The 72,089-nt window shown below is 41.3% G+C and overlaps 3 protein-coding genes across 3 annotated transcripts in view; 1 reads left to right on the top strand and 2 right to left on the bottom strand.

Moving 5' to 3' along the window:
• Nucleotides 1-17,044: 17,044 nt before the first annotated feature.
• Nucleotides 17,045-40,759, top strand: LOC138945735 (beta-arrestin-2-like). The gene is made up of 10 exons (XM_070317227.1): nt 17,045-17,119; nt 17,723-17,782; nt 18,428-18,495; nt 18,779-18,914; nt 20,165-20,249; nt 25,234-25,306; nt 27,812-27,958; nt 28,774-28,860; nt 30,959-31,099; nt 31,688-40,759. Exons 3-10 carry the CDS (start codon nt 18,473-18,475, stop codon nt 31,785-31,787), a joined length of 792 nt encoding a protein of 263 aa, XP_070173328.1. The 5' UTR covers nt 17,045-17,119; nt 17,723-17,782; nt 18,428-18,472; the 3' UTR covers nt 31,788-40,759.
• Nucleotides 40,760-43,406: 2,647 nt separating this feature from the next.
• On the bottom strand, nt 43,407-49,459 carry LOC138945734 (transmembrane protein 254-like). Its single transcript, XM_070317226.1, has 4 exons — nt 49,303-49,459; nt 46,621-46,724; nt 46,025-46,084; nt 43,407-45,455 (listed from the first exon to the last, which is right to left on the bottom strand). Exons 1-4 carry the CDS (start codon nt 49,429-49,431, stop codon nt 45,332-45,334), a joined length of 417 nt encoding a protein of 138 aa, XP_070173327.1. The 5' UTR covers nt 49,432-49,459; the 3' UTR covers nt 43,407-45,331.
• An 18,227-nt stretch (nt 49,460-67,686) lies between these two features.
• Nucleotides 67,687-72,089, bottom strand: part of LOC138945732 (tyrosine-protein kinase Lyn-like) — a 27,088-nt gene continuing 22,685 nt past the window's right edge. The window contains exons 7-9 of the mRNA XM_070317225.1: nt 71,798-71,951; nt 70,437-70,568; nt 67,687-69,531 (exon numbers count right to left, since the gene is read on the bottom strand). Coding sequence (XP_070173326.1) covers nt 69,359-69,531; nt 70,437-70,568; nt 71,798-71,951 — 459 coding nt within the window. The 3' untranslated portion in view covers nt 67,687-69,358. The remainder of the gene's footprint in view (nt 69,532-70,436; nt 70,569-71,797; nt 71,952-72,089) is intronic.

Below are 72,089 nucleotides of genomic sequence, written 5' to 3'. Positions count from 1 at the left end.
GGTCATTAAAAATCTGAAAATTGTAATTAAATTTATTTTTATAATAAAACAATCTAAAATTACTTTTATTTTATTTTCCATCATGTTTTGATTCCAAAAACATATAAATATGTTATATTCGGATTAAAAACAAGCTCTGAAAATTAAAAATATAAAAATTATGATTAAAATTAAATTTCCGAAATCGTTTTAAAAACTATTTCATCTTATTTCTTGTCGGTTCCTGATTCCAAAAACATATAGATATGATATGTTTGGATTAAAAACACGCTCAGAAAGTTAAAACGAAGAGAGGTACAGTAAAGCGTGCTATGAAGCACAGCGCAACCGCTACCGCGCCAAACAGGCTCGTCACTTTCACTGCCTTTTGCACTAGCGGCGGACTACGTTCAGTTTCATTCTGTGAGTAGTAATTACGCCTTACGCGACTTGTTTACATTTAGTCAAGTTTTGACTAAATGTTTTAACATAGAGGGGGAATCGATACGAGGGTCGTGGTGTATGTGTATGTGTGTGTGTGTGTGTGTCTGTCTGTCTGTCTGTCTGTCTGTCTGTCTGTCTGTCTGTCTGTGCGTGTGTGTGCGATACTGGACCGATCTTTATGAAATTTAACATGAGAGTTTGAATTATATCCCCGGAAGTTTTTTTCTTTTTTTTCGATAAATGTCTTTCATGACGTCATATCCGGCTTTTTGTAAAAGTTGAGGCGGCACTGTCACACCCTCATTTTTCAATCAAATTGATTGAAATTTTCGCCAAGCAATCTTCGACGAAGGCCGGACTTCGGTATTGCATTTCAGCTTGGTGGCTTAAAAATTAATTAATGACTTTGGTCATTAAAAATCTGAAAATTGTAAAAACATAAATAAAATTTTAAAACGATCCAAATTTACGTTCATCTTATTCTTCATCATTTCCTGATTCCAAAAACATATAAATATGTTATATTTGGATTAAAAACAAGCTCTGAAAATTAAAAATATAAAAATTATTATCAAAATTAAATTTTCGAAATCAATTTAAAAACACTTTCATCTTATTCCTGATTCCATTAAAACGAAGAGAGGTACAGAAAAGCGTGCTATCCTTCTCAGCGCAACTACTACCCCGCTCTTCTTGTCAATTTCACTGCCTTTGCCACGCGCGGTGGACTGACGATGCTACGAGTATACGGTCTTGCTGAAAAATTGCAGTGCGTTCAGTTTCATTCTGTGAGTTCGACAGCTTGACTAAATGTTGTATTTTCACCTTACGCGACTTGTTTCAATAATCTTATGGTTAGATTTCGCTAAAAAGTTATGTCAGATGATGAATGAACCATGGGGAAAAAAATTATAGAAAAAAAATATATGTAAAAAAAGATGTTATTTTTGGGTAGCGCGACTCACGCTTCCAATATTTTGTTTTCTGTTTGCTGAGAACATGTGCTTTGCTTAAAAATACTGACCAATCAAATTCATGTCACTTTCCTTAGAGCCACGCCCAAACGGCAAGTGCAGCAACAGTTTGACACTGGAGCGCTGTCCACGCTTTTTTTTAAACGCACGAAATGCACGGGATTTTAGAGAAGTTTTACGCTTGGCATTTTCCAAATAAGGATATCCTACTATGAGTACTACGCTGGAATACTACAATGAATTTTCAAAAGGCTACACTGGCTTCGTCTTTCCTGATCGAAAGCGGGTGTATTGTTGATATTTGTAGATAATAGACTCTGCATTTTAATGGTCAAATGGCGATTTCGGTAGAAACATGTAGACAAGGACCTTTGAAGGCACACTCCTTCTCGTGAAAACAGTTCGGCTAATCCAATTTCATATCTGGACAGTCTTTTACATGGGGTGAAAACATCCCTCCACTTGGTCACATACAAAAAATTAAAAAAAGAACAATCTGGGTGCTCTCTGTTCTTAGCATATCATCACACACATGTCCCTAATAGGAAATCTTCCTGTGAGGCCGTCTTTCACGATGGCCATTCACGACAAAAAGATGAAAGCAAGCTGTAGGAAGATAGACTTCTGTGGCGGGGAATGCTTCTTTGAAGTACACGGCAGAAACGGGTGGGGTGGAAGGTGTGCGTGTGATTGTGTGTGTGTGTGTGTGTGTGTGCGTATGCGTGCGTGGGTGTGTGTGCGTCTGATTATAAGCGGTTCTGCGATGCTGACCGTGTTTTATTAATGGCCAAGAAATGTGGTGTTACGAATGTATGTTGTCAGAATAATACGGATCTTTGTATTTTCCGGCCCGCCGATCTAATTATTTTCGTATTTTTTAAAAATATATTTACTTTTTTTTAATGATCAAGGCTGGATGCACTTTGTTTTTTGCAGTCAGTCTCGGCAGTTATAATTACATCGGGTTCCGTTCTGAGTCTCTATCTCTCTTCTGACTCTGTTTCTATCTCTCTTCTGACTCTGTTTCTGTCTGTCTGTCTGTCTGTCTGTCTCTCTCTCTCTCTCTCTCTCTCTCTCTCTCTCTCTCTCTCTCTCTCTCTCTCTCTCTCTCTCTCTCTCTTTCCTGTTTGCACCCCCCATTGATTGTAACATGGAGAAGGAAGAAATGTGAAAGCGGCCACCAATTAGGCTCGCTGGCTTTGTGATGAGTAAAGGAGCTGAAGGTTATTTGTGCAGATGTGTGTGTGTGGGCGTGCGAGTACTGTGTCTGCAGGGTGTTTTGCTGGATTTGTCCATGTCTCTGGCTGTCTCCTAGCAAGAGGCAGCGTGTACCATCTCTGTGTTTTCTCTGTGTTTTCACCGCTACCTCTCTCTCTCTCTCTCTCTCTCTCTCTCTCTCTCTCTCTCTCTCTCTCTCTCTCTCTCTCTCTCTCTCTCCCTCTCCCCCCCCCTTACCTTACCTTACCTTACCTTAGTAACATGTCACGGTTTGTCTGTGTGTGCAGATCACAACATACCTGGGGAAGCGGGATTTCGTGGACCACCTGACACACATAGACCCTGTTGGTGAGTACCTCTTGTCTGTCCATAGCGGCATCGTAATCAAGCATTTTTAATCATCTTGATAGTCACCTGCATTGACCCCACAACATTTGAATTCCATCATCATCATCATCATCTTCTTTATCATCATGATCAGTCCCCTGACTGTGACAGTCGTCGGGGGGGGGGGGGGGGGGGGGGGGGGGGGGGGGTTGACCTGAGGGCTGAGGAGGCAGAGAAACTTCTCCAGGCTGTCCTGTTGGGTGCTGTCGACAGGAGGTCAAGGAAGCTCATCTTCGTCCATTCTTTCGCGTTGTCGGACCAGCTCTGCCGTTGAATTTCAACATCATTTAAATGTCTACATCATTTGCATTTCAACATAATTTGAATTTCATTGTTGCCTACAGGTGTTATTAAATGCACTCTCTTTCACGTCTAAACAGGTCGGCTAAGCTTCTCAGATATATCCAGGCTTTGCTATATGGGATAGGAACATCTCTCCACTTGGTCTCATACGAGAAATCAACACCATGGCTGCTTGCTGTGATGGGTAGTTTTCTTGTGATGAATTAATTTCCGTAAAGGCCACCATTGGCTTTTTAAGAAATGTATTCATTAAAAAAAAAACTGACTGTGCACAGAGAACATCCAGGCTGTCAGTTTGTGGCATGTGACCAAAGGGGAGGGGTGGTCTTATTCCATGTAAAAGCCTGGATAGATCAGAGATGTAAAGCCGAATTGTTTTCATGAGAAGGAGTGTGCCTGTAGGAACGCCTGTAGGAACGCCTGTAGGAACGCCTGTAGGCAAAACGGAAGCTCAAAATAATGTTAATGTCGCATATGAGTGGGTCGAACAGGCTTTCCAGTCGACCGCATGAATTGTGTGCTTTTAGCCATGACAATTTGATTATTCTGGCAGTTTTGAAGCCCAGAACTATTGTGCAATCGGAGAAACGTCATATTTGACAACGTGACATGCAAATCTGCTTACCGACGAGGGATGACGTCACAGCCTTTTTTTGGTCTGTTGAAAGGGTTGCGCAGACGTGACCTAGATGGGGGTAATTAAATGATAAAGACTTTTACATAAAATGATTTTTATTGACACGCGATCGAGTATTATTCCTGCTTGAATTAAAAGCAGTATTAGACTTGTTTCAATGGTCCACGCACAAAGTATTGACTTAGTAAAGACTGAGTTCAAACTGGAAGGGGGGGGGGGGGGGAGGGGGTACGGAAGTGTGTGTCTGGGGTTGGGGGAGGGGGAGGGGGTCCCATAGGCATTATCCGATCAATGTGCCCTTATGTAAACGAATTGAATGTTGTTGTCAGCATTATGATACGATACTCACGTATTCTGGTGAATACCCGAGCGAGAAACGCTAGCAGGAGAAAAGTATATTTGTCGAGCAATTTAGTGTCTGACGCTTCATTACCCGAGCCTGCAATTACAGATTTGCACTCGATACTGCGTCAGATATCGGGTGCATTTACAGGATGATGACGGCGGATGTGAATTGGCGCGAAAGTAAATGCCAAAGAGCCTTGGTACTGACTGCGCAAGAACTTACACACACGCGCGCGCATGCACTCACGCACGTAGGCACGCACTATGATGATGATAAATCATGCTCTCTGTCTCTGTCTGTCTGTCTGTCTCTCGCTCTCTCTCTCTCTGGTTTTTACATTTAATCAAGTTTTGACTAAATGTTTTAACATCTAGGGGGAATCGAGACGAGGGTCGTGGTGTATGTGCGTGTGTGTGTGTGTGTGTGTGTGTGTAGAGCGATTCAGACTAAACTACTGGGCCGATCTTTATGAAATTTGACATGAGAGTTCCTGGGTATGATATCCTCAGACGTTTTTTTCATTTTTTTGATAAATGTCTTTGATGACGTCATATCCGGCTTTTCGTGAAAGTTGAGGCGGCACTGTCACGCCCTCATTTTTCAACCAAATTGGTTGAAATTTTGGTCAAGTAATCTTCGACAAAGCCCGGACTTCGGTATTGCATTTCAGCTTGGTGGCTTAAAAATTAATTAATGACTTTGGTCATTAAAAATCTGAAAATTGTAAAAAAAATATTTTTTTTATAAAACGATCCAAATTTACGTTCATCTTATTCTCCATCATTTGCTGATTCCAAAAACATATAAATATGTTATATTTGGATTAACAACAAGCTCTGAAAATTAAATATATAAAAATTATTATCAAATTGTTTTTCGAAATCAATTTAAAAACACTTTCATCTTATTCCTTGTTGGTTCCTGATTCCAAAAACATATAGATATGATATGTTTGGATTAAAAACACGCTCAGAAAGTTAAAACGAAGAGAGCTACAGAAAAGCGTGCTATCCTTCTCAGCGCAACGAATACCCCGCTCTTCTTGTCAATTCCACTGGCACTGCCTTTGCCACGGGCGGTGGAGTGACGATGCTACGAGTATACGGTCTTGCTGCGTTGCGTTGCGTTCAGTTTCATTCTGTGAGTTCGACAGCTACTTGACTAAATGTTGTATTTTCGCCTTACGCGACTTGTTTTCTCTCTCTCACTCTCTCTCACTCTCTCTCTCACTCTCTCTCTCTCTCTCTCTCTCTCTCTCTCTCTCTCTCTCTCTCTCTCTCTCTCTCTCTCTCTCTTTCTAGTAGAGAAACTGGTATACTTTTGTACATAAGTGAATCAATTAGTTATACACGAATAATACACCTTGAGAACTTTGTGGAATCTGTGTGGATTGAAGTTAAGTTGAGAGGAGCACCTCCACTCCTCATAGGATTTTGTTATAGAAATCCCGCATAGCGAGCAAACTGGTCAGATAACTTTACACAGATGTTAGATGCAGTTCTGCTCGAGTCAAAGGAAACAATTCTGTTGGGAGACTTTAATGTTAATTTGCTTAAACAAAACAAGCAGTGGGTTGATATGATTAACCTCTATAATCTCAGTGAAACAAATAGTCAACACTCCCACTAGAGTCAGTACTCTGATAGATCATATCATAGGCTATGTTACTGATCACCATAATATTGTCGAATGTCGTGTTCCAGCCAATGGTTGCAGCGATCATTTTCCTATCTGTTTAACATGGTCAAGAAAGGGTGTCCAAATCCCTAAAGTTGGTCACAAGACAATAAAATACCGCTCTTTTTCTCAATTTAACGAAGACACCTTTCTACATATGAACTTTGGAATTCCCCACTATCTGATACTTACAATTTCACGGATCCGGACGAAGCCCCAACACATTGGCTTAGTGCCTTCAATGACATATATACGATAAACATGCTCCATGGAGAATAAAGAGAGTTAGGCACATTGTAAAACCTAAATGGTTTGATAATGATTTACAACATGCCATTGACCATCGCGATTTTTTAAAGTCGGTTGGCAAGGAAGAGGAATACAGAGAACAGAGAAATAAGGTAAATTCACTTAAACGAACAAAAAAGATAAAATATTTTCGTGACCTAGCATCAAGTTCAAAGCAAAACTCAAAGAATATATGGAAGGCAATAAATGAACTTACGAATAAAAAGGCTGCCAGTCATCCGAGTTGTATCAAGGACATATCTCCCGATGATTTAAACACACATTTTTCCAAAATAGCTGAAAATGTGATTAAAAATGATAAGTCCAAATTAAATGATTTGAAAGTTTTAGAAGAATTTTGCAAATCAAAACAAATTTCATGTCAAGCAAAAATTTCCCTTCTTACAGTACCTGAAGTTTTTCACGCACTTACACACCTCAAGCAAACAGGCACCCGGGGGCTCGATGGGCTTGATGGTAGGATTCTTAAATTGTCAGCCCCCGTAATTTCTGAAACACTTACCTACATTTACAATCTCTGTTTAGACAAAAAATATTTTCCAGTCGCCCTGAAACAGGCTAAAGTCATTCCTCTGTTTAAATCAGGTGACAAAAGAGACCCCTCAAATTATAGGCCAATTTCCATTTTGTCTGTGTTATCAAAACCACTGGAAAAGCATATCAACAAACACATCCTAACACATTTCAACCAAAACAACTTATTCCATCCTAAACAATCAGGATTTAGAGCTAAGCATTCCTGCCACACTGCCTTAATCTCTCTTGTTGATCAGTGGTTGGACAAAATAAACGATAATGAATTCTGTGGTGCCATTTTCGTAGACTTTGCAAAAGCCTTTGACGTAATTGATCACACATTATTGCTTAGAAAATTCGGTTTGTATGGCGTCGGATATGATACTATCAATCTTGTTAGTTCATTCCTCTCTGACAGACAACAGACAGTTCTTACAAACACTAGAGCATCGAGCATGCAAGCTGTAGATTACGGTGTACCACAAGGATCGGTATTAGGACCTCTGCTCTTCTCAATATATGTTAATGACCTCCCCCTTTATATTCAACATTTATGTGAACTTTTTGCAGATGATACCACAATTCACTCCAGTAACAAAAATTTAACTCGCTTATCAGAATCCCTCCAAGGAAGTCTAAACCAGCTGACAGAATGGACTGACCTAAATCACATGTCTCTTAACCCAAAGAAAACCAAATATATGATAATTACAACTAGACAAAAACGACAGAATTTTACCTCAACTGGTCCCGATTTAATGATTGACGGCAATATAGTGGAAAAAGTCGACCATCACAAAGTTCTAGGTGTCCACATCGATAACAACCTGTCTTGGTCAACTCACATTGAACAACTTAGTAAATTAGTGTCAAAGAAAGTGTACCTCTTATCTAGAATTAAACACTTCCTTAATTGTCAAGCCAGGAAGTTATTTTTCACTGCTCATATTCAGTCTCTTATTGATTACGCATCCACTCTATGGGACTCTGCAAGTGATAATTCCCTAAAGCTACTCAGCAGATTACACAAAAGAGCGCTAAAAGTAGTATTACTCAAACAGACTACTCTCACCGACTCAGACTACATCAACATAGGGGTCCTACCTCTAAAGTCAAGAATGAATTACAACAAAGGAATAATGATGCATAAAATTATGACAGAAAATGCACCCGAAACCATTTGTTCAAAGTTCTCTTTGAAGAATTCGCACCACTTTATAAAACTAAACACTCCTCTTCCTAGGATAGACCTATTTAAATCAAGTCTTGTTTATTCAGGAAGCAGCCTCTGGAACGCTCTTCCGGACGCCCTGCGGCAATCCACCAACACGGATTCTTTTAGAACCAAATATTCTTTCCATTTAATGAACTCTATGAACAAATAAACTTGATTGGTATGTTTTCTTTGTATACAGTTGTTCATTATTGGGAATTATGGTTTATTGTGACAAAATCACGAAGATTTGGCTCTGTAATACATTGTTTTGCTGAGCTAATGTATTGTTGGGTTACTTTCCGTTTATCTTCATTGCTTTACGCCCAATTTTGAACACAACCTTATGATCTACAATGCTTCTACATAATGCGCTTCATGTACATAAACTTATATGTTCTACCATTAATGTTTTTATGTAACTTTTTTTTTTTCTTTTTTCTCCCTAGTCATAGTTATAGTAAAATAGCTTAGTCCCTCTTTAGGGCGAGGGCCAGATGCAAAAAAGCATATCTATGCTTATTCTTGTCACCCTCGAAAAATAAAGATTTGTCATTGTCATTGTCATTGTCTCTCTCTCTCTCTCTCTCTCTCTCTCTCTCTCTCTCTCTCTCTCTCTCTCTCTCTCTCTCTCTCTCATGTTCTACTGCGCTCTCGCTTTTGACAGACACATGTCTGTCAGCCATAAATTCCTCCCAGCTCTCTGGGGTCGTATACTTAGATTTTTCTAAGGCCTTTGACCTCGTTGATCATAAAATTCTCCTCAACAAATTATCACTATATCTCAATGGATCTGACTCTCTGTCTTTCTTTCAGTCTTTCCTTGAAAACCGATCGCAACAAGTCTATGTACATGGTGCGTACTCAAGAGAGGAGTCCGTGTTATATGGAGTACCCCAGGGCTCTGTCTTAGGTCCTATTCTTTTCTGTATTTACGTTAATGACCTTCCACTTCACTTCTCTGACAACTCAGTAGAATGCCACATGCTCGCTGATGACACAACACTACGGACACAAAATAGACGTCTTGAAAATATTCAACAATCTCTTCAGCACACCCTTAGAGACATCTCACAATGGTGCTCTGAAAACAACATGGTCCTAAACCCTCTGAAATCTAAATCAATGGTAATTACAACGCGCCAGAAGCATCAGTTGTCCCCCCTCTCACTAGATCTCACCATCAACGGAAACTCAATAGAAAAGGTTAGCGAACACAAACTGCTAGGCGTGATTATCGATGATAAGCTTAGGTGGCATTCCCACATTGAACATCTGTGTAAACGCGTTTCAAGAAATTTATTCCTACTTTCAAAACTTCAGTCAGTCATAACTTTAGACGCCCGAAAAATGTTCTACAACGCCCACATCAAACCTCACATTGATTATGCCTCTGTCATCTGGGATGGCTGTAGTGATGCATTATTCAAAACTATAAATTCTCGTCATCGTAGGTCAGCTAAACTCATTCTGCCTGACCCATCACTAACTACTGACGCAAAACTGACAGCCCTCAATATACCTCAACTTAAACAACAGCTTTTATTTAATAAATCAGTTTTCATGCACAAGATCCTACATGACCAAGCACCCGAATATCTAACTCACTTGTTTCAATCAACACCTTCTCGGTATTCCACTTTCAAGCATAATCTGGCCTGCCCGAAGCCACGCATTGACATATTTAAAACTAGTCTTTCATACTCGGGAGCTTATGTCTGGAACTCCCTACCTACATGCTTAAAATCGACCAGTAACCTTAAAACATTCAAAACACATCTGCAAAAATACATTCAAACATCACTTTAATGTAATGTGCCTGGTTGCTCAAACGTATGTGTGCCTTTTATCCTTCTGAAAATGTGCATGTATGTGTCTTGCGTCAACTTGGTGTGATAAGAATACATTCTCGTGTATTACTCCTTCTAGTATCTAAGATAGTATTACTGCATTCTATATTGGCATGGTGATTCCTTCATAATCTAAGATGGTATATATTAGGTCATGAACGGTTTTTATTTTTATTTTTATTTTTATTTTTTTTATTTATTTATTTTTTTTTTTTTTTTTTAAACTTTGCTACCTGATCCTTTATTTGGTTAGTGTGTCGTGTTATGTTGGCTTGCCTTATAAGTTAGTTGATCTTCTGTGTGTGTGCGTGTGCGTGTGCGTGTATATATATGTGTGTGTGTGTGTTCTGATAATGTATGGTTGTATATCTGTATATCACATGTCGATAAAAAATGATCTTATTCTTATATTACTATTATTGCGTGTGTCTGCGTTTCATCATAAAAAGTTTGTTCCTATGTATTCCCATTTCGATTATAACCATTTTGCTTAGATCAGGACTAGCTGTAAGAAAGGTCCTACGGACCTAATGCTATCTTTCCTGTAATAAAGTTCAATGTTTCAATGTTTCAATGTTTCAATGTTTCTCTCTCTCTCTCTCTCTCTCTCTCTCTCTCTCTCTCTCTCTCTCTCTCTCTCGTTCTCTCTCTTTCTCTCTCTCTCTCCGCCCCACCCTCCTCCGCTCTCTCTCTCTCTCTCTCTCTCTCTCTCTCTCTTTCTCTCTCTCTCTCCGCCCCACCCTCCTCCGCTCTCTCTCTCTCTCTCTCTCTCTCTCTCTCTCTCTCCATCCCGCGCTCTTTCTCGCTTTCTCTTTCTCTCTCTCTCTCTCTCTCTCTCTCTCTCTCTCTCTCTCTCTCTCTCTCTCTCTCTCTCTCTCTCTCTCTCTCGCTCGCGCGCGCGCTCTTGCTACCCCACCCTCCTCCACTCTCTCCCTGTGATGATGGAAATGACAAAGTGAAAGGCCCGGAGTCACAACCGGAAAGGGACGAAATCGTGACCTGCAGCTACCACAGTTTGTGGCATTTACCTCCCTTCGCCCCATTCTCCACATCACGTCATACTGACCACACCCCTCGTTTTGAACTTCAAGTCGATGTGAGACCCCCGACTGTGGAGTAGAACGGTACTACATAGGACCTTGTAGACGCCCAGAATCTTGTCAAATGCATCCCCCATCCCCTTACCCCGCCCCCACCCCCTCGTTACACCCCCCCCCACCTCCTGCCACTTTTGGTCAACAACTGTGCAACTGTATAGTACCTAAACACCTATCGCGCACGCGCCTACACACACACACACACACACACACACAATTGCATGCACACGCACATCGCCCATCTACACACACGCACACTCACAAACACACACGCACACACACATCGCCCAACTACACACACGCAAACACACATCGCTGGATCGTTGAGAGGCGTTGAGAATGCAACACGGATCGGGTGAATGACCATAACGGATTCTCATTTCTGACTCAGCGACTCCAAGTAAGTGCTGACATCAGTTCGACATAACAGACCTGTACTCGTTTCCAGCAGTGGATGAAGAATACTCCTGTCTAACAGCCACAATGTGACGCACTAGCCTGTAAGAATATGATAGATTTCTCTGCAGTCCTCATTATTGGAGTTATACTTTTGGCTCAGTTTTCATGGATCGGGTCGTAACTCGATCGTGGCCAGCAGCAGTGAAGGTTGCCTCCCTTGACGACAGCCATGGAAGCAGACGACACTCAGAACTGTAAACGCTAACATCCAGTGAGGAGGGGACAGGGAAGGGGGAAAATGGAAAGAGAATGGAGAGGGGGGGGGGGGAGGGTGGTGAGATAGGATAGAAGGACCGTGGGGATGTGCGTGGAGGTGTTCATCACGTTTTCATTCAGTATGTAACAAGATCAGAGGATTTCCGTCTGTGGCTGGCGGCGTCGCCTGGCATCCACTCCTTCCATCACGAATGACATTTTGTGCTTTATGACTTTATGAGCCTGTTGTCTGCATGGCTTGCTCGGTCGCTCTTTGCTGTTACCGTCCTTACGTTCGTCTGTTTGTCTGCGTGTGTGCCTCAGTGTCTGCTTGCCCTTGGGTGTGGCATATATTTCCCGTATTAATCCTCTTCCCCCCCCCCCCCCTTCCCTCTTAGTGAGGTTGTGTGCCTGTATTCTTTTCACCGTTGGCTTTTGCAGCATTTATCTTTTGTCTTTCTGTTTCAGCAGTTGTCTTTTTCTCTCTCGCTGTGTCAGCATTTTTTTTATCACATCAGTTTGGCTGCTTGCTATTTGTACGTCTCTGTTAATTTATGTCCATCGAACGGGCACAGAAATCTTCTGTCTGAATGCATACGTCCTTCTTTTTTTGCTAGCATCTTTCCTGTATGTATGTCTGAGTGTTTTCCGTCTGCTTGTCCGTCTGTCTGTCTGCCAACTAGTACTGTATTACGTACTGCTTTAGGTTCAGCATTGCCTTGCGTACTTTCCATGTAACTGGTGTCCGCTGTTCTCTTTAGGCAGTACATCAGTAACCGTCTTGCAGGAAGTGACGTTGACACAGCTCTTCTCCAGTTCATTAATGGGAAGTTTGGAACCCTCCTTTTCAGACCCCCTAATGTTAGACTTCCCCCTTTTAAGACCTTGCTTTTTCAAATTTACTGTTCATACCATCTGTAAATTTACCCCCATTTCTCAGATTTACTGTTCATAACATCTGTAAATTTACCCCCATTTCTCAGATTTACTGTTCATAACATCAATAAATTTACCCCCATTTCTCAGATTTACTGTTCATAACATCTGTAAATTTACCCCCATTTCTCAGATTTACTGTTCATACCATCTGTAAATTTACCCCCATTTCTCAGATTTACTGTTCATACCATATGTAAATTTACCCCCATTTCTCAGATTTACTGTTCATACCATCTGTAAATTTACCCCCATTTCTCAGATTTACTGTTCATAACATAATGTAAATTTACACCTATTTCTCAGATTTACTGTTCATACCATCTGTAAATTTACCCCCATTTCTCAGATTTACTGTTCATACCATTTGTAAATTTACCCCCATTTCTCAGATTTATTGTTCATAACATATGTAAATTTACCCCCATTCCTGAGATTTTCTGTTCATACCATCTGTAAATTTACCCCCATTTCTCAGATTTACTGTTCATACCATATGTAAATTTACCCCCATTTCTCAGATTTACTGTTCATAACATCTGTAAATTTACCCCCATTTCTCAGATTTACTGTTCATACCATCTGTAAATTTACCCCCATTTCTCAGATGTACTGTTCATGACATAATTTACCCCCATTTCTCAGATTTACTGTTCATACCATCTGTAAATTTACCCCCATTTCTCAGATTTACTGTTCATACCATCTGTAAATTTACCCCCATTTCTCAAATTTACTGTTCATACCATCTGTAAATTTACCCCCATTTCTCAGCTTTACTGTTCATAACATCTGTAAATTTACCCCCATTTCTCAGATTTACTGTTCATAACATCTGTAAATTTACCCCCTTTTCTCAGATTTACTGTTCATAACATCTGTAAATTTACCCCCATTTCTCAGATTTACTGTTCATAACATCTGTAAATTTACCCCCATTTCTCAGATTTTAACAGGTCTTAAAAGGGGGGTTCCACTGTTTCTGCATGTCTGTGCTTTCCCCTCAAGCCACAGTCATGCTAGCATGTGAGACTGCCCTCCACTTGTCTAACAACCCCCACCCCCTCCCTTTTAATCCCTCTCTACCTTCCCTCTCCACCGGAAAGAAAGTCCAAACTTTGTCTTGACACAGTTTTTGTTGTTGGGTTTTTTGTTTTTTGTGTGTGTTTTTTTTGCAAATAAAATCCCATCGGTAATGGCTATCCAACTTCGTGTTTTTGTTTTTGTTTTTTTCACTTTAATTTGTTTTCTGTTTATATTAATTTTGTTTTGTGCTGTTGGGAAGTTTTCCGCCAATGTCTGTGTGTGTGTGTGTGTGTGTGTGTGTGTGTGTGTGTGTGTGTGTGTGTGTGTGTGTGTGTGTGTGTGTGTGTGTGTGTGTGTCTGTGTCTGTGTGTGTGTGTGTGTGTTATTCGATCTGCCTGCCTTCACCCCCGATTTGTTTCTGGGGAGGAGAGACAGATTTGAACAAGGTCATTATAGCTTCCTTGTATGTTGGTATATATTGCATTGATGCATACACTCTAACAAACACATACACAGACATACACTCACAAACACACAGACGCATGCATTAAACACAGACATAGACTCTAACAAACACATACACAGACATACACTCACAAACACACAGACGCATGCATTAAACACAGACATACACTCTAACAAACACATACACAGACATACACTCACAAACACACAAACGCATGCATTAAACACAGACATACACTCACACAAACGCACAGACGCATGCATTAACACGCAGAGGAGGGAAGGAGAGAGGAAGAACTCACATTTGAGAGATGTATTACCAGAAGATGGGTTGTGGGTATAGTCCACACAGAGAGATAAAGGGGGGAGGAGGGAGGGGAGAAAGAGTGAGCGGGGGAGTGAGAAAGAGAGGGGGAGGGAAGGCTAGGTGAAGGGGGTAGAAATTAAAGAAGGGGAGGGAGAAGAAACGGGGGGGGGGGGGGGGGGGGGGTAGAGAGGGCTCGATAGGCTATTCGATAGGCTATTCGGGACGAGAGAGAGAGAGGTGGTGTGGGTGGAGAGAGAGAGAGGAGAGAGAGAGAGAGAGAGAGAGAAAGAGATGAAATATATGCCAGGGGTCACCAAAACTGGACAGCTGTTGGACAAGCATTACGGTGCTGGACAAAGGTGCTGGACAAAAAAACTGATAAACTGATAACAGACACCGACCTTTTTCTCTTTGTATTTCTGTTGAAGGTGTGACTCTTAAATCAAACACGAATGGCTTCTTTCATAGAGAAAGGGAAGGGGGGAAAAAGCCATCAGATGAAATATGAGGTCAGCCTAACTAAGGAGAGAGATGGTGCTGATAATTTGATATTCAACATTGATCGAAAACGTTGGTGTGCCTTGTTCAATATCTCTTCTACTCTCCTTCTGTCTGCCTTGTTCAATATCTCTTCTACTCTCCTTCTGTCTGCATGTTCTTCCCCCTCTCCTTTTTCTTTTGCATTTTTTTCTTCTTTTTTCTCCTACTTTTTTGCACACCCCTTTGGTTGTGTATTGAGCTGTGACGAAGCCTGTGGACATTAAATTATTTCCAGAAATCATGCATACTGAACACATCATTTGTAATAATTTACTGGATTTTGAATTCTTTGTCATCTGTCGTTCTTCTCATATTTCACTGACAGCATAATACGTCATGACATTTCACATACAAACTTTTGAGCCTATAACGTTCTATCTTTTTTTGGTTCTTTTGCGTTCCTGAGGTTTTTGCTCTTAGTCTGTCATGTGGGTAGCGTGAAGCCGTCTTAGTGTGTGCTAACTATATCTGCGTGTTTCCAAGTCCATAGACTATTGCTAGACATTTGGGATCTCTAAACGTGTGCATGTGTTTGCACACAAGGGTGGTGCGATACTTTCTGATCAGAGCCTGGTCTGTACATTGACTATGGGAAATACAAGTACAGAAAAATCGCTGCCCTAGCTTGGTTTGAACTCACACCAATATGGTTACAAACTCAGGTTACAAAGCCAGCCAACTACCCATTTAGCTTTACCCTTTCTTTGCCTGTAGGACGTCAGCTGGCGTTCTAGGTAACTTGCTAAAACAAGCACTAAGTAATTACTACCATTCAATAAACAGTGACAGAAGAAGAAGAAAAACAACAAACAAACAATGTGTGTGTGCGGTGTCTTCACTTATACATCTGAAAGTTGTCAGTTCGGACAGAGGTGATGCTTTGTATACACATGTTTTCTGGCAGCCCACAGGTTTATCTGCTTTATGAATGAAATGTAGCATTATTGTTTTGCTGTGTGTGTTCAGATGGGGTACTGTTGGTGGATCCTGAGTACCTGAAGGCCACAAAGCTAAATTTAGCGTTGCCAGCACAAGAAACTAGAGCTACATCTGCCGCGTGATGATGTTGGGCTTTCATCTAATTTATGAATGAAATATAATGTGATTGTTTTGGTGTGTGTTGAGACGGGGTGGTGCTGCTGGATCCGGAGTACCTGAAGGACCGGAAGGTGTAATGTGATTGTTTTGGTGTGTGTTCAGACGGGGTGGTGCTGGTGGATCCGGAGTACCTGAAGGACCGGAAGGTGTAATGTGATTGTTTTGGTGTGTGTTCAGACGGGGTGGTGCTGGTGGATCCGGAGTACCTGAAGGACCGGAAGGTGTACGCACACATCCTCGCTGCCTTCCGCTATGGACGTGAGGACCTGGACGTCCTGGGACTCACCTTCCGCAAGGACCTCTACCTGTCTTCCTTGCAGGTAGGGCAATGAAACAAACACACAGACAGACAGACAAAACACAACAAGTTCACATTATAAGGTAAAGAAAAGAAAAAAGAAGTGTTGAATTAGTGAAGAAAATCTATACAGTGTCTGAGACCTCCAAAACTCTGAGAAAATCAGGTCTTAAAAAGGAGTGAGTCATGAATGGGGGGGGGGGGGGGGTGTGGTCCTGAAAGGGGTTGTTCCACTGTAGTTCAGATTAAGATAAAGACAAGAACAAATACATTTTAAATTAGTAAAGAAAATCTTAACAGAGAAATGTGCACCTTTCACAACCTTCACAAATCAAAGAAAATCAGATATTAAAATGAAGGTAAATTTGCAGAGGCTAAAAGCAGAATATCTGAGAAAGGAGGGTCTTGAAAAGGAGGAAGTGTGAAAGGGGGTGGTCTTTAAAAGGGTGGTTCCGCTGTATACCTGTCTTTCATGCAATTCGAGAACAAATCAAACAAGCAATTCCAAACAAAGGATGGAAAAGTGAGGACAATGTGTACCTGTCTTCTGTGAAGTTAAAAACAACAAGAAGACAAACTTTAAACAAAAAGCCAACAAAAAACAATGTCAAACAAACAAAGAATTAAAAGCATTTAAAAAGAGACATTGAATCAAAGAAAACTCTGCAACTCTGCAACTCTTTTTTTTTGCAATTGCCAAGTTCTATAACTCATGATTGCATGTCTTTACTCTTGTGCAGGTGTATCCTCCCTTGAAGGATCAGAAGGACCCCAAGCCCTTGACACGTTTACAGGAGCGACTGATCAAGAAGCTTGGGCCCAATGCCTACCCTTTCTTCTTTGAGGTTGGTCAACCAGTTCTTCTTAGCTCTACATTTTCTTTCATTTATTTTGATTTTATGTTTTGGAGATGGAGATGCGTTTTGGGGGAAGTGGGTTTGTTTGTTCTATTGTGCTTTGCTGAAGAATTTAAAATGATATAATCTGGCAAAAAAAATGCCTCTTTCAGCTCCAAGAGCTATAAATTTCATGTTGGGGGTTGTATATATATAATAAAACGATTGAGCGCTCAGTTACTCAAATTGAAAATGGCTGTGTTTTGAGTGGGCATTGAGGCTAGACTAATTCTCATTGTGACGCCTTTTTGCACCAGTCATAATTTTCGCGTCAAGTGTAACTAACTAAGGGGATTTTCCATGCCGTGTGTTCAGTTGCCCAATTCTGAGGGAGTATAATTTTGCATGAGGTGTAACTAAGGTGATTAATTTACCATGCCCTGTTTTCTGTTGCTTTAATTCTTCTGAGGGAGTATAATTTTGCGTCAGGTGTAACTAACAAACGTGATTAATTTACCATGCCGTGTTTTCAGTTGCTTTCTCCTGAGGAAGTATAATTTTGCGTCAGGTGTAACTAAGTAACATGACTAATTGGCCATGCCGTGTTTTCAGTTGCCGCCCAACGCTCCGGCCTCTGTCACTCTCCAGCCTGCACCGGGAGACACTGGCAAGGTAAACACTCTATGCTGCTTGCTGGACAGTGGGGGGGACGGGTGTGTCTGTGTGTGTGTGTGTGTGTTAGTGTATGTGTGTGTGTGTGTGTGGTTTTTTTTTTGGGGGGGGGGGTGGGGCATGTGTGTGTTTTTGCTTGTTTGGGGGAGGGGGTGGGGCATGCGTGTGTGTGTGTGTTTGTTTGTTTGTTGGTTCATGGGCTGAAACTCCCACGGCTTTTACGTGTATGACTGTTTTTACCCCGCCATTTAGGCAGCCATACGCCGCTTTCGGAGGAAGTGTGTGTGCATGCGTGCTAGTGTGTGACTGTATGTGCATGTTTGTGTGCATGTGCATGTGTGTGGGTGTACATGTTTGTTTGAATGAGAGAGAGAGAGAGAGAGAGAGAGAGAGAGAGAGAGAGAGAGAGAGAGAGAGAGAGAGAGAGAGAGAGAGAGAGAGAGAGAGAGAGAGAGAGAGAGAGATCAATGTAAACTGATACATTTATTGTTTGAATAGAAAGAATGGCCATAGTCACTCAACAGTGTGTTTGTACAAAAGGTTATCAGGAATTCTGATGACTTCATTATGTCCACTTGCATGTTCTGCTGTCCGTGTTTAGGGGACATAATTATACTCCAATCCTATCTTTCTTCATGTGTGCAGCCATGCGGTGTGGACTATGAACTCAAGACGTACGTGGCGGACAACATGGACGAGAAGCCGCATAAAAGGTATTGTAGCTCATGTACTTTTATATTTGTGATATATTATGCGAAGCCATAAAAACTGTGCAAAAACTATAAGTGAGAAGCAGCATATGTAATGGATTGTTGTATTTTTTATTTTTTTAAATATTTTGTTACTTCTTGCTATTCTCTTGATGAAAGATACAGTACTTATCTGCTGTTTTCTCCACCCATTTTGGGTTGGTGAGCACTATAAGCCACTTGTGAATCCCTTGTGAACGTGAAAACTTGGATGGTAGTGACGTGAATTGCGAACTTTGTTTTGCAGAAACTCAGTGCGACTGGCGGTCAGGAAGCTGACGTACGCGCCAGAGGAGCCGGCGCCTCAGCCCAGTGCCGAGGCCGTCAAGGATTTCATGATGAGTCCCGGCAGTATTCGACTGGAGGCCTCGCTAGACAAAGAGGTCAGTCACCCTCCCTAGACAAAGAGGTCAGTCACCCTCGCTAGACAAAGAGGTCAGTCACCCTCGCTAGACAAAGAGGTCAGTCACCCTCGCTAGACAAAGAGGTCAGTCACCCTGTCCATGTTGTACATTTTGTGGACTCATCCGCTCAAGAGAGATTTCCCAACTGTCCCTGGTGTCCATGTTGTACATTTTGTGGACTCATCCGCCCAAGAGAGATTTCCCAACCATCCCTGGTGTCCATGTTGTACATTTTGTGGACTCATCCGCCCAAGAGAGATTTCCCAACTGTCCCTGGTGTCCCTGTTGTACATTTTGTGGACTCATCCGCCCAAGAGAGATTTCCCAACTGTCCCTGGTGTCCATGTTGTACATTTTGTGGACTCATCCGCCCAAGAGAGATTTCCCAACTGCATTTGTCCCTGGTGTCGATGTTGTAAATTTTGTGGACTCATCCGCCCAAGAGAGATTTCCCAACCGTCCCTGGTGTCCACGTTGTACATTTTGTGGACTCATCCGCCCAAGAGAGATTTCCCAACTGTCCCTGGTGTCCCTGTTGTACATTTTGTGGACTCATCCGCCCAAGAGAGATTTCCCAACCACCCCTGGTGTCCATGTTGTACATTTTGTGGACTCATCCGCCCAAGAGAGATTTCCCAACTGTCCCTGGTGTCCCTGTTGTACATTTTGTGGACTCATCCGCCCAAGAGAGATTTCCCAACTGTCCCTGGTGTCCATGTTGTACATTTTGTGGACTCATCCGCCCAAGAGAGATTTCCCAACTGTCCCTGTGTCCATGTTGTACATTTTGTGGACTCATCCGCCCAAGAGAGATTTCCCAACTGTCCCTGGTGTCCATGTTGTACATTTTGTGGACTCATCCGCCCAAGAGAGATTTCCCAACTGTCCCTGGTGTACATGTTGTACATTTTGTGGACTCATCCGCTCAAGAGAGATTTCCCAACTGTCCCTCAGGTGTCCATGTTCTACCAGGGACGGCAAGCTACAGCTATGGCAACCATTTTCTACTGAGTACTCACTTGATCAATCCCGCACGGGCATCATAGGTCTGGTTCTTTGGGCTGGTTTCTGTCAACTGCAATTGGTTAGGCGACAGTCTGCTGATCGTCATTTCCACTGTTGTTTATCTCTACTGTCTGGCTTGAGAATAGGAGGTCATCTTGAGGAAGACGTACGGGCTGTTCGCTTCTTTTGGATTGAAACATAAAGTGTTTCTGTTTGTTTTTCAGAAATATTACCACGGAGAGAGTCTTGCCATCAATGTGCTGGTGGACAACAACACTAACAAAACAGTGAAGAAGATCAAAATATCAGGTGAGATTTCTATACCACAGTAACAACACTGCTGTGGGTGTGGGGGTGGGTGGGGAAGTTTGGGGGAAGGTGTGAGTGTGTGTGGATGTGTATGATGTGCGTGTGTGTGTGAGTGTGTGTGTGTGTGTGTAGGGGTGATGGAGGTGGTTATTAAGGACCAAGGTTAATGGTATAATCTCAGGATAACTATAGGGATTCAGGACAAGTTGATCAAGGCAGAAGGAATGTGCCTGCATGTATACAGGTAAATTTCTGTTGAATATTGGTATGTGCCCAAGGGGAAGGTCATCATGCTCCTGTCGCATGCAAAATAAAACCCAGACGGTGTAGTGGTTAACATGATGCTTTACATGCAAAGGAAGGTATCTTGTCGAGATGCAACGGCTGATGAAGTGTTGTGTCTTATATCCAAGGAAAAGGATGGTTTGGATCACAATTGTAAAAGCCTGGATAGATCAGTGTTGGTTTACACACTTGGTTTACACAGGAAGAAGGTATTGTTAAGATTAAAAAAATAACTGATAAAGTGTTGTGTCCTAGCTAAAAGATGCTTCTATGCCATGTAAAAACCAGGATAGTTCAGGGTTGGTTTACACTATGGTTAACAAAGGAAGGAGGTATTGTTAAGATTCAAATAACAACAGATCAAGTGCTGTGTATTGTATCAAAGCAAAAAGATGATCTTATTATGTCATGGAAGCCTGGACAGTTTGGTGTTGGTTCAATGTACATGAGGGTTTACACAGAAAGAAGGAATTGTTTAGATTCAAATATTACAACAGTCTCCATGTGTAGGTAATTGCGCCAAAGCAAAAAGATGATCTTATGCCATGGAAAAGCCTGGGCAGTTGTGAGTTGGTTAAATTGACACAATGGTTTACAAAGGAAGAAAGGTATTAGCAACCAAACAGCTAATGATTTAGTGTTGTGTCTGTGGCCTTCAGCGCTGCAGGAGACGAGTCTTGTTCTCCACGAATTTACAACCACCGTCATGGAACTGTCCGAAACTGAGTTCACGTGAGTCCAACAGCCGTCAGCAAGGTCAAGGGCAATGCTGCTGGCTGCATGCTGTCTGTATATAATCCCGCTGTTGTCCTTCACGCCAAGGTCAAACATGATTCTCTTTTCCCATCTTTAGTTTTGAGACCAGCATTTAGCCGCTAGGGTAGGTGTAACTTATACCTCTTCGTATCAGTCTGCCTTGAAGGTGAGGACAGATGTCCAGAACAGCGCGGTGCTGTTTTCTTGAATGAGGGTGCAGTGTTTGGTATAGAACTGAGGTGCATTAGCCGCGACGGTGCCTTAGCTCAAGACTAGCAGGTACTGCTCACAGCCCGGCACACGGCACTGTAAACATTTCCCCTCCCTTCACCTTTCTCGCCACCATCCGCCCTACCCTTGGTCTCATAACTATCTTGGAAAAGCAGAAACAAACGACTAACAGTGCATGTTCAAAGAATGTGTGTTTCATACCATACACCTGGGTGAAAGGGAGTTCACATGTGAGAGGAAAATGATCTGATTGTCTTCACAGTAAAATGTTTGTATTTCACGTTCGTAAGTTTTCACTTGAACTGTTTCATGTCCTTTTCACTATGCGTTCATGCAAGTCAAAAATGATTGAACATTGGTTATGGAGGGACTCAGGAATGTTTTATTTCAGGCCATAGCCCATAAATAGGGTGATACACCATGACAACAAGTCACTCTAACAAGTGTTTGTAATCATGGCATTCTCTTGCATAATCAAATCTGGCTTCCTTATATTTTTCTTCATCAATTTTGGATAGTTTATTTACAAATCTCAAATATTTCTCACTTGCTTCCGTTTTACCCAACATTCGAACCATTTCTTTTCTTCTGTAACTGGCTCATGATTATTACCTATCTTTTTCTCCATACATTTTGCGCAATCTCTCAATATCATGTCGTTAAAAACCGATAGGGCTTCATCATCATCGTCATCCAGCCTCTCTTGCGCCTCTTTTAACTTCTCTTCAGCTACTGAGCTATGTGAAGGTTTTCTCTGTGCCAAACCATCAGACCAAACAAATCTGACGCCACTGCTACTTTAAAACATACTGTCTGCGTAATCAGCCTCTTCAATTTCTGTTTCCAAATTTTTGCAATCTCATTTCCAAAGGCATGTGGGATATGACTCAATTTTTTCTCCCACTTTTAACGTACTTGCACTTTCTCATCATAAAATGAAAAAATGTCCAGACGCAATGAAATAATCAAGAATACAGCCACTAGCAGACAGAAAAGTCAAATGGCCTTCTTCGTCTCCTTTACGAATGCCATTCAGGAGTTGCAAACCAAAAGCTGCATGAACATAACTCAGTGATGGCGCTAGTATTTTTTCAAACCGGTACGCAAACGTTTATGATGCAAAAAGTCCAGAAAAAACGCTAGGCTGGTCATTGGAACCAGTAAGAGTCCAACTCAGAGTACTAGTTTTGTTGTTTTACCAGCAAAAAAAACCCCGGTAGTTCAAAAATCAACCGGTAGGTCACACCGGCAGCCATTTTTGTTCTGGCATTTTCTCATTTCAACCGGTAAAATACCGGTAATTACCGTTTAACGCCAAAACTGCATAACTCCAACAACTTTCTTCTATAGAAATGTATCACTCCATCTTCTGATACTCGGTATAGTCGTTATCTCTCTCAGACCTAGCAGGACCTTTCTCCTACTGACTGCATGCATCTCATCTGGTACGTATTCTCGTGTCCTGGCATTAAGATCGCCACATCAGACCTGTTTACCCATACGATTTCGCCGTATTTTGTACGCAAAGTTGCCAAGGATACGACCAATACGTTTGGAGAGAAAAAAATAAGACGATTGTAAAAAAAATCAAGTTTGATTGTGATCATTAAATGGAAGAAGAAAAAAAAGAAATCGAAAGTAGGTTGCCAAACCTGTTCTTGCGATAGCCCAGTGGATAAAATTCAGCTTTCACCTTTGACGATTGGTCAATGTTATATGAAGTCAAAGACATCAGCCTCTTGATCGGAAGGTCGCACAGACACTGTTCAAGAATGCCCATGCCATCATCAAAATCACTAGACTGATAGAAGGGTGAGCTATAATTTACTGGATGTTAATATGCACAGACCACTGCTACATCTTTTTGTAAGCCAAACAAATCTTTTGTTCACATGGAATACCAAAATATCGTCATAGTACTCCACCTTACTTTCTTCCCCCAAAAAGGGCAACAATTAATTCATTTACATCAATACGGGAAAGCCTCCTGACCTTTTTCCAAACTAGGAGAACCTAATAGCTGGCTTGTAAAACAATTGGTGTGACGAAGCAAAGAAGGGGTGGTGGCAACATCCAGAGAGGTTTCAAAAAGGCAAACAAAATCAAAAATAGACAAATATTTACAAAAGGAATTGTCATTCATTTTAGACATCAACCCTTCAATATTCCAAGATAAAAAAGAGAGACTAGATAATCTTTGACGATACGAGTCACACGTCTTTCCACAGTCGTGGTCAATCTGTTATTTCACCTGCACAATACATGCTATCTGTCATACACTCACCTCTAGCGTTTTCCGCCATGGGCTGGCTGAATCCCTAGCTCGGAGACCACGCACGGTAGCTGCTGCTGACCGCCACCACAGGAAGATTGCCTTGTTCTTATACCACCATTTTCAGGTGCCTGACGGGAAGCCATAGCTTTGATTGATGAATTGTTCAGACGGATTGGGCCACAGTCAGGGGGGGGGGGGGGGGGGGGATATTTGCTAGTTTTATGATGTATGAATGTTCAACAGCAAGAGTCTCAGATGTTGTCTGGGGGATGTTTTTGTGGCTCAGTTGTTCACTTTTGCATGGGCCGTTTAAAAATATCATGTGTTTTGAAATAATTATTTGGTCACAGCTGTGCAATCGATGTCAGAGGTCCTTAGGCAGCACCATAACGTCGGTGTAGATGTTGTTAAGTCCCGTGTTTACAGTTGGTATCCAAATCTTTTGTAAAGATACCACAATGGTAACTTCGATTACTGGGCGCAGCGTGTGTGTGTTTCTGTCTGACTGTCATTATGTCCGTCTATCTGCCTGTGAGTGTGTGTGTGCGAATGTGTTAGTGAATGTTTTGTGAATCTGCATTTATTTTGTATTGGGTTTTTTCCCCAGTAAGTTTTATTATTACGATGTTGATTGTCTTGAAATGAGAGGAATAATTTTCCTTTTCTATTCTTTTGTGTTTGTGTGTATGTGTTATTTGTTTTTTTTTGGGGGGGGGGGGGGGATTGATGTGGGGACAGGAACGGGGGGTGTTGGTATGGGGCATGCAGGCTCAACCAAAATGTTCATGTGTAGCTAGAATGGAGGTTTATGTAATCAGGGATGGCCAAATCGTCCGCCCGGTCGCCAGGGGCGAGTAACAAATTTGCCGGGCTAGTTTAAGAAACCGCCTGGCAAGAGTCGCCCGGCTGGCCAGTGAAAATTCTGGTCAAACGCAACATTTTTGGTTGTAATATCGAGTTTCAAATCAGATGGAGCAACTGTGGTATGCACCGGGCCAGCGAAATTTATTGCGGCCTAGTGACACGTACTCTTGCAGTTATACTGGCCCGCCTGGCGAGTTAGTTATACTGGCCCGCCTGGCGAGTTAGTTATACTGGCCCGCCTGGCGAGTTAGTTATACTGGCCCGCCTGGCGAGTTAGTTATACTGGCCCGCCTGGCGAGTTAGTTATACTGGCCCGCCTGGCGAGTTAGTTATACTGGCCCGCCTGGCGAGTTAGTTATACTGGCCCGCCTGGCGAGTTAGTTATACTGGCCCGCCTGGCGAGTTAGTTATACTGGCCCGCCTGGCGAGTTAGTTATACTGGCCCGCCTGGTGAGTTAACATTTTTGTGATTTGGCCATCCCTGGTGATGAAACTGATGTTGCATGCTTCACTCAGTGTGTTTCTATACCTTATATCTGCTCACCAATGTCTGTCTGTGTGCGATCCCGCCAGTCCGCCAGTTTGCCGACATTTGCCTCTTCTCCACGGCCCAGTACAAGTGCACTGTGGCAGAACTGGACAGCGAGTGAGTCATCTTTTACTTTGCTTTGGTTGCTTATAATGGCCAAAGCATCCCAATGCTTTGGGAATTTGCTTTTCGGGGCTTAACATTAAAGATTGATTACTATACCCGAAAAAACACATATGACTACATTGATGATTATAATATGCATAATGAAGTTTACAAGAGTAGGGACTGGAGGGAATTATGTATGACGTACTGCTCATTGATCAGACCAGCAAAGACCGATTGAAAACTCTTTTCTTTTTCTTTTTATTATAATTTTTTTTTATTTTTTTTAATGACTAGTTTGCCTTGGGCATAAAATGATATACAGTCTGGAACCCTCTTCTTAAGGCCTCCAAACGTCTGAGAAAATCGGGTCTTAATTAAAAAGGGGGGAGTCTCAAAATGGATGTAAATTGACAGAAGTTATAATTGGGGATCCAGTCTTTACCCAGAACAAGTTTAAATTATGAATTTGCAAGGGAACTGCTCCCCATCCCAAACAGTTTCAGCCACCTCACACGCGTGTTTGCAGTCTTCCCTTCAGAGAAAAAAAATGCAGAGTTTGATAACGGCTTCCATTTGTTTTTAGGTAACGCATGAACCGGAGTAAGCAGACAGCCCGACTGTTTTTATTTTATTTTACTTAATTTTTTTATCTTTTTTTTTAGTGGTTTGGGTTTACTTCACATTTCAGTTTCATTTAGTGTTACAGTTTTTAAGAAATTGAATGCTTACAGTTTTTTAATTAACAACACATACCCACAACAATCTTTGGGTTCTGCTGCTGTTTTTGTTTTGTTTTTTTACTTCTTCATTACTGAATGTTATCAAGTTGTACAATGTACTATGTTGCATGGTTTACTTCTCATAAAATGTGGCATGCTCAAATAGATATGTTGCATGGAATCAAGTCTTTTACAGAGAATCCAGTTTCTCAAAATGTACTTAATACATGTGACATTGATAAATCCTTGAAGTTTATTGAAATATATCACTTGATACATGTGATATTGATGAATCCTTGAAGTTTATTGAAACTTATTGAAATATATCCCTTGATCAATACACGTGATATTGATAAATCCTTGAAGTTTATTGAAATTTATTGAAATATATCACTTGATACATGTGATATTGATGAATCCTTGAAGTTTATTGAAACTTATTGAAATATCACTTGATACATGTGATATTGATGAATCCTTGAAGTTTATTGAAACTTATTGAAATATATCCCTTGATACACGTGATATTGATAAATCCTTGAAGTTTATTGAAACTTATTGAAATATATCACTTGATACATGTGATATTGATGAATCCTTGAAGTTTATTGAAACTTATTGATATATATCATTTGATACATGTGATATTGATGAATCCTTGTTTATTGAAACTTATTGAAATATATCACTTGATACACATGATATTGATAAATCCTTGAAGTTTATTGAAACTTATTGAAATATATCAATTGTTACACGTGATATTGATGAATCCTTGAAGTTTATTTAAACTTATTGAAATGTATGTATTGTTATTTAGAACATTGCTGGGGGGAGTATGGCGCAGTAGTAGAATGACTCTTTTTTCTATATCCTAGCTATACATGTAAAGCGTGGATCTTTCCGCCTGTTCATCCTGAGTGCTAGCATTGTAAAGCAGCTAATCAATCCCATGTACACTCTGTGTTTTTGCAGGAGTGGGTTCTTACGTGTGTGACCGTTTTTTACACCTTCTTCTTCTTCTGCGTTCGTGGGCTGAAACTCCCACGCACACTCGTGTTTTTTGCACGAGTGGAATTTTACGTGTATGACCGTTTTTACCCCACCATTAAGGCAGCCATACACCGCTTTCGGAGGAAGCATGCTGGATATTTTCGTGTTTCTATAACCCACCGAACTCTGACATGGATTACAGGATCTTTTCCGTGCGCACTTGGTCTTGTGCTTGCGTGTACACACGAAGGGGGATAAGCCACTAGCAGGTCTGCACATAAGTTGACCTGGGAGATCGGAAAAATTTCCACACTTAACCCACCAAGCGGCCACGGCCGGGATTCGAACCCTCGACCTTCCGATTAAGAGGCCGACGTCTTACCACCCCGCCACAGCGCCCGTCGTTTTTTTACACCAATATTTTGTGGCGTTACAAGGTTTTAATTGTTCCACTCTATTCAGTGTTTAACTGGGGGCCCGGGTAGCTCAGGTGGTAGATTTGTGATCCTTAGGGTCATGGGTGCCAATCCTATGGGCCGGGATGGACACGGGTCAACTTTATGTGCAGACTCAGAGACAGTATCCATGTCCCAGCCCCGTGTCACCACAGTAGTACGTAAAAGACCTCCGTCATTCTGCCATAAGTGTAGGTGGCTTTAGGTTACATCTAACTTGGTATCTCATGTAAAGTTGGGGTAACTGTGACCCAGGAACTTGCCCCTATAATTGTTTTGCCCAGAGGGTGTAAAACTTAAATGTTTCTCAGTGTTTAATTAACCCTAGTGTTTTGTGGCGTTCCCAGGGAGGGTTTCCCGATCCAGCCGAGCCAGACGGGGTTCTGCAAGGTGTTCCACCTGGTCCCCCTGCTGACCAACAATCGGGACAAGCGCGGCCTGGCGCTCGACGGGAAACTCAAGCATGAGGACACCAACCTGGCTTCCTCCACCATGTGAGTCACTTCCCTTCGAGTGTGTGGGGTGGGGTGGGGGGGAGGGGGTGTGTGTGTGTGGGGTTGTGTGTGTGATAGTTTGTGTGTGTGTAATAGTGTGTGTGTGTGTGAGTGAGTGTGCTTGTGAGTGTGTGTATGTGTGTGTGTGTGTGTGTGTGTGTGTGTGTGTGTGTGAGCCCTGAAAGTGGTGAGTATTTTAAAAATACTCGCCATTGCAAGTAGAAACATATGAATGGCGAGTAGAAATGTTCATCTACCAAATGCAAGTAAAGTTGCTGAAATATATTATTGGTTTGGCTTAGTAAAGTTTGCTCTCTGGCTAGTAAATTTTCAGAATCATAATAGTTTGGACTTTCAGGGCTGTGAGTGCTCCATGCTGGTGTGCGTGCCTGCAGGGTGTGTGCATGTGTGTGTGTGTTTGTGAGTGTGTGTGTATGTGCAGGGTGTGTGCATGTGTGTGTGTGTTTGTGAGTGTGTGTGTGTGTGTGTATGTGCAGGGTGTGTGCATGTGTGTGTGTGTTTGTGAGTGTGTGTGTGTGTGTATGTGCAGGGTGTGTGCATGTGTGTGTGTGTTTGTGCAGGGTGTGTGTGTGTGTGTGTGTTTGTGAGTGTGTGTGTATGTGCAGGGTGTGTGCATGTGTGTGTGTGTTTGTGAGTGTGTGTTTATGTGCATGCGTATGTGCACATGTGTGTGTGAGTGTGCATGTGTAAGCCTCTCCTTTCTTGTATCTTTTTGCTGCTGTTGTAACTTATTTTATTAATAAATTATAAATTAAACACTGGATGACTTATCTGTTGCTTCCATCATTTTCCAGCATGACCAAAGACAGCCAGAAGGAGAATCTGGGTATTGTGGTGTCGTACCGTGTCAAGGTCAAACTCATCCTGGGATTCGGATCAGGGTAAGTGCCTGTCGGTGTCGACAGTGTGTTGGTCAGTTGGTTGAAGGTTTGTCCATCAGTCTGTCTGTATGTCTTTGTTGGGCACATCAGTTCTTCTCAATCTGTGTTTCTTTGCCTTAATTGTGGTTTGGATAAGATAACCACCAAATTAATAAAATAACGAGAAACAATCCTGTTATGCAAGATTGATATATACATGTGTATTGTCAGTTGTAGTGAATGTTTTGTCTGGTCAGTGACTTCTTCTTCTCGCTCCTTCCAGACATCAACTCCTGTGACACGCACTCATGCCGCCGTCTTCTTTGGGGCCACCAAGTCACCAGACAGCTTATCCTGCACGGGGGTCTCATTTGGCCAAGCTGTGCTTCTTTTTACATTTAGTCAAGTTTTGGTCAAGTTTTGACTAAATGTTTAACATAGAGGGGGAATAGAGACGAGGGTCGTGGTCTGTGTGTGTGTAGAGCGATTCAGAGTAAACTACTGCACCGATCTTTATGACACTTTGTATGAGAGTTCCTATGAATCATATCCCCAGACTGTTTTTTCATTTTTTCAATAAATGTCTTTAATCATTAAATAATTAAAAAATGAGGGTGAGACAGTGCCGCCTCAACTTTTACAAAAAGCCGGATATGACGTCATTAAATGACGTCATATCCGGCTTTTTGTAAAAGTTGAGGCGGCACTGTCTCACCCTCATTTTTCAGTGATATTGATTGAAATTTTGGCCAAGCAATCTTCCACAAAGGCTGGACTTTGGTATTGCATTTCAGCTTGGAGGCTAAGAAATTAATTAATAAGTTGGGTCATTAAAAATCTGAAAATTGTAATAAAAATTTTTTTTTTATTTAATGATCCAAAATAAATGTCATCTTATTCTTCATCACTTTCTGATTAAAAAAACATATAAATATGTTATATTCGGATTTAAAAAGAAGCTCTGAAAATTAAAAATATGAAAATGATTATCAAAATTAAATTTCCAAAATCGATTTAAAAACAATTTCATCTTATTCCTTGTCTGTTCCTGATTCCAAAAACATATCTTCTGCGTTCATCATGGGATGAAACTCCCACATGGATTTTTACGTGTATGACCGTTTTTACCCTGCCATTTAGGCAGCCATACGCCGCTTTCAGAGGAAGCATGCTGGGTATTTTCATGTTTCTATAACCCACCGAACTACAGACCTGGGAACCCATACGATTTTGCCGTATTTTGTACGCATGATTGTCTAGAATACGATCAGTACGGTCAGTGGAACAAAAATACGACGAGAAAAATTCCTAGACTACTTTTCTTCACAAGCGCATCCCGAAGCAGATCCAGTATTTTGACACATTATTACAGTTTTTGTCAGTTAACATTGAAAGAAGCATTTGTTTTAAATGTATTGGTAAACTTAATTAACATTGTGACAAACGCGTGCGAAGCATGTTTGAATCGTGGATGTTCATTTTTCTGAAAATACACGAAGTTTGTTAAAGAATACTCCAAGTGCAAAACAGGAGTTCCCAGGTCTGGAACTATGACATGGATTACAGGATCTTTTCCGTGCGCACTTGATCTTGTGCTTGCGTGTACAAACGATGGGGGATATAAGGCACAAGCAGGTCTGCACATAAGTTGACCTGGGAGATCGGAAAAATCTCCACCTTAACCCACCTGGGATTCGAACCCACGACCTTCCGCTTTGGAGGCCGGCGTCTTACCACCACGTCATTGCGCCCGTCTATAAAAACATATCGATATGATATGTTTGGATTAAAAACAAGCTCAGAAAGCTAAAACGAATAGAGATACAGAAAAGCGGCTTAGCGCAACCACTACCGCGCTATTCTGGCCAGTCAATTTTACTGCCTTTGCCACGAGCGGTGGACTGACGATGCTACGAGTATACGGTCTAGCTGAAAAAATGCAGTGGGTTCAGTTTCATTTTGTGAGTTCGACAGCTTGACTAAATGTTGTATTTTCGCCTTACGCGACTAATGTTTTTTCCTGCAGCAGGCATTCTTGTAGGTGTGCCGTTGTCATGGGTGCAGGTACACATCTCTGACTCCGTCTGGTCCGTTAAAGGTTAAAATTGTCTTGTTGCAGGGACCTAGCAGTGGAGCTGCCATTCACCCTGACCCACCCCAAACCCGTGGAGACCCCGCCCCCTTCACGCAATCCCAGCATGGTTCCCGCCGAGGCGGGGGAGACTCCCGTCGACACCAATCTCATCCAGTTCGACACAAAGTACGTCATCTTGTTTGTCTGGTTTCCACACACTTTCAGTAAGAGCCAGAGTGGCATAGCGGTTAGAGTGCATGTCTCTCATGCTGGTGGACCGGGTTCGACATTTACCTGATTTTTTTATGAGCACTCCCTACCCCACTCAGCTGTAGTGAAATATTCCCATATCTCAATAAAAACATTCTTTCCCTCAGAAGTTGTGATAAGCAGAACATGTATAGACACTACTTTGGGGTTTGGGTTTTCCCTGCTTCAGTGTTCAGGATTCCACGCACAGTTTCAGGTCTGAACCTTTTTTTTGATTATCTGTTGCGATTTGTCCAAAACCATAAATAAAATAAAAATGATTCATCGTTAAAACCATAGATAAAACGTACGTGTTCTTGAGCAATTTTGCTTCATTTTTCTTTGTGTTTCTTAGTGCAACAATCGTATTGAAGTAAAAACGTAAAACACCTATTCGTACAAAAAACACACGAGTGTATGTGGGAGTCTCAGCCCATGAACGCTGCAGAAGAAGAAGAGCTAAAATGAATACGGCACTTGTAAAAACCTAATAAAATTTAAAATTCCAAACTAAATGTGTTTCAGCGGAGAGCCGTTTTACGCAGACAAGGACGATGACTTTATCTTCGAGGACTTTGCGCGCCTGCGGCTAAAAGGACACGAGGGAGATGATACGGAGGCCTAGAGGTCACTTCCTGGCTTCCATTCCCAGCCAGTCAATCGACTTGGGGGTTTCATCTACGCAGAATCCTGCAGAATGTGTCAGGAAACGAGAACGTCTCAGGACGTGGTTTGCGTCATTTTCATGGTGTGTCAGTGTTTAGGTGATGTGCAGGGAACCGTGGTTTGTGTTTTTGACCGGTGTTAGTTGGGGGGAGGTTGGCACGAATGTCACTGACCGGGTTTGTAAGGGGTTTGCGCAGAGTGGGCTGGGGTGTAACATCTGTGTGGCTATTTCCAGCAAGGCTTTTGTGACCAGAGTCTGATTTGTTTTATAAATGAGTTTTGACGGTCAAAACGTTAAATTAAACTGGCAAAGTGTTGAAGTAACGTTTGTGTGTATTTCCAGGGAAGCTTTTGTGATCGGTGCATGACTGAATTTGGTCGTACGCTTGTGCAAAACAAGGTGTGAAAAGCAAAATGTTGAATAAGACGAAGAGTTGATGTCATGCTGCTACACTAGAAAGGTGACATTCTGCTTGAAAGTACAATGGTTGTATATACTGTCACTGACGAGGTACATGCTACATCTTTTGGACGTTTAGATAATCTTTTACAGTGCAGGAATGTAAAAACAAAGTGCTCTCAAGGATATAGAAAGGTGTTGTTTCTATTTGAGTGGACAGGTTTAATCGGTCATTAATTATTACTTACAAGACTTAAAGCCCCCAGACCACTTACATCTGCACATAATTGATTGAGCCACATGTAAGTACTGCATGTACATATGTACAAACTTGTCTGCTTATTGCCCATGATTCTGTCTGAGGGCATTGATATGACAATTCATTTTGGCAAAGTCTGTTAAGCATAGAGATTGGAATGCATCAGTAAGGATCATTAGCGATGTACAATTCACCATAAGGCCACACAAAAAAAGTTGTATGTTTCTGGTAACATGGCTAAAAAAAATAGGGTAGGTGGGTAGGGATTTTTTTGTTTTTGTTTTTTGGTCAGGGTAGAAAATAACTATACAGTGACGCAAAGAGACTGGACTTACTATACAAAGAGAAAGACAACACATTACAAAACAAATGAGACAAAAGGGATGCGGGGTTATCCCCCTTGTGTCGTCTGCCGTCTGTTACTTTTGTTTTGACGCTTTTATTTCTTTCTTTTTTTTTTACAAATGCAATATAAAAAAAAAAGTCTAGGGTCGGCGGGAAAAAACTAGGTAGGGTCGGGTGACCAGAAACATACAACTTTTTTTTGTTGGCCTTAGCGATGTACAATTCATCATAATACAGTTCCCAACTAGAAAGGGAGATAATTAACATGTTCACATAGCTAGAAGGAGAAGAAAAAACCCACTTGTCCACCGAGTAAAAAAGGGCGGGGGAGGGAACTCATACAAAGGTCTTTGTGAATGGTTGCTTCCCTTGTCCCAGTGCTTGTGAAATTTTAGTTCGACCAAAACAAGAAACCGATTATTTTTTATACACAGGGTAAGATTGACCTGGGAAGATTAAGAATTGCACATTTTTTCTTTTTTTTCTTTTCATTCTTGACAGTGTTGATATTTTCTTCTCCAAATATATATACGTGTTATTTTTTGAAAAGGTAGATGGGGAATTGCTGGATGTTGCTATAGCAGGAATCAGTTGTAAATAAAGATGAGCTTTGTTTAGTGAAAGAGTTTTGAGAGACGCAAACGTTTGACGGTGAAGGGGAAATGCTGGAAGCGATTGATGCCAATTTTCATTCATTTCTGATTTGTGTCAGCAGTCCTTGAGCACAGTACTTATCTGTTTTGCATATTTGATTGTCCGTTTGAAAAATTGATGAGACACGAAAGATTTCAGGGACGGCTAAGGTGAAGACATAACCAACAAAAGTGTGCGTTGGAGGGGACATCTGTTCTTATGAATGAAAACACGTATATATATATTATATATATATAGATTATTGAGTGTATTGAATGTTGGGAAAAAACCAACTTTTCAAATTTGTACTTTTCAATGATGTAGTGTGACTTTTTTTGTATCCATCAATCTTGTGTGCGTTGATTTGATGTGTCGAAAAAAATCTATTAAAAAAAAAAGCTCCACTGTTCCGGTAAAATATTCATTTAGTGAGAATGAAGTCACAATCTTTAGACTCACTTTTCCTGTGAATGTCAAAAGTTGTACTACTTCAATTGGATTGGAAGTCAGCTGTGTTCTTAGACCCTGTATTCAAATGTGAAATACGTAACCTATTTATTCCCTGTACACCGTGTTGATGAAGAAGACAGATCTGACGGACTGTTTGCTATATATATATATTCACTTCGCTTGTGCTACATTCATTGTGAACTAAAGAATCAGTTGACATGCTCGTCTGTTTGTCAAAGCCTATGTTGTCAGTGGTGGTTGAAGCTGTCTCAATTAAGTCAGTTGTTGGATTTATCCATCAATACTTTCAAGAAGACTTCTGAAGTAGATGATGTTTCATGTTTATGTACTGGTCATACTGAAAATGTGTGTGTTTTTTTTTTGTTTTTTTTTTTTTTTAAAGTGTGTGCAACTTTTGTGGTTTTATATGCTAGTCATACAATATAGATTGATCGTTATGAATTTGTACTCTTCACTGGGCAATCCGTGTATTTTATGACATGAAATATTACACCCACAGGTCTTATTATTTCCCTTGAACACCACTTACCACAGACAATGCTGGTTTCATTGTATGAGAAAGTGATTCATTTGCGGTGGTCCAACCGTAAGCGTTGTGCGCTCCATCCTGTCCATATCTGTGTGTCAGAGCGACGTAGAGACATTCATTTCCCCTCTCTTTTCTTACCTTGTATTTAGCTGTTCCAGCAGTAACGAAAGCTTTCTCTTTAGACGCTGAAACCTGTCCCAAGCTGTATATGTCACGTGAAAAATGTTGTTGTCGCTGTGAATTTTTCATTCGAAATGGTGTCAAAGCATATATGACAATGAACCTCGTTAGTGTGTTAATTACTCTGGCTTTGTGTGTATGTTAACGTACATTTTGAATCATCTCTACCTGCCCTGTGTTTAACTTACCACAATGTTTGAATATATGGCAACCGTTTTGAAAATTGCAGCTTCTCTTTTGTGAATGTTCATTTTCAATAAATTAGTCTAGCAGGAAAGGCACATGTTTCATAATAGTTAAGAGTCACTGACTGAAATTCATGAACTTGCTTTACTTTGCAGAACCAGCTTGCTACTTTTTGTGTCTTCTTTTGTATTCTCTATATTTTAGATTCTCTTTTAGTGACGCAAAATGCCTCAGGACTGAAGGAGCTAGAAGTGTTGATAATGCTTTAGCAATTGGTAGAGAAGATTAATGTACAAACATGGGTAGATTGTTGCTTCTGGAAGGCTGATCATGTAATTCAAATTGGTCGTAGCAAGACATTATGAGACAATTTTTGTTGTTGTTTTTTTTTGGTTGTTTTGCAACAGTGTTACCGTTAAATATAAGAATGTTTTTGGGGTGTGTGTGCTTTTTTAGCAGCTGAGTCACCCACGATAAATTTTTGTTGAATGGCATTCACAGCTGATGATGACCTGTATTTTTTAACAAAATGTTTGTGGATGATTAAGATTGTTTTTGTTAATGGCGATATTATATTTCTGATCTGTCACAAAATCTTGTTTTGACCGATTCTGTATTACAGTCTCTCCTTGCTCAAAATAAGTCCACAGGACTGAATTTTTTTCTCTACTGGTAGAAGTTGGAAATTGACTTATCATAGTTATTTATCTTGCTGAAATAACTTTTGTCAAAAGTACAAGGGATAAAAAAGTAATTAGAAAAGAAGAAGGAAGATGTCAATAGCAGAAACAAAGTAATAGTTAATATGTCATCTATGAGCAGAGATTAGAGAAAAAGGAGCAGGGATGTGACTTTCAGAATGTACCTGTAGTGTGAGAATTTAGCATACAGAGTGTATCGTACACATATAAAACAAGGAGGGGTGAGTGGGTTAGGGGGGTAGAGCTCTCACACTATACAATCTGCACTTTTTAGATCAACATCATCAAGTTATTACAGCACTAGTGTCTTTGGTGATTACGATTCAGCGCTCAATCCCGTCCGATTCCACATGATAAATGCTTGATTGCTTTTTTTCTGTCTCTGTTGGTGTGCTTTTTATGATCACATTGGCCTAAGAGAATTTTTGGCAGATTTTAATGTTAGTGTGTTTGTCATATGTTCTGAAATCATTCTGTAGTTGTAGTAATCTGTACCTCTTGTGGTGTAATCGATGGGGTGAAAATTAATTCTTCAGATGTGTAGTAATTTCTGTCGATACTCATTTTATTGACAATGAATGACCTGGAGTCAAGCTGACTGCAAAAATAAATGGTGTCAAAATTTAAGATTGTAGAAATATGTGTGAGACTTAACCGCTCAGGCCAATTTCTTTGACAGAACAGTCTCGAATTCTTTTTATGTTTTTTAGAAATCTTGTTTTCCTGATTTGTCGTTACAAATGTCTGAATGCAACTGATTGCGAGGATAATAAAAATTTTTTTAAAAAGTTTAACAAAAGGATGGCATGTCATTAATATGTTTATTAATTAGCTACAGACTTAGAAGACTTTTAGGAAAAAAAGCAGTCACTCGTTTTATAACGTAAATAAACGTTTGGAATTATATTGATAAACCATCTTGTGCAATTACCACATTTGTTGCCGTTAGCTTAGTAGTGTACTCGATTTCTGAGCAGTGAAGATCCAAGCAACAAAGGGAAGTAAGTGCTGTAAGTAAGTGTTTACCTCCCTTTGCTTCTAAAATCTTCTCACATAATTATATGAACTCCCTGCCTCGCCTGTTTATGAATATATTGGTTATTTGAGCTTACTGTGGTTTTTTTTCTCTCTCGTACAGTTGGCTTTACTTTGTTTCAGAGTGTACAAAGTATTTAGGTGTTTGTCTTGTGAGATGCACAGTTTACGTACAGTTATGTTCAAGACAGTTTTACTTGACTTAACCTGTTTGCTGTGTATCAATGTTTGTTGTTACAATATTTCCCTTTTTTATTTTTTTTATTATAAATATGCTTTTCTAACTGGCCTTCAATAATGTATCACCTTAAATTTCCCAATGTCATCTCTGCATTTATGAGGAAAAAAAAGAACCATGCTACTATTTGATAACAGCTAGCTTTGCATGAACGTCATTGTTACATCAAAGTCCTTATTGTGTGAACTGTACATGTTAGTTCCATCAAAGTATACCTGCATTACCAAATTAGGAGGGAAATTGGAGAAAGAACAGTGCATGTGATGAAAAGAAATTTGAATGAAGGCTTTACACCTTAGTGGAATCATCTTGTTTTTGTCTGTGGGTTTTGAATTTGTTTTTTGATGGACTTTTTAGGAGACGTGTGTGTGCTCAGTGATACCATCTGAGAGGTTTGGAGAAAAAAAGAAAGGTTTCTGTTTGATTTCTAATGTTCTTCTTACCTGTATACTGAAGTTTGTTACAGTCTGAAAATGAGCTTCAGCTTCCATGGTGTGTGCGTCATTTCGTCACATGCAACTGTTATGCATTTGTGTTACCTGTAGATTGAATCACTGTTGACCCATTTTGTAGCTCAGCATCAACAGTGCTGGGCAATCTGTTGATTTATTCAACATTTATTTTTCTCTTCTTTTTACAAAAAAAAGTATCTCTCCAGGTCTCTAATGTTGTCTCTCTCATTGTCACTCTCTCTCTCTCTCTCTCATCTAGCTGTTATTTATTTTATTTTTGTGAAGGAGAGTGTAAGCATGGGATGTTATCAGAATATTGTGCGCGAGTGTGTGCGTTTGGCTTGTCTGCCCACCTGTGTATGTACATCTTTTTTTGAAAATTAGTTACACCTTTTTGGAATGGATGCAGAGGTCTGAGTACGTGTGTGTATTTGTGTGTAAAATCTATTGGTAGACATGTTAATACTTGATCCAGACTGTGTCAGACTGTGAACTTGCCTTCTGTTAATGTAAATGCATGGCCATCACATCTTCATTTTGCAGCTTGTCTGGGGTACGTGTTGTGGAGACTTGCTCACGTCATGCTATGATGACCGCAGATATTGCTTGAGAGGGAATGGCTTAATTGTCCATTCTCTTGTTCCCTTCATAGTCATGTGCGTTTAATGTGCTGTTGACATGGGCCATTTTTAACTGATTTTAGTTAGCAATAACTCGCTCAGAAGTTTGCAAAGGTGAAATCAGGGAGAAGCTATGATGGTCATGTGGATTATCCGTCTGATCTTCAACTGACTGTCATCCGAATTGAACCCCACTTGAGCAGTGTCGAATGCTAATTATCGCCAATTTTGAACTGACTGTCATCCGACCGTTTGAGCATTGCTGAATGATTATCCCATAAGTTTTCTTATAAGTTCATTTCGTACGGGTATAATGGCCAATTTTGAAGCAACTCACATCTGACTTGAAACCCCGTTTAAGCTGTGTTAAATGCTAAGTATAGCCAATTTTGAACTGACTGTCATCCGACTCGAAGCTCTCTTGTGCACTGTTAAACTTTCTGGCTGAATTTGAAGTTACTTATCCTGAAGCTTTCGCTGGATGGAGACTGTACAGGTATTTAGCTGCCTTAGTGCGCATGCACTCTTGTCCAGTACGTCCTCCAGAGGCAAATTTTAGCCTGTAGGACATAAACATTCCTGTTGTTGTTGCACTCTTGCACTGAAGATCTGCAAACCATTAACATTGTTTAAAAGGGTGACAACTTTTCAAAGAGTTTGTATTGACAAAACTCATTCAGAGGTCTGCTGAAAGACAGTTGAAAATCGACCATGTGAACAGCGCGTAAGTGTACCATGTGTGTGTTATGTATCCTAAATAATGTTGCATGGTACTTTTCACTCTCACAGACAATTCTGTGGTCTAATGTTGTGTGTGTACGCTGATCACTGTACGTCCTCAATACAAACAACTTTGTTGAAGAAGGCAGTTTAGGTCTAACATTTGTTGAAAAGTTTGTTCCGACTCGTAGGGTTATGAAACCTTGTTGAGCTTTTCCTTCAGGTGGATATTTTGTAATACCCTTGTTAATATCCATCCCTTTTATTCAATGCTTGTGTAAGTTTGGTGAGAGCTTCTGTTCAGGGGCGTCTACTCAGCATAAATTAATAGTAGCTCAGGCCGTTCATGTTGAGATTGTGACGATCTGTTTTCAACCCACCCCATGCCCCCACCCCGGCCTAGCATTTAGTGTTTCTTCTGGTCCTCTCTATTTTCCTGGTGTTGGATAGTGATAAACAATGTTCATCTCTTTGGTACAGTGGTAACTTGTGATGAAAGGACACCCTTTTGAATTGCGGCGAATTCCAAGTGTCCCTTGATTGCAGGTGGCCTGTCCTGACAGGTATTTTTTGGTCAAGATAATGGACAATGTATCGATTGGAGATTGGATTTCCCTTCTTTGAGTCATGTGACGTCAGAGGCCGACAAAACTTTATAATTTGGCTTTTCAGGTTGACCGAAACTTCAAAGGAACTCAACAAAAAAAACCGTCATGTGTTTGATTGCATGTGTGTGTGCTGTTCAATGTCAAAACAACAACAAAGTGAGTACATGACGTGTGTTTTGTAGTTCCTTTGAAGTTTCGGTCAACCTGAAACGCCCAAATATGAAGCTTATGTGTTTGATTGCATACAAAAGTCATGTGGATTGCATGCATGTGTGTGTGTGCTCGTTCAATCGTCAAAACAACAACAAAGTCATAAGTACCTGAAAGGAATTCGATCGATACATAAATGTTATTTGCGTGTTTGACCAAAATATGACATTTTACACAGATCTCGACAGTCATTGTTCACCTCGACCGCTAGCGCGGTCTCGGAGAACAATGACTGTCTCGATCTGTGTAAAATGTCATATTTTGGTCAAACACGCAAATAACGTATAATATAGGGACTCCAAAAGGTGTCTTTTCATCCACTCATCTGAGAGGACTCATGTGGCATGTACCACTGTTTTAGCACAGGACCACAATATTACCGAGGGAAGCAACATTTTGTGTCAGCAAGCGCATGTCACTACAATCTATATAAAGATCAGATAAAGATCGACTGAGGGTGTAAAAAAAACTAGACAGGATTAGGTGAGAACAATTGGGAACCTATCTCCTGCATGGGCAGAGGTGCACGAAGCGAAACTGTGCACCAACAAACTGAGTGATACACAGCCACGGCATCCCATTAGTTGAAATTGAGATTTGTTGAGATTTCAACCCATCAAACCCGCGGCAGGTTCCCAACCTATTGGGTGGCACCCACACTTCCAGTACCTCTGCAAGATAAAGTAAAAGGCCAAGCTACTACCCGCGCTCTTGCCATGAAGTTAACATTTGATGATGCAAAATGTATTGGATAATTATACGGTGTTCGAGAAGTTTGCCTGTACCTGTAGTGTGCTACGAAGACTGGTTTTCTGTTCACAACGCCAAGAAAGAGTAAATTATCTTTAGCTTTTATGTCTGCATTTTGTAAGATAAATCAGTCATTATTAGCAAAGATAGTGTTTTTGTGGTTTTTTATTTATTTTTAGAGCGGTACTTTTTGTTTTTAATAGTAGTTTTGGAAGAATCACGACTAGCGCATTGAATCACAGCCTCTCCCCTCCCTTTTTATTGTTATGATTCTGTTAAAGAAAAATACACTTCATCATTGTATCCAAACCTGCCTTGAAGACTAGCATTTAAAAGGAAAAGCTTTTTTTTTTTAAGAATGAAAGTTAAACTATTTGTACCGTTCCTGTGCTTATGCTTGCAGTGTTAAAGCTATTACCCCTACTGTAACCCTTTATCTCTCACCTGTACCCTGCCCTGGTTACCTTAAACCTGGTGACCCCCGCTTGATCCCCCATCTACCCTGGTACGCCTCATCTGTGTAAGTCACATTTCTATTAGCTGGTCATGTACCTAACCACTCTCAACATTTGTGCAATAAAACGTCAAATGATGCCAGCCTGGGTTCTGTGTGTGTGTCAAATGATGCCAGCCTGGGTTCTGTGTGTGTGTGTGTGTCGAATGATGCCAGCCTGGGTTCTGTGTGTGTGTGTGTGTGTTGAATGATGCCAGCCTGTGTTCTGTGTGTGTGTGTGAGAGTGTCAAATGATGCCAGCCTGGGATCTGTGTGTGTGTGTGTGTCAAATGATGCCAGCCTGGGTTCTGTGTGTGTGTCAAATGATGCCAGCCTGCCGGGATCTGTGTGTGTGTGTGTCAAATGATGCCAGCCTGGGTTCTGTGTGTGTCAAATGATGCCAGCCTGGGTTCTGTGTGTGTCAAATGATGCCAGCCTGGGTTCTCTCTGTGTGTGTCAAATGATGCCAGCCCCATGGGTTCTGCTTTTGTATGGTTGTTGGTGAGTGATGGTGGTGTGTGTGTGTGTGTCAAATGATGCCAGCCTGGGTTCTGCTTTTGTATGGTTGTTGGGGATTTCTGTGTGTGAGAGATAGTGTGTGCGTGTGTGTGTGTGAGAGAGAAAGAGAGAGAGAGAATGTGTGTAAGTGTTGGTCGTGATTTCTCTCTGTGTGTGTGTGTGTGTGTGTGAATGAATGCGTGTGCTTGTGTGAGAGAGAATGTGTGTGTGTGAGAGAGATGTGTAGGTGTGAGTGTTGGTGGTGATTTCTGTGTGTGTGCTTGTGTGAGAGAGGATGTGTGTGTATGAGAGAATGTGTAGGCGTGTGAGTAGTGGTGATTTCTCTGAGTGTGTATGTGTGTGCTTGTGTGAGAGAGATTGTGTAGGCGTGTGAATAGTGGTGATTTCTGTGTGAGTGTATGTGCTTGTGTGAGAGAGAATGTGTGTAAGAGAGAGTGTGTGTGTGAGAGACTTATTATCTTGCTTTTGAAAGTTCACATGCACCTTTAACAAAAGGACACCCTGCAGCCAGCTAAAAGTGTTCCTACATTGCAGGTGACGTATCATGACAGGTATTCTTTGGTGAAAACAATGGACCAAAGGACAATTTAAGAGATGTCCTTATTAGAAAGATGGCCTATCATCAGAGTTGCCTCACATTTCCGGTACCACTGTACTGTATTACATTATCATAATTTGCACCTTAAAGATCTCTCGCACACACACACACACACATACACTATGAAATATCCCTACATGAGGCTGACAATTTATATTAGCCTTATTCATGTTTGAACCTAATGATTCTGTCAGTCAAATACATTTCCAGCATTCAAAAATCAAGCAAAGCAACCAACCAACCAATCAAGATACCACCTGTGGCAAATCAACACATACGAGTCCAGTTTATGTTTGATTTTACTTTGCCATACACTTCTGCACACAGTCACTATATCCTTAATATGTTTCCTACAATTATCACACATAAATGCATGATCAACAAGCCGTAATATATTTAATACAATAATGCAAGACAATTTTTCAAAATATCAATCATGCTCATGCATGTTTTTTCTCCCCAAACTAACTCAGGAATGTATAATATTGATTACAAAGTCAAATACATCACAATACTTCTTTTATCACTACTCGTCAACAAGCAAATGTTTCATCGTTTTTATGCAAGCTCTCTTTTTTTTTCTCGCCTACCACTTACATACTCACACATTATAATATTACAAGAACAGCATATCATTTGCACTTTGGGGTTACCAACAAGCAGAAACTAAACTTAACAATAATTTATCTTGAGCAATGAACAATTTCTGTTTGGTTTCTTTAAGTACAATTGGTACATTGGTACATTGGTTTCTTTAAGTACATTCCAAAGTTTGGAGTCGGACCATTCTCCATCTTAACAACATTAACACATTAAATTATCAAATTGGAAATCATCCTAATCCTTAGCACAACCTAACAGTTTACACTACATGTATATCAGAAAAAACAAAATTAAAGTCAGAATTTTTTGCTTCAAAATCCAAGCATAGCCTCACAATATACAAATTCTTAGTATTTGACTACAAAAAAAATCTCTGAAATCAGAATAACCAACCAACATTTAAAATGTATGGATAGTTTTATGATTAAATGCAAAACAGGTAGAGTGTTGGCGTCACAAAACAACCAAGACTATAAATCAACAAGGTTCAAAAAGGCATTGCCATAGAAACCTGTTCCTAATTTGACACAAATTTTATTTAACAAATTCCCCATTTTGTTTGTTTGTTTATTTGTTGCTTAACGTCCAGCCGACTACGCAGAGCCATATCAGGACGAGGAAGGGGGGGATGAAGGGGGCCACTTGTCAAGCGATTCCTGTTTACAAATGCACTAACCCATTAGTTGTGTCCCAGCAGGCTTTAGTAAAACTAAATTAATACCTACTGGAAGATTACCAGTTTCCAGTATGTTAAAATAGGCTTAACCTATCTACTGCTGGACTTACATCAGAACACTAACAGATTAAACTATACATGAATCGCGAGACAAGCGGCAAGAGAAGAGATTTTTGGAAAAAATACAGGTGAATGAGCAAGAAGGCAGAAAAAAGAAAAGAATTCATGAAGAAAAAGAGAGCATGACAGGAAAGAGGAACCAAAAATCTACCTAACAGCAAACTAGAAAGCTCCTGCGGTTCCAAAAACAGGAGGGGCCTTTAATTTCATAACCGCAGTGCCCCACTGCGGAAACAAATTCCCCATGGATAACAACATAAGTATACAAAATATACCAGATACATGTATCAAACAGATTCTAAAATACTTCTGATAAATAAAAAGACACCTGTAAATTATTTGCAGAACACAAACAGACACAGACACACACACACACCAACAACAATAAGCTAAAAGACAGTAGAATGCTTGAATCAAATCATGGAAACAAAACAACCAAAATCACACCCTGTTCTCACAAGAACCTAAAATGGGAATCTAACCTCAAGAAAAATGATGGAAATATAAAAGAAAAGGGAACCTTTCATTTAGCAAAGGAAAGTACAGTAATAAAAAAAATCCATCATCTATTCCTCACTTTGACACATTCACAAAATAATTCAAACCCAAAAAGTTTTCGTTGCAAAAATGGAATATACATCTGTGGATCAATTTAATTGTGCGTGTGTAGAATACCCAACAGAAAAGATGCACACAACAATACATTTCAATATTTCAAAGGAAAAAACACCCTTTCACCTAAACACTCACCGCTTGAGAACATCTTAGGTGCCCTCCGTAAAGAGCGAGCCATTTTCAAAGAAATTATTTTTGCGTGGTTTATCTTACCCCTGAGCCATCGTGAACCCGTGTGATTCAGTTTCCTTTTTTTCACAATGTAGTCGTCAGTTTGTGATTTCCAATGCGACTTGCTGTAAGCTTATCTGCAATAGCACGTTATGTACCTCTGAATCTAAACGCAACAAACGGCTGCGATTCACACGAACTCTAGCGATGGCTTTTGACTGTTCAGAGGAACTGGCGATAGGCATAACCGTCGTCTGCTACGAGAACCACAACCTTGCATGACCCTGCTTCCGGGCTTTTCTTTTTTCAAACTTTCAAAACTTTGAAGTGTACTGATCTTGTCTTGATGAAAACAGAATTCTTTTATGATTTAAGAATGTTTGTCTAACAAGCTGTCAATTTATTATTTACATTTTAAAAGTTAGGTCTAGCGCCAAAACGCACCGTCCGATTTTGTTATCAGACAATCCGCAACATTAATTCTTTGAAAATTGCTCGCTCTTTACGTAGGGCACCTAGGATGTTCAAAAGCGGTGAGTGTGTAAATGAAAGGGTGTTTGTACTGTGTGTAAAAGCCTGACAGCATCTGTGATGGTTTACGGGAGGCGTACTGTGCCTTTAAGTACCCAGTAATAAGGCAGTAAGGGATTTATTGTCATCACATCTATTACACAGGGGCGCGCTTGAGATCAGGAATGTCACTTGACGTGGAACATAACAGATTGAACTTTGACAACTTTTCTGACGGATGAGCATCTGAGTCTGGACATTTGTGACCTGCAAGTCCAAGCTGGGAAAGGATTTAAAGGTGCACTCCTTCCCGTTAAAACAGTTCAGCTCATATTCTCAGATCTGACCATGCTTTGATATGGGAGAAGACCATCCCTCCAATTGGTAGTACGGTGGTACCTGTGATGAAAGGACACCATTAGGACCTGCCAAAAGTGTCCCTGCATTGGCACAGCTAGGTGGCCTGTCATAGCAGCTATATTTTGGTAGAGATATTAATGGACAAAGGGACCTCAGAATGTGTCCTTTTAAGGGACTAGGTGTCCTCTCATCGGAGGGGCCACACATCACAGGTACCACTGTATGCCAAATATCAACACTGACTGCTTGCTGTGGTCAGTTGGAATTTTTTTTGATGAATTAATTTCTAACAAAAGGCCAATAGTGGCTTTTATGAAATTAATTCATCCAAAAATGCCATCTGTACACAGAGAGCTCCCAGGCTTTTAATTTCTGGTATGTGACCAAGTGGAGAGATGGTCTTCTCTCATGTAAAAGCCTGGCCAGGTCCAAGAACGTGAGCCAAACTATTTTCACGAGAGGAGTTCGCCTTTTAGTATATCACGCTATTTAATTTCAGTGTCAGTGCTGCTTGCCGGTAGTCTTCAATCTGTCGTAGCTGACCAGGCGACTGAGGGACGCGAACCCAAACAGAAAAGTCATGAAGGACCATTTTGCTGTGGCCAGCGGTGTCAGGCACTTGTCCCTGCACAAAGACAAATTATAAATTAAACTAACCGGCAGCTGAAATATTTTCTCCCACTATACTGTGTTTCTACGAGTTTCCGACAGACCCTTCGCAAGTGATTAGCCCCTCCAATATTTCTCAGAGGTTTTGCAAGAAAAGGTCACTCTCCCACAACCAATACAAACCCGACAGAGTCATTTTCGGAATTCATCTATTTTAATAAAAACTCATTAATGAATGTTTAACTTTAAGCTTTCAAGCTGAAATGCAATCCCATAGTCTGGACTTAGTCAAAGATTGCTTGACCAAAATTTCAATGAATTTGGTTGGAAAATGAGGTTGTCACAGTCTGCCTCAAGTTTCAATAAAAGTCAGATATATAACATTATAAAAGACAGTTATCGTAAAACTGACAAACTCGTCTGGGGATATCATCTGAAAGAACAAGTTGTATGTCAAGTTTCATGAAGATCTGTACGGTACTTTTCTCGGAATCGCTCTACACACACATACATGCCCACACATACACCACCACCCTCGTCTCTCTGGCCTAAAATGGAAAGCAAAAAATCAGAAATGTAACTTACTGGGAGACTTTGCCTGCATAAGCTGCCTCTACACAGTGCGCTACAACAGCAAACACACATCTGGAAAAAACAAAACAAATAAAAACATACTAATATTCAAAACTATCAGAAAAGCAATCGAATACGTATAGATATATATATAATATATTACAGAAAAGAGTCAAGAGCATAATATCATACACGACACAGGCTAGCTTCTGTTTCTTAACACACACACTCTGTCTTTCTCTCCCTGTTTCACACAGACACAAACACGTCAAATGATTGTCCTATATTTTCAATAAATCTTCGTATCTCATGCTCCTGGCTGTTGATTGGCCTATAATGTCAAACAGGATAGAGTGCCAGAATCATATTGTCCAAGAGTATTCACTATTTCAGTTTCACAACACATACAAACCCTGCGGAATTATTTTCAGAATTCATCGATTGAAAAGATAAATAGAACCGAAAATGTACATGTAGTGTTGTACGCATACATGTGTGCGAAAAAATCAAAAGCGATATGCTTAAAAAAGAAAAAAAGGCTTGTATTATGCCACCCTTTGTCATCTCATTCTGAATAATAAATCATGTTTAAACCAAAAGTAGCTTACAAAGAGATGCAAATATTGTGGTGGCTGCGTCCCATGTAGTTGACAAAGGTGCCAAGGTGTCCTGGCAGGTAGCGAAGAGCATTGTCAGGGGTGAATGTCGCTGTCTGAAAACATTCAAATCAAGATGTAACTAACTGTAAGAAACAAAAGTATGCAAGCAGGGCTCTCAACATAATTCTAAAAGACATCAGCAGGGGTTGCACTGACACTCTTCATGCATATATTTGATCATTCACAACACTTTCTTTCTTTCTTTATTTGGTGTTTAACGTCGTTTTCAACCACGAAGGTTATATATATCGCGACGGGGGAAGGGGGGAGATGGGATAGAGCCACTTGTCAATTGTTTCTTGTTCACAAAAGCACTAATCAAAAATTTGCTCCAGGGGCTTGCAACGTAGTACAATGTATTACCTTACTGGGAGAATGCAAGTTTCCAGTACAAAGGACTTAACATTTCTTACATACTGCTTGACTAAAATCTTTACAAAAATTGACTATATTCTATACAAGAAACACTTACCAAGGGTAAAAAGAGAAACAGAATCCGTTAGTCGCCTCTTACAACATGCTGGGGAGCATAGGGTAAATTCTTCCCCCTAACCCGCGGGGGGGGGGGGGGGGGGTAAACACTTTCTTTCTTCATCACAATGCGTATGGCAGGTATGCATGTATACGCAAAAATAACATGCCTCTTGTTTTGTCTTTATATGTACAGCACACTTCAAAAGACATACTCATGCCTGAATGCTGTTTAAATCTAAGAATCAAAATTATCGTATAGGTATGTTTCAATGGGCATAAACAAAATCATGCCCACAATAAACTTTTTTCTGTCAACGAAAGATCTCAAGCACACTATGAAGAAAGATAGAACTGACCACAGACTTGAGTGTTACTGAAAAATAAAAATAAATAAATTAAAAAACAAACTACATGGATCTATCTTATTTCTTTTTTGACATGTAATTCCGACAATCATTTTTACATTTAGTCAAGTTTTGACTAAATGTTTTAACATAGAGGGGGAATCGAGACAAGGGTAGTGGTGTATGTGTGTGTGTGTGTGTGTGTGCGTGTGTCTGTGTGTGTGTGTGTGTGTGTGTCTGTCTGTCTGTGCGTGTGTAGAGCGATTCAGACCAAACTACTGGACCGATCTTTATGAAATTTGACATGAGAGTTCCTGGGAATGATATCCCCGGACGGTTTTTTTCCGTTTTTTCAATAAATACTTTTGATGACGTCATATCCGGCTTTTTGTAAAAGTTGAGGCAGCACTGTCACACCCTCATTTTTCAATCAAATTGATTGAAAATTTTGTAAAGCAATCTTCGACGAAGGCCGGTATTGCATTTCAGCTTGGTGGCTTAAAAATTAATTAATGACATTGGTCATTAAAAATCTGAAAATTGTAATAATTTTTTTTTTTATATAAAACGATCCAAATTTACGTTCATCTTATTCTACATCATTTCCTGATTCCAAAAACATATAAATATGTTATATTTGGATTAAAAACAAGCTCTGAAAATTAAAAATATAAAAATTATGATCAAAATTAAATTTCCGAAATCGATTTAAAAACACTTTCATCTTTAATATTCCTTGTCGGTTCCTGATTCCAAAAACATATAGATATGATATGTTTGGATTAAAAACACGCTCAGAAAGTTAAAACGAAGAGAGGTACAGAAAAGCGTGCTATGCAGCACAGCGAAACCACTACCGCGCTGAACGGGCTCATCAGTTTCACTCCGTTATGCACAAGCGGCGGACTACGGTCATTGTGAAAAAATGCAGTGCGTTCAGTTTCGTTCTGTGAGTTCCACAGCTTGACTAAATGTAGTAATTTCGCCTTACGCGACTTGTTTTTCTTTGGCCTTATCAGCTTAAATGCATCTGATCGTCTGGCACAAACGAATGAACTGAAAATACTACATTAACTAATTAAGACACTTTCGTTCTGGCTTGTCAGAGGATGAAACAGACACTAAAAAAATAGCTGACTGCACCAGTCTGCTAGAGCTACAAAGGCACGTAAAATCCAAGTGGGGAAAAAGTAAGCATCTCAGAGCCTATCTCTTCTCGGTTTCTCAAACTAAAACCGCATTTGTGAGTTCGACAAAAAAGATCGTGGTATTTAGATCAGGCAGTGAGGAAAAAAGAATTTGGCATCTCACATCCTCAGAACCTATCTCCTCTCGGTTTCTCGAACAAAATCTGCAAGCAGTGTGGAAAACAAAGATCGCGGTATTTGAATCGGGTAAGTGTCGATACCATTGGGGTGTGGTTTGATTGTTTCATGATTGTGTATCAACTATCATCATCACAGTGTACTCAGTACTCCGCCGCTGGACTACAGACGTTCGAATGAACCCAGTCCACATCAAGAAAGAAGAAGAAGAAGAAGAAGAAGTGTGTGTGTGTTTTCGTTTTTTGTTCTTCACCAAAATGGAAAATGTAGCTGAAACATTGTAGAATTCAACAGTCATACATTCTGATTCATAAAAAGCAAGGCCTTCGGCAAAAGTACAACTATCATGGCATTTGGCATTGCACAAAAATAGGTTCATCCATGATGCTTTTTTTCTAGAAATAGCAGACGCCTTCTTGGAAGGGCTAGGCAAACCATGCCAATTGTGTTTTGCATTTTCTGCTGTAAGTTCGTGAAAAAAGACTCACAAAGAGAAGATAAAATCCAAAAGGTATTGCGATCATCCAAAAGATGTGTGGGAAGACGAAATAGTCATCTGTGTACGATGCTATAGGCGGTCTAGCCTTTGGTCCTTGATTTTTGCGTCCGCCCGCCATGTTACTAGCTACTCTGACCGACTTCCTGGGTGACACGAGGGTAGCCTCCCCCGGTCCGACTAAACTACGCGCCAGCACGCGCTAGCACGCGCCAGCACGCGCCAGCTTGAACCATAGCACTTATATACTTTATTTTTATATTTCTAGTTAGTTCATCGTCCATTTTCACATAATACAAAATTTCAAACTTCAATGATAAAAAATACGGAAGTTATGACGAGTTTAAGGAGAGCTAATGCACTACTCTCAAATCCGACGATTGTCGGACATGGAGCCACGGCCTTAGCTAGGATAGCTCTCCTATAACGCGTCTTAGCTATCGTAAATTTTATCACTGAAGTTTGAAATTTTGTATAATGTAAGAACTGACGATGGAATGACTAGAAACATACAGATAAATTATATAACAGCTATGAATCTCAGTAGCGTCCACTTAAATTTGGTAGCGCGCAGTTTTAGTCCGGATTTTGTCGGATTTGAGAGTAGCGCATTAGCTCGCCTAAAACCCGTCATAACTACTGAAATGTTCAACACTCAAGCTTGAAATTTTGTATTATGTAAGAATGGACAATTAACTATATAGACTATAAAAATAAATTATGTAAGTGTTATGGATCACCGGGTAGCGTCTACTTCAAAGTGGTAGCTTGCAGGCTGTTTAGTCAATGGCGGAAATCGTCGGATTTGAGAGTAGTGCATTAGCTCTCCTTAAACTCGTCATAACTTCCGTATTTTTCATCATTGAAGTTTGAAATGTTGTATTATGTGAGAATGGACGATGAACTAACTAGAAATATAAAAATAAAGTATATAAGTGCTATGGTTCAAGCTGGCGCGTGCTGGCGCCTACTGAGTTTGAAGTAGACGCTACCCAGTGATCCATAACACTTACATAATTTATTTTTATAGTCTATATAGTTCATTGTCCATTCTTACATAATACAAAATTTCAAGCTTGAGTGTTGAACATTTCAGTAGTTATGACGTGTTTTAGTCGAGCTAATGCGCTACTCTCAAATCCGACAAAATCCGGCAGTGACTAAAACTGCGCACTACCAATTTTAAGTGGACGCTACTGAGATTCATAGCTGTTATATGATTTATCTGTATGTTTCTAGTCATTCCATCGTCAGTTCTTACATCATACAAAATTTCACACTTCAGTGATTAAAAACAATGTCGGATACGGAGTCATTCGTTCGAACACAGTCAGTCGGATGCAGAGCCACTCATTCCTCTGTGTGTGTGTGTGTGATCCATAGTACTTACATACTTTATTTTTATATTTTTTGTTAGATCATCGTCCATTCTCACATAATACAAAATGTCAATTTTCAATGATGAAAATTACGGAAGTTATGACAAAACTTCGACATTGACTGAATACAGACATTAATGCATACCAACTGCACAACCACTTTGAAGCAGGCACTGCCTTGACCTGTATCATTTATGTTACTTTATTCTTTAATTATACACAATTTCAGCTCCATAAATCAAAATGGTGATGGTTGTGTTGGATGATAGCAGAACTGCTAGGATAGTCTCAACTTCAAAGAACTTAGGACCAGCATTAGTTATAATTATACAACACGAAGCCGGTGGCGATCTGTCGGCAACTATTTTCAGTGAAGTATTTGAGCAGCAACAATGGAAAGATACGTCAGTCATGTATTTGCCATTATGTCAAAGAAGGGCGTTGTTGGGGGTTTTTTCGTCGGAAAGGGTTTGAAGTTTTTGAGCAGAGATATGCATAAATTCAACGGAAGGATCCGCGGATGGCAGGCTTTCTTTCTTCTTTCTGTCGGTATGAACAAGAAAGGGGTGTTCTTCTGCCAAGAAGTTAAGGGGCGTTCTTTCGGCAAGCCTTTGAAGGTGTCGAGCAGCAGTGTCCCCGTGTAGTTACAGCCCCTGAAGCTGGGATAAGTATCAGTCGATTTTATTTTCGACAGCTACTGGCGTTGTTTCGGCGCGGCAAGTGTTTGAGGTTGCCGAGCAGCAGTACGGGGTGGCAGTACGTATTGTAATAGTTACCACCCCCGGGAAAGATGGGATTAGCACGAGTCTTTTTGTCGGACATGGAGCCACGGCCTTAGGATAGCTCTCCTATAACGCGCCTTAGCACTTATATACTTGATTTTTATATTTCTAGTTAGTTCATCGTCAGTTCTTACATTATAAAAAATTTCAAACTTCAGTGATAAAATTTACGATAGCTAAGACGCGTTATAGGAGAGCTATCCAAAGGCCGTGGCTCCATGTCCGACAATCGTCGGATTTGAGAGTAGTGCATTAGCTCTCCTTAAACTCGTCATAACTTCCGTATTTTTTATCATTGAAGTTTGAAATTTTGTATTATGTGAGAATGGACGATGAACTAATTAGAAATATAAAAATAAAGTATATAAGTGCTATGGTTCAAGCTGGCGCGTGCTGGCGCGTGCTAGCGCGTGCTGGCGCGTAGTTTAGGCGGACCCGCCTCCCCTGAAGAGTTTTTTGTACTTAGTTTTGTCTCCCTTCCCGGATCTCTCTCATAACTCTATGTATTCGTCTCTCTCTCTGAAAGCAGCTGAATGTTCTTATAACACTTCCTTATAGGTAAAGAATGATCTTATAGTCTCTTATCGCTATCATTCTCACCAACGGCACATTGCAACGTCTTCTCCTATCTCAGTCGCTCAATAGCATGAATCGGAAATAGTAGAAAAAGATCTATTCATGGAAGTGCGGCTTGAGACCATGCTGGCCTGAAAGTGTACAAAACCACACCAATGTTTGTGCACATAATGTATTTCCAAGCAACAACTTTCTGATAGTTATATTGTTTTGTTTTTATATTTGTCAACACACACAGTGACACACATTCTCACACAGACACATAATCACACCCACCCACACATTATCACACACACCAGGGACCTATCTAATATAGGTCTATGCACACACAAACTAACACACAAACACTTAATGTAACAAAAAATTACAGTTTATTGCATTTTACTGAAAACATTAAAGACAATAAACATTTTTTTTCTCATACAACTATAATTACAATTCACCATAAAGTTTACACGTCATCGTAAAGTAAAAAGAGCACAACACAAGAGAGTCACAAAACAAAAAGATATTTAAAAACAACAACAGGCATTTACATAAAAAAAAGAGCACACAAGTCAATGATAACAAAAATCTGAGTGTTTAGAATATATATTAAATCTAATGCAAACATGTGCAATGCAGCTCATTCTAAAAATAGTTTTAATAAAAAATTTTAAGCATAACAAGTTTCAAAAAGAGCTTTGAAAAAATTGTGGTAACTACAATCCACGACCCTAGTGTGTACAATATCTTTTTTAGACACCATCAAAATTCGAGATGTTGGACTTTATAAAAATTTTTTTTTAAAAAGAAAGAATAGATTGTGCGTAGGTAGAGCAATCTAATGGCAGTCATACACACACCAACAAAAAAACACCATAACTAAATTCCTGTGGCAAAGTCATCGTCTCCTTTCTAATCGAATGTCAACAAAGTCTGGATCCGTTCCCAGTTGCTCTGTAAGCGCACTAGTGCTACAAAAGATGCTGATTATTCAAAAGTATTATACTGGTGTGTGTGTGTGTGTGTGTGTGTGTGTGTGTTTGCAATCATTCCTGATTTTCCTTTACTTTGTGGGTTCAACTAATAACTTTTTAATAGTTTATCTCCTTAGGTTTCCAGCCCCTGGAAAACGGAACAGAATCCACAAAGTAAGACAGATAAGTTAACCATGAAAACACATTCTGTCTCTGACAGATTCAACACAATAAGAAAAGACAAAACAGTAGAAAAGTTAACCTTGAAAACATACTCTACGACTACCGCTCACATTTGTTCGCATTATTTGACGACAGCATTTTTCAGTTAATGTACCTAGCAGTTTCTTTTTAAACAGATCAATTAGTTCATGAATATGATAGAGAGAGTGAGTGACAAAAGGCGAAGGGGGGGGGGGGGGGGAGATGGTGAGAGAAAAAGAGAAGGAGAGAGAGAGAGATTAAGAGAGTGAGAACAAGAAAAAAACGAGGCTTTACATCAATATTTCGTCACATTTGTACAACAGAATCTGATGTACACATTAATCAAAAACGACATGCAGAGCCAGTCGAAAAACAGTGTAACAGTGTAACAGTGTAACAGTGTAACGCGAAAGAACAGTATCCCTGATTATTCAATGATATCTCACGCAAGCAGCACCCATGCCTGCTAACATTCTCCCTCACATAATGCCGTGTGCCTGTATACATGTACATCTCTGACACTTGGGTGACTGTACATTTGACATCAAACTGACACCCAATCAAAGTTCATGGTACAGTGGAAGCCCCCTTATACGACTCCCCGCTTATACGACTCCCCGCTTATACGACTCCCCCCTTATACGACTCCCCCCTTATACGACTCCCCCCTTATACGACTCCCCCCTTATACGACTCCCCCCTTATACGACTCCCCCCTTATACGACTCCCCCCTTATACGACTCCCCCCTTATACGACTCCCCCCTTATACGACTCCCCCCTTATACGACTCCCCCCTTATACGACTCCCCCCTTATACGACTCCCCCCTTATACGACTCCCCCCTTATACGACTCCCCCCTTATACGACTCCTCCCTTATACGACTCCCCCCTTATACGACTCCCCCCTTATACGACTCCCCCCTTATACGACTCCCCCCTTATACGACTCCCCCCTTATACGACTCCCCCCTTATACGACTCCCCCCTTATACGACTCCCCCCTTATACGACTCCCCCCTTATACGACTCCCCCCTTATACGACTCCTCCCTTATACGACTCCCCCCTTATACGACTCCCCCCTTATACGACTCCTCAAGTTAAGAATAAGGATAAGATTTTAAATTGTCCTGTGAGCGTACCCTCATGGAAATGTTGGTTACTTTCTCTCTGGGGAAAGCCAGCTGCCATACAGTAAGACGCTACCCCCTCGCCCCCCCTCCCCCGGCCCCCCTCTATTCAAGACCCTTTTTTTTCTTCAGATTTCCTGTTCATATCCTCCGTACATTGAACCTCATTTTAAGACTACTCCTTTTTAAGGGTCCCATTTTCGCCGATTTTGTTAGTTCATATCCTCTGCTAATTTATCCCCATTTTAAAACTTGAAGTCTAAAAAGAGGGTTTCCACTGTAATTACATTCATGGCTGAAAAAGAGGAGGGTTGGAGGGGGGGGGGGGGGGGGGAAGAGGGATGCAAAACGCATGTGACACATTTTCTTTCTTTATTTGGTGTTTAACGTCGTTTTCAACCGTTCAAGGTTATATCGCAACGGGGAAAGGGGGGAGATGGGATAGAGCCACTTGTTAATTGTTTCTTGTTCACAAAAGCACTAATCAAAAAATTGCTCCAGGGGCTTGCAACATAGTACTGCTGGGGAGCATCGGGTAAATTGGGGGGAAGAGGGATGCAAAACACATTGGTGATGCTACATTTTGCAACACACTGACACCATTCAAATGACATCGATTACTGAAAGTAAAAAACAGGAGGGGAAGCAGCTTTGGGGGATCGAGAGAGAGAGGGATGCAACATTTCCTTCTGTGTTCAGACTGGTTCTATTCAACAGACATATTTTAAGTCACAGTTGGTATTAAATCCTTCAAAAAACTAACTTGGTTTTAATTCAACACATTTTCGTTACTTTGATTTTTTATCACACAAAGGCTTTCAAGACGATTATTATTTAAAAGAATTGTTAAAACAACCTTATAGTCAAAGCACTGGCAAACATGGCTTCCACGAAAAAAAACCAGTTTAAAAAACACATCTGAATTTTGCAGACAGGCAAACTAAAACAACCCCTTGTACTGCCTCATTAATTTTACTGTTGCTTTAACTTTTGTTAAATGAATTCAGAAAGCAGACAAAATCTGATTGCATAGTTTGGTCAATGTCTCTCACTGGCCAATGCCGTGAATCTTGGCCGTCTATTTTTGTGTAATGTTTGAAAAAGACAAATTTAGGATATAACTTGTCATTTTGTATTGCCTTTGGTAACAGTTGTAACTCTGGAAGATGATCACAATTAAAATCTAGCCTTGCGCTGCATTATTCAGATAGTCAAATTTCTTCAAGACAGTACGGAATTGAAATTATAGATCAATTTTCATTTGTGAAGTGAAATGCAAGGCATACACCCTCAAACACTTTTCTATATGATCCAAACATTCAAGAATAATCGTCACAGAAGAATGCGAGATACAGTGGAACCCCCCTTTTAAGACATCCAAAAATCAGGTCTTAACAAGTAGCGTAAGGCGAAAATACAACATTTAGTCAAGCTGTCGAACTCACAGAATGAAACTTTGTTTTAACTTTCCGAGCGTGTTTTTAATCCAAACATATCATATTTATATGTTTTTGGAATCAGGAACCGACAAGGAATAAAATGAAAGTGTTTTTAAATTGATTTCAAAAATTTAATTTTGATCATAATTGTTATATTTTTAATTTTCAGAGCTTGTTTTTAATTCAAATATAACATATTTATATGTTTTTGGAATCAGAAAATAATAAATAATAAGATGAACGTAAATTTGGATCGTTTTACTTTTTTTTTTAATTTTTTTTTTTACAATTTTCAGATTTTTAATGACCAAAGTCATAATTAATTTTTAAGCCACCAAGCTGAAATGCAATACCGAAGTCCGGCCTTCGTCGAAGATTGCTTGGCCACAATTTCAATCAATTTGATTGAAAAATGAGGGTGTGACAGTGCCGCCTCAACTTTTACAAAAAGCCGGATATGACGTCATCAAAGGTATTTATCGAAAAATAGAAAAAAACGTCCGGGGATATCATTCCCAGGAACTCTCATGTCAAATTTCATAAAGATCGGTCCAGTAGTTTGGTCTGAATCGCTCTACACACACACACACGCACAGACAGACACACACACATACACCACGACCCTCGTCTCGATTCCCCCTCTATGTTAAAACATTTAGTCAAAACTTGACTAAATGTAAAAAGGAGGGGTCTTAAAATGGGGGTAAATTTAGAGGTTCTGAACAGAAAGTCTTAGAAAACAAGGTCTCAAACGGAAGGGAGTCTTAAATTGGGGGGTCTTAAAAGGGGGGTTCCACTGTACAAAAACCAGGTACGTGTATATTGAAAGAAAACACAGTGAACACATAGGTCAAACCAGACAGGTGCATCATGGTGAGAATAGACCAGATAAGGTATTCTCCATAAAAAGAAAAACTCTGCAGCAAATATACAAAGCACACAGCTTACACCACCAAAGTTATAACTAGAGAGATACAAAGACAGAAAGTGACGCAGACAGAGACTGAGAAATCTCCTGGCAGACAGAGATGCAGTATCCAAGAAAAAAGAAAAAGTTTTCAATAAGATTTCAATAACAGTGTTGCATACAGACAGCTGTGTTAACAACCAAGATATTTCACTTTCAAAGAAGTGTCAAGCAGATGCAAGTGCCCGCACTCATGAGACCAAGATTGTGAGAAAATGCAACAAAGTTAAAAAAAAAAAACAACAATTTTTAAAACACTTTGAATAAGTTTCATGTTTTAGCTCTTTCTGTGTGACCTTGGTAAATGTGTTAAAATTAATCAATAAAAAATACTTTAAAAAAAAACCTCATCCACTGAAAGGATGAAGTATTTATTGCAGGAGATTTGTTTTGTATTCAGAGACCTTTATCTGTTAAAAAATATCTAAAAAGTTGAGATCTCTTAAACATTCACAGGAGTGCTGCTAATCCCACATTAACCGTACACAATTCCCAATATGATATTAGTGTCAGATGTGATGACCAAAGTAAATAATAATTTACTCTGTACCTAAACAAGGAGGCTACATTTGACAATCACAGTCAGAAGATAAGAGTATAATCACTTTGCAATTAGCAGTCTGCGAATTATTTGAAAAGAATGCTGAAGAAGAAAAAGAATGCTGAAAGAGGTTAACAATAATAAAACATCTTTTTTTTATAAATGAAGACAGCATCTTTTAGGCACTTTTGTTTGGTCAATGACCCACTATAGGTCTGCAGATAATCAACGCAAGGAAAGCTGCCATGAAAGCACGGTCAGTAACTCATGAACAAGAGACTGTCTGCCATGAAAGCACGGTCAGTAACCCATGAACAAGAGACTGTCTGCCATGAAAGCACGGTCAGTAACCCATGAACAAGAGACTGTCTGCCATGAAAGCACGGTCAGTAACCCGTGAACAAGAGACTGTCTGCCATGAAAGCACGGTCAGTAACCCATGAACAAGAGACTGTCTGCCATGAAAGCACGGTCAGTAACCCATGAACAAGAGACTGTCTGCCATGAAAGCACGGTCAGTAACCCGTGAACAAGAGACTGTCTGCCATGAAAGCACGGTCAGTAACCCGTGAACAAGAGACTGTCTGCCATGAAAGCACGGTCAGTAACCCGTGAACAAGAGACTGTCTGCCATGAAAGCACGGTCAGTAACCCATGAACAAGAGACTGTCTGCCATGAAAGCACGGTCAGTAACCCGTGAACAAGAGACTGTCTGCCATGTTCTTCTTGTACATGTGTTTGAAGACACCACCATAAGCCGTAGGCTTGTTGTTGTTTTCACCTCATGTCGATGTACATTTCCTGAACATGTAAAATATGAATAAACATTGTTTAGGCCACACAAAAAAAGAAGTCTGTTTACGGTAACATAGGCCAAAAAAATAGGGTCGGTAGGTCGGGATTTTTTTTCCTTCCAAAAAACCATATTATAAAGTTATTTTGCCAAAAAAACAAAGATTTATTTTCTTCCCCCCCCCCCCCCCCCCCCCAAATTTATGCCCAAAAAAAGTCTAGGGTCGCGCGAAAAAATAGGGTCGATCGGGATACCGTAAACAGACTTTTTTTTGTTGTTGCCTTAAACCAACAAGAGGCCTTCAGCTGGCAGTCTGACAAATACAGTGAAACCCCTTTTCAAGACCTTGTTTGTTTTCAGATTTCCTGTTCATGTAAATGTACATCCATTTAAAGACTTTCTCCCAACTCATTGTCTCCCAGGTACGAATATATCCGTACCCACTCATATAGCTCTATCTGACCAGGCACGGATATATCCGCTCAGACTGTTAGCTTCAGTCGCTTCCTGTAACGTCCTTCTAACGCCTGCATTCCAGCGTGTTGATACAGTTACTACACAGTTACTACAATTCTGAGTGACCTCACCTGCTGCAGCACAGCTGGTCCCGGCTAAAAAAACACGTGGTCAACACAGGTGGGCTAGAAAGTGTTAACCCATATTTGACTGCAAGCAAGGCTGAGAGCACCAGTGCTTAGGCTTAGTAGGTCACACAGATTTCCACTGTAAGAACTGGGCTTTTTCGTGCCAGTGTTGTGAATGTTGGGTACTTGCATGTAAACGATTACTGTGCAGCTGTTTTTTGTCATACGCCTGATTTTTGTCTCAGATTTTGTGAGGCCTTATTAGGGGGTTCCACTGTACCAACACCTATGCAGCTGGTCGTAATCATCTCAACATGCGGGCAGTTCATTTTTTGAAGCGCTGCCTTTCATAAAATTATTGTTTTTCCAAGTGTACGATGGACAGAGAAATCATCCATGAGTAGATAAAGTCATAATGTTGCAGGTTCTTGCATCCTCTCTTTCAAAAAACAATAAAAGAAAAAGAAAGGGAGAAGAAAGAGTAGTGAAACAAACATTTTTGACACAACAAAACATATTGCCATTTAGAACTTGTGTACACGTAAAAGGCTTTAACTTCTAGCGATGATACATATTGCAAAACAGCATCGTGTGTATTTTTTGTTATAAACATTCTTTATAATAATGTGAAAGTTAAAAATTGATTTTGTGCCAAAATAAAAACTCAAAGAAAACCAAAAAGCATGGGGTAAGTATATGATGCAGATACACGATTTTATTAACATGTGTACATCACTATTTAATCATCTTTAAAACAATACGGAGAAAAAAGGGGAATGGAGATCGGGGTCGGAGTGTTCCTTTTGATTTCAGCTTGAGATAACTGATGAATTAACAATGATGCGTTTCTTATCTGAACAGTGTTTTTTTTATCTGAACAGTGTTTCATATCTGAACAATGTTTCTTATCTGAACAATGTTTCAAATTCACATTTTCACCACAGCATTAAGTCACTAGCTCACAACCACCATATAGAGTGCTTCTTGCATGAGGGTATTTTCTGTTCAAATATCAAACAGTGCAGAACTAGTAACTACATTAGAAATCTTGCACGAAAGTATTCACTTAAATGTAATTGGACCTAATGACAACAACATGCTTTTTTTGTCCATTTTTGTTAAAAACTTGTTCTTATATACCTGAAATAACTTCTGCAAATACTAAGTCTCGCACATAAACATGTTCCCCGGGGTTAAAGGGAGAGAGAGGGAGAGAGAAAGGGAAAGAGATGCACTGAAAACAAATGGAAAATTTCCTAGATAAATTTTCATTTAATTAATATACTTACCCGAATCACATTAGCATTGAGTCACCTGAGATGCTTATCACTGAAAAACGCTTACCCGGCTAAAAATTTTAAAGGGAAGCAACCCCATCACCAAAACGAAAGTGAAAGTAGCTTTGGTAATGGGCCAGCACACTGGGAGTTACCTCCCATACGGGTGTGTGCCACGTCACTTCCTCTAGGAACACGTGCCTATTCTCATACGGCTTTAAAAATCTTAAAACCATACGCGGGGCAGGTGGGAGGGAATACAGTATGTGATTCGGGTAAGTATATTAATTAAATGAAAATTTATCTAGGAAATTTTCCATTAAATAACATATTCTTACTCCGAATCACATTAGCAGATAACATCAACAAGGCGGTGGGCTAGAAATGAATCAAAACTCACCATCAAGTTCTGGACAGGAACTGACCTGCTGCTATGAGGGCTGGAAGGCCCCTGGAGCCATCCTGTCGAAGAGCCGAGACGTTCCGAAGATAAAAGTTCATGAAAACATCTTCAGAACGCCAAAACGCAATTGTCAGCACCTCCTCTAGACATCTGGAGCGCAGTACTGCCAGAGAGGATGCCCACGCACTCATTTCATGGGCTCGGGCCGAGTCAAGTGGCAAGGAGGGCATGACCCCCCCCCCCCTCTTTGTGCGACTCCACTCATAAGCTTGCTTAATGAGCGAGGAAGCCCACCGGGCCAACGATACCTTCGACAAATCTTACTCGCGCCTAGAAAAGGGCGAGATAAACAGCAACTTCTGAGAACTAGACCGAAACGGCTGAGTCCGGGCTAAGTACAGACGAAGAGCCCTCACAGGGCAATTGACCGAATCAAGGTCATCCGGGGCCAACGCGCTGATCAGAGCCTTGACTCTAACCAGCGGAGAGGCCTGCCCCGGAGACTGATTCTTGGCCAGGAAATCGGGCCGGAAACGCAAAGATGCGGAACCGTCCGACTAAAGGGAGATATCTCCAGGCTGACCCGACAGGGCATGGACCTCGCTACCCCGTCGGGCCGTTGCCAACAAAAGAAGAACCAGCGCTTTGCGAGTGACATTGAACAGAATGGCCTCGCTCAAAGGCTCAAAATCCGCAGAACGTAGGAATTCCAGGATTAAAAACAAGTCCAAACGAGCTTTAGCTTCCTTAAAAGCAGCCCCTTTAATGACTGCAGCTATAACGCCCCCGACTCGAACAGACCGACCGATCTGCTAAAGAGTCGCCGAGATAGCGAAGCGCCGGACCCTCAACGAGGAGCCTGAAGCGCCCTGCGAAGACATGAAAGAGAGGCGGTTGGCGACCTGAATAGAGCGCGGAGCCACCGAACTCACCCCTGTAGCTGAACACCAGGCAGTCCATGCCTTCCGGTGGGAAGCATAAACTGACGAGGTGGACGCTCTAAGCGAGCGAGCCACCAAGTCCAGACGGATGGAAGCCATCAGGAGAGGCAAAGTGGAGCGAATCTGAGCTTGGAGCTTGTCCACCCTTCTCTAAGAAGGCTGGACAGTCCACGCGACCGTGTCGAAAGACATCCCCAGATAAGTGAATGTCTGTGACAGGGTCAGCTCCGACTTTGCCCGGTTGATCGAGAACCCCAACAAGTTGGATTCTCGAAGAACCATCAGGGTATCTTGCGAACAGCCGCTCTGGGACTGGTTCATGATGAGCCAGTCGTCCAGATAAGCCCGCAGGCGGATACCCTAGGACCTCACCAGTGCACAGACCTGTCTCACCACCATGGTGAAAATCCATGGTGCGAGGGACATCCCGAAAGGGAGTGCGCGAAACTGGTAGATCTGATCTCCCCACCGGAAACAAAGCCATTTCCGGTCAGCCGGATGCATAAGAAAGAAAGTATGCGTCCGTGAGATCGATCGAGGTCACCCAGTCTCCTGGGCGGAGCGAGTCTCGGACAGAGGCTGGCGTCTCCATCTTGACTTTTATCTCACTCAAGAAAGTGTTGAGGAGAGATAAATCCAACACGGGACGCCGTCCTCCTGACGCTTTGGGAACGGCGAAAAGACGCCCTTAAATCCCAGGGAGCTATGGACCCGAACTCTCTCCACCGCGCCCTTCTGCTCCAGGGAGGCAATTTCCGACTGCAAGACGGAACATGCTTCCTGCGAGAAGAGGGACTTGAACCGCGGTAGCACTCGGGTAAGAGGCGCCTTTACCTCCCGCCAGAGCAGGCGGAAGCCCGATCTCACCACTCCCACAATCCATTGGCTGTCTACTACCGACATCCAACGAGAAAGCGCACGGGAGGGGCCTCCCGCCATCACCAAGGTGGAAGGCGGGAGGGGGGTGAGATCGGGAGCGCTTCATTGGAGGTGTGGCTTACTCCCAGAGCCGCCACACCCCCTCCCCGATGCCGTCCTCTTCTTCCTGCCACGAGCGACCGGCAGCGCCTGCCGCTTCTGAGCTGGCTTGAGGTTCGACAATGTCTGAGCCTGCTTTGCTTAGAAGGCTTAGACTGTTTCACCCCCTGCAGAGTGAAGTCGAGGAACTGACTGTCCTTGTTCGACTGAATCCCCTTCTGTCTGGCATCCATTGCCAGAGAACAGAAGTGAGATTCCTCTGAGACCGGGGAGACTCTCAAGGTCTCCCTAGTAGCCAGCTCCGTGAACTGGGACTGCGAGAGGAAGAGATCCCTCCTACAGAGGACCGCTTGGGTGTACTGTAGGTAGGAAAGACGCAATTGTTCCTCCTTGACCTTGGCCAAGGCGGTAAAAAGCGCAGAGACATCGTCCGCATTTTGTTCCTCACTGAGAGTGAAAGGAACCAGCGAATCGATCAATGCCCGAAACAGAGTCCGAACAAGAGTCTTCGCAACGGAGGACAGTTCGATCTGCCAACGTCCAACCTCCTCAGCAGAGAGGAGGGAAGCCTCAGAAACCGGCAGAACCGGATCATGCCTGATCGGTTTAGCCAGAAGAGGCAGCAATTCCCGGGGAACCGGAAGGGTAGCCCTAGGGAGTGCAAAAGACACCAGCCAGCTCTGGCTCTGAGTGGGCAAGCTAAGCTTCCTATTGCCCGTAGGCACAAAGGAAGAGGCTTGAGAAGCCGACGCCACCCACTGCTGAGCTGATTCCGGAACTGGACCAAAAGGAAGCAGTAACGGAACAGGCACTGGCCGAATACCACTCCCCGCATGTGCTGGACGAACCAGCGAATGCGAAAGTTGGTAAGCCACTGACGGAGACTCGGCGAACCGGAAGGAAGAAACCTCTTCCTGTGCCGGCCGGAAGTCCGCCATGGCCGAAGGAACGAACGGAGCGGAAGAGTCCGCAGCCACCACCCCTTCGGGGAAAAAACGAGACGCTACTTCCGCCGCGATGTCAAGAACAGACTTGAGCTTCGGCGGAAACACACCCCGAGACTCCTCGTTGACCACTGATGGAGCATCAGAATAGTCACACATGGAACCATGACCAAATCCACCAGTTCCGGAAGCAGAAGCATGCCCTGGCAAACCGGAAACCGGAATGCCTGTGCACGAACATCATCCTGCAACCCAGAACCTTGTGAAGGTAAGGGTAGGCAGGACGACCATCCGTAAAAAACCGGAGCTGGATGAGCTGACGTCACTCCCCCATCAGAGTGGAGTGATGCCTGCTCACGCCTAGGCACTAAATGGCCGGAAGGCGTACGCTGGAATCCATCCACTGGTATCCGGAAGGAAGCACCAGAAGAGGAAGCAGCGTGTCCGGCCGAAACCGGAAGTGTAGCCGTCGGAACCGCGCAATGCGGAAGTGAAGGCTGCACTGGTTGACTTCGTGATCCGGAAGGACCGGAAGTCAGTGAATACTCCATCCTGCCGCAGCCGCCGTAGCGTGCCTGCGTGGACGGATCATCACTTCCGGCGAGTGCCGGTAGTGTAGCCGACGGAACCGCGCAATGCGGAAACAAAGGCTGCACTGGTTGACTTCGCGATCCGGAAGGACCGGAAGTCAGTGAATACTCCATCCTGCCGCGACCGCCGTAGCGTGCCGGAGCGGACGGATCATCACTTCCGGCAAGTGCCGGAAATGCGGCAGCCGAAACCGACTGCCGCCGCTGTTCGATCAAATCCGGGGCCTCGTAGGTTATCGCCGGAAATGAAAGATCAGCATGGTATCGGTCGTGACCCGAAGCGAAAGAGCTGTCTCCCGAGAGAGAACGTCCAGGCGCCTCACGAGGGCTATCGGACCAGCTCTGCTTACCAGCCGCAGCTGAAGAAGGAGGACGCTGCTCCAAACCGGAAATGGAAGGCAAAGACACGGAAGCCAACGCCCGGACGTCACTGCCAGATGCCGGAAACGCCAAACAACTGGCGACGGAACGCTGGAACTCTGCCTGCACCAAGCTGCGGATTTCCGGAACCAGTGTCTAAAACAGAAAGGAACCAACGCACCCTGCACAGGTGCTAACAACGAGGACGAAGTCTCCGTAGTAGAGAACCGGAGCAGACGTAACAGCAGCGCTAGGCGCCGCAAAAGATAGCAGAAGTAGTAACAGCGCTAGGCGCCGAAATAGGTACAGACAACAAAGTGCTACGTTCTTGGTCTGTACAAGTAAAACTGCTTAAGAAGAAGCCTAAGGCTTAAATTTCCCCTTGGGGTCCGACTTGCCACAGCGCTTGTCTGAATCAGACATGCTGTCAAATCCATGTAAACAACACGAAAACATTTTACTGAAAGTAAGTCTAAACGACTGAAAACTCAGCAAAAACACACACTTTCGCGGCAACAAATTACGATAGCTACACTTGCCCAACAAAAGCAGAGGCACGTAGAGCTACAAACAAAGTCACACGAGCTAGTAAACTAACTCACACAACAAAATGGCGAAACACACGAGTAACTGACACCAAGTCAACAACGCGTGGCAACGCGAAAAACATTTACTGACACGTAAGTCTAAACGACTGAAAACACAGTAAACACACACTCTTTCGCGTCGACAAATTACAATAGCTAAACTTGCCCCACAAAAACAGAGGCACGTAGAGCTACAAACAAAGACACAAGAGCTAGAAAACTAACTCACACAACAAAATGGCGAAACACGCAAGTCACTGACACGCCAGTCAACAACACGTGGCAACGCGAAAAATTTACTGAAACATAAGTCTAAACGACTGAAAACACAGTAAACACACACACTTTCGCGTCAACAAAATACTATAGCTACACTTGCCCAACACAGAAAGGGGCACGCAGAGCTACGAGCAAAGTCATACGAGCTAGCTAACTAACTCACACAACAAAATGGCGAAACACGCAAGTCACTGACACACAAGTCCGCAAAAAACGGACAACGTACAGTAACGAAAACAGCGCAAACAACCAACAACAAACGGGAACGAGCTCACCAAACTGTAGGCAAGGCGAGCAGAAAAGCTGGGTAACGTGGCCGGCGGGTGTCCTCAAACACACAAGGTCAGCCACAGAGCGTCAAAAAGTGAACCGTCCTCTCCGAGGTGAAAAAGACGTATGAGAATAGGCACGTGTTCCTAGAGGAAGTGACGTGGCACACACCCGTATGGGAGGTAACTCCCAGTGTGCTGGCCCATTACCAAAGCTACTTTCACTTTCGTTTTGGTGATGGGGTTGCTTCCCTTTAAAATTTTTAGCCGGGTAAGCGTTTTTCAGTGATAAGCATCTCAGGTGACTCAATGCTAATGTGATTCGGAGTAAGAATATGTTATTTAATTTGCTTTTAATATGTTTTAATTGATATCATCACTGCAGAAACTTCATAATCATTTAGCAAATGGGTATATCCTACAATGTGGATGTTGAAGAAGGGGAGGGTGGGGGGGGGGGGGGGGGGGGGGGAGAAGGAGCAAACATTGCTTCCCTGTATAACTCAAAGTTGTAAAGGAAGAAAAAGAAGAAAAACGCACAATCACGATGTTAAGATGATAAACATGCTAAAATGAACAACAAAACCAAAGAATGGGAATTCACAGAAATGCAGCATGCACATGCATTTTCAGATATGTATGGTATGTTAACTTCACTGGCCAGTTAATCTTATTTCTTTATATGAAATTATGATGTCATGTTTGTAAACATATCAGTTTCAAGCATATCCAATACTTTTCCTACACTTTCAACTCTGATACAATTAAGACATATTTCTAAATACATGTTTCACTTGCTCACAAGAAGACACATCGACACAGGAGGAAATAAAACCAAAACAGACAAAATAACATATAGAAACATTCTCAACAAACAAAAATCCAAAAAAAGAAGAAATCATACATGCAACGTTCTACTATGAATTTGATACAGTTGTGGTAAGTTAGGTAAGGGTGCGAGTCGCACTGTATCAAGATATCGTTCTCACTATATGGCAGTGTAAGTGGTAAGTCTTGAGATAATAAGAGTATACCATGGATGGAAAAAAAATCGACAACTTTGCACACACACAAAATAACGTCAACAAACAACAGAACAAATCATCATCAAGGTCCAACAATGAATAACAGCTTTACAAAGTCTCATCTATTCTATTAATAGCAAGGTCACCACATAAAGCTCTTAATATTCACACTTTGGGTCAAACACAAGACCAATGAAGAAAAGCGTTGAGAGAGAGATACAAAATCACAAACAGTTAACAACGAGAGAGGGAAAAAAATCACAAACAGTTCAAATATACATATAAATCAAATTTGATTAACAAATCTATGTACAAATGAGATACACTAACATATTTCTTTGTCACTGATTGTACAAAAACAAAGGATATTATTTATAGTACACTCCAGTAAAAATTCTCTGACCAACTAACATTGTTCCAGTATTCAAGCACAACCACTTTCATAAAAAAAAATCCCTTAGCTTAACAAAGTTGTGAAGCTATAGAAAGAAAACTGCATTTATCCCTGCATTAGATTGTTTTAATAATTTTTATGCAAGAACTATTGTAGCATTGCAATTATCCACATAGTTCCTTTGAATAAAAATATAAATAAAAACATGCTGTTCATTGTTTAAAAAACAAAAAAACAAACAAAACAAAAACTTGAACGCAAAAGTCACTTGCTTGAATCAAAATTAAAAAGAAGACAAGTGTAGTTTGGAGATCTATCTTGAATGCAAAAATATTTTAAAATGGGGAAAAAATAAATATAAGAAACATGGTACTGTACCGAAGTTTACAAACCAAATATTAGTTCATTACGGTGCAAAACTGAAAACAGACACACTTCATGCTGCAAAGAAAATCAAAGAACAACTCAAGTTCACGCTTGACTCTAGGAATGATTTACTGAAATCTGTAACTAAACCAAAAAAGCAATATTATCAATGACACAATAGTGAAGTCTGCATAACCATTGCTTTGTGTTTTTATGCTGCAGTTTTTTCCCCTTGCTTTTATCATAATTATAAAACACTACAATACCAGCATATAAGTATTTTATGTTTTGTAACACTTCGTTTTCATGTTTCTCTTTATCCAGGGATTTGTTTTTGGAGTTAAACCACATTTTACAGGATACAATAACAGGGAAGTGGAAACAGATGAGTGTGCATGTGTGTGTGTGTGTGTGTGTGTGTGTGTGTGTGTTTGTGTGTGTGTGTGTGTGTGTGTGTGTGTGTTGATTGCATTTTTGAGGGCTTAATTTTGTTAGGAATAACACTAAAAGAAGAAAACAGAGAATAAACAGATCGCCGGAATAGTTGTTCCTGGGGAAAAGAATTATACAAACACAAGCAAGGTCTTCATTACAAACACAGTGATCTTATTCTTTCTTCTTCAGCCAGATTAAAATCTTGCAAACACAGAATGCAGGCATGGGGGAAAAAACAAAAACAAATTTAAATCTTCTCTTGTAACAAATAGTGCTTGTATACAAAGGCTATCATGACAAGAAAAAAAAAGTCAATACAAAATCACAATTTCACAAGTTAGGCAAGTTAGTGAGCGAACAATCGCAACTGCTTTCGCTACAGAGATTAACAACAAGACCCGCCCACTTTCTCACAGTAACAGATTCTTTGTCAACTTTCAGCTGACAGTTTTACATAAAATTGTTTTCTTTCCATGATCTTTCCTCTTTTGGTCAGGAACTCGCATGAACCTAGACGGCGAAAAGGTGACCTTCTCACCTGCAGTCTCTCCTTCCGTTACCTAGACGGTGAAAGCATCCAAGTCTACAATTACCACACAACTCTGCAGCAAAGTAGTCAATGTTCTCCTTCGTCAAAGGAAGGTGTTGCTCTCTCTCTCTCTCAATTTTCTTCCGTCTCTCATGCCTTATCTAGACGGTGAAATCATTCATAGGTCTACATTCAACGTACCACTCTGTAGCAAAATTGCAAGTGTGTTTGTTGGTCAGAGGAATGCTGCTCTCCCTCGATCAAGTGAGGATGTACTTTGTCACCTAGACCTGTCGGGGTTAAGGGCGGAGCTTGGGATGAATAAGGCGGTTTCTGTGGCTTTCAGCTATCACTTGAATAAGGCAGTTTCTGTGGCTTTCACCTATCACTAAGAGAAAAGTACAAGTTTCTGCCAAGTGAGTTTAAAGTTAAAGAAGTGCCGCTAACTCATCAGCCAAAATGTTAACCTACTTTGGTTCTGACTTTTCGCAGTCTTGTTGTGAAAATGGTCAGGGAAACAACCCTTACGTAAGAAACCTGCATGCTTTTGGCTCAAAGCTTTTCTCTTTCACACAAGTTATGTTGGCTTGTCCATAGATAGAAATGCTGACCCTATCTCCGTTTTTTCTCTGACAATAATTTGCTGCTTGAGAGGCATTTTCAACAGAACAAAATGCACTAGTGTTTTTGTTCAGCATTCACTAAGCAAATTCCATTTACCTCTTCAAATGTTCAGAGAGCCTCACCTGATCATTCACGCTGAATGTAATCATTTCAAATTCAAATTTGTTTCTGCTACACACTCCTCAATCTGCCTGCTTTCCTCTGAAAATTGCTGCTTGAGAAGACAACTCTTGTTGTTCCTCAGACTGAGGCTTGAAAGCTGTCGCTCGCACGATGTCTGCTCAAAACCTGTTGCAGGTAAGATGTTTGCTCGAAACCTGTTGCAGGTAAGATGTTTCCTCGAAACCTGTTGCAGACGAGATGTTTGCTGGAAGCGGATAAGACCCACAACATGTGCGACTTTTTCACAACCACACTCTGCCGGTTCCCATCATTCTGTTGCCGCTCATACCCAGCAGTGTGACCAACAAGTTTCAGAATGTCCCAGAATCGAAAAGCGAAACGAAATCCGCTCCCAGAACCTCTGCAGTTTTCAACACAAACGTCACCGTCATCAAGACGAAACCTACATAGCGTTTCCTCGGTAGGTTGAGAAGTCCAGGTTTCACCCACAGAGGTATGCCAACTTTTGTACAGTTTGTCGGTCGGGCGCAGTGTCTAGTCAGTTTGTCGGTCGGGCGCAGTGTCTAGTCAGGTCTCATAGTCGTGAAGGAAAGTGTTTAGAAAATCGAAGGAGGGACGAGAATGGGCGTTGACCTGCCAACAGCTCAGAATGACGTCGTAGACTTCTGCAGGGCAGATGTCGGGGCGTGGCATACGGTACCCCCCTTGCACACTCTCAAACGCCTCTTTGCTGGGCATCCCTGTAACAGGCACAACAAGCTGCTTTGGTTTTCACTTATCTTAACAACAAAATGACTGTGGGTGAGATGAACGAGGTTAGAAAACAAAAGAAATCTGTAACCCCCCAATACAAGAACAGCACAAACAAGAGACGAAGCCTTCAAGGCTCACGTAAGAAATCGACAAACAGTAACACAAACTCAATCACTCCGTCACACATACACACACACACACACACACACCGTCACACACACACGCACACACACACACACACACACACACAGTAAGCATAGGTGACACTGTGCAAGAAAACGAGACACTAGATCTAGATCTGTCTGTCTGAATGTAGCCTACTTATACACGACTGCCAACTAGTCTCGGCCCGCTCAAAATAACAATGACCGAGACATTCCTTCGCGTGACGTCTAACCCTCTTACGCCATAATGTGACGTCTTCAAATGACGAAATGTTAAAGTTTCTACCACAGACATACACACGCACGCACGCACATACTCACACACGCACGCACAGACAGACAAAGTTACGATCGCATAGGCTACACTTACGTGAGCCAACAAAACCATTTTGTCCTGAAGAAGCCTCCCTAGGCAAAAAGTAAAACTTGTCCAAGTTGTTGAGTGTGCTGTCCTTGTGTTGGCGAGTACAGATATCTTTTGTTTTTCACATTTTTTTTCACTTGTGAAAGAGGGTGTACAGGGTTTACAGAGTAGTCCCCCTTTTACAAACTGACATTATTCGACTCTAAACATTAACATTTTAGTCACTTTATTGGATATGGCGGGGGGGGGGGGGGGGGGGGGGGGTGAAAATTGAAAAAGAAGAGAAAAAAAAGAAAAAAAGAAAACTGACAAGGAAACAAAAGAAAACCTTATTGAAAAAGACAAGAGTAAGGAGAAAACTAACCTTCGTACGGTTCCTTCCCATAGGAGAAAATCTCCATAAGCACGACTCCAAAAGACCAGACATCCGCTCTTGTACTGTGCTTGTTGTAGGTGAGGACCTCGGGGGCCATCCACTTGATCGCCATCTTGAGACCTGTAACACCAAACACAGTTACACCCTATTCACAGATGTTGCTATCACTTATCTTGAGACCTGTAACACCAAACACAGTTACACCCTATTCACAGATGTTGCTATCACTTATTTTTGTCTAGAAAATTTGCAAAAATGGCCATAAAGGTTTCAGCCAATTTTGAAAGTTTAACCCCTTGACTGCCTTAGGACGGGTATACCCGTCCTGCACTTGTGCATTATTTCCATGATTAGATACTAAAAACAGATTCTTGGTTGAATTTCCTTTAAAAATAACATAGGTTTTACTTTCCTACCTACTGCCAGTTTGGAGCTAGAATTTTTTGTGAATTATTACACCCCGAACTCCAATATTCCCTGGCAGTCAGGAAGTTTTGATTGGCAGCGAAAGGGACAGTCCTTGGCGTCTCCGTACATACAACTTATCAGCTCTATCAAAATAACAGCACATATATGTGTGTGCATGAAGAGCCATTACGAGATAACTACTGGGCCAATCTTCAGGAAACTTCATACATATTCTTCTAGATTTCTTCTTCTTCTTCTGCGTTCATTGGCTTAGACTCCCACGTTCACTCATGATTTTAGCACAAGTGGATTTTTACATGTATGACCGTTTTTACCCCACCAATCAGGCAGCCATACGCCGATTTCGGGGGAGGCATGCTGGGTATTTTCGTGTTTCTATAATAATAACCCACCGAACTACATGGATTACAGGATCTTTTCCGTGCGCACATGGTCTTGTGCTTGCGTGTACACACGAAGGGGGTTAAGTCACTAGCAGGTCTGCACATAAGTTGACCTGGGAGATCGGAAAAATCTCCACTCTTAACCCACCAGGCGGGAGCGACCGGGATTCGAACTCACGACCTCCGGATTAGGAGGCCGACGTCTTACCACCACGCCAATGCGCCCGTCTTCTAGATGATATCTAGACCATTTCCCCCCCTTTTTTTGATACATTTCTTTGATGACGTCATATCCGGCTTTATTGATCAAATTGGTTGACATTTTGGTCAAGCAATCTTCGACAAAGCCAGGTCTAAGGGATTTTCTTCTTTTATCCCAGGAAGATAGCAACTTACCTCCGAAAATCGCAGATCTGAGGAGGGTTCTCAATCCTGCCCCCACCTTTATTTTTGTTCCCAAACGCTGTAGCTGAGAAGGTTTATCAAACTGCAAGAATTCTGGCTCCCAGAAGAGCTACATGAATGTGTTTCACTCACCTCTTCTGAAGTTGAAATCAGGATCGTCTCTTGTTCTTGTCATTCCGAAGCCTGCAATTTTCACCCGGTTTTGATCCCCAACCAGAATGTTCCGGGCCCCGAGATTCCGGTGGATGAAGCACTCCTTTTCCATGTAAGCCATGGCGTCTGCGATCTAGACATCGGCAAAAAAGATAATGTTTGAACAAAACACCAAAGTGAAGAGTTCATCAAAACCTTTCTTGTTTTACCCAGTAGTTTACTGGAAGAATATTGCTATGGCAACAAAGCTTACTGGACATATTCAACCCTG

This window comes from Littorina saxatilis, linkage group LG13 (assembly GCF_037325665.1).
Source record: "Littorina saxatilis isolate snail1 linkage group LG13, US_GU_Lsax_2.0, whole genome shotgun sequence".
Classification (NCBI taxonomy): Eukaryota; Metazoa; Mollusca; class Gastropoda; order Littorinimorpha; family Littorinidae; genus Littorina; species Littorina saxatilis.
This window is presented reverse-complemented; position numbering and strand designations above follow the sequence as displayed.

Coding starts and splice junctions, on each gene's coding strand:
- LOC138945735 (XM_070317227.1), top strand. CDS start 18,473: ATGGACGAGAAGCCGCATAAAAG. Junction 27,959..28,773: donor AACCTGGCTTCCTCCACCAT/GTGAGTCACTTC, acceptor ATCATTTTCCAG/CATGACCAAAGACAGCCAGA. Junction 31,100..31,687: donor CTCATCCAGTTCGACACAAA/GTACGTCATCTT, acceptor AATGTGTTTCAG/CGGAGAGCCGTTTTACGCAG.
- LOC138945734 (XM_070317226.1), bottom strand. CDS start 49,431: ATGGCGGGCGGACGCAAAAATCAAGGACCAAAGGCTAGACCGCCTATA. Junction 46,725..49,302: donor TTGGATTTTATCTTCTCTTT/GTGAGTCTTTTT, acceptor GAATGTTTTCAG/ACAGCGACATTCACCCCTGA. Junction 46,085..46,620: donor CACAATATTTGCATCTCTTT/GTAAGCTACTTT, acceptor TGTTTTTTCCAG/ATGTGTGTTTGCTGTTGTAG.